This window comes from Triticum dicoccoides, chromosome 5B (genome assembly GCF_002162155.2).
Source record: "Triticum dicoccoides isolate Atlit2015 ecotype Zavitan chromosome 5B, WEW_v2.0, whole genome shotgun sequence".
Classification (NCBI taxonomy): domain Eukaryota; kingdom Viridiplantae; phylum Streptophyta; class Magnoliopsida; order Poales; family Poaceae; genus Triticum; species Triticum dicoccoides.
Window position 1 is genome coordinate 6,048,444 of NC_041389.1, and position 61,821 is coordinate 6,110,264.

Below are 61,821 nucleotides of genomic sequence, written 5' to 3' on the forward strand. Positions count from 1 at the left end.
AATCAATAAGATTTAGACAGTAAATCTATAAGATTTACTTGATGTGACACGAGTGAATCCTTACCAGGAAACACTATGTTGATACTAAACAGAAGATTGATTGTCCAACTACGGGTGGCATGCAGGGGGGCCACCTACTCCCACAAGCAGGACAGTCCAAAGGTCGTGACAAATTGTATGGACCGAACATCCATGGGACTGGAAATCCTGGTGGGTGCGATAAACCCTGCAATGCATACAGATATTGGAGCTTAACCATAATTGATAAACCGTCCTCACAAAAAGATGATATGGATACCTCAAAATATACAGACTGAATTGAGTGGACAGACATTAGCATAGACTATTCTCAGGACTGACCACACACCAAAAGCGGCAGTACTAATAAACAATACAATGTTCACAAACACAAATCAAGTACTGAACAATAGTACTTACTACAAATAAGCAAAGTTGCACTAATTAAACTCTGCAGACTATTTCTTGCCACCGACCTACGGGATGAACCCCGCATAACTGACTAGGCCATGGACTTCATGAGAGATGTCTACATGCACCATCACCATCTCGTCAACCTTGGAGAACCTAACAGAGTGGTCTTTCCACTCATAAACATGATGATGAAAACAGGCCGCATCAGATTTATTGGGAATCTTTACAAGAACCACACCCTTCGTAATCCAAGGCATAGCCAGGAAATTGTTGTGGTCAAGTACAGCCTCGAGAACACGCCTAACAACAATGCTACAGGAAAACACTAGTTCAGGACACGTGGCGACAAGGACACAACAGCTGGATAGTTTAGCAGTAGAACTCATCCTCAGGTCTTCCAGTTCACACGGCATGACTTTGAGAACTTCATCTCCACCGCGGACCTGGTTCTAATTCAAACAGAAACCATATTTTATTACTACCTCCGTTCAGAAATATAAGATGATTTTCGATATTATACTCCATATAAGACTACATATACGCACATAAATGAGCGAACAAAGACACTAGAACATGTCTTCAAAGGCATGAGAGTAGAGGGATTACTTGCAATATCCATAACACAAGTTACTGAGACAAATATACCCTCTTCAAAGGTAGCATTGATGTTCATAAAGTACTCCCTCCGTCCCAAAATTCTTGTCTTAGATTTGTCTAGATACGGATGTATCAAGTCACATTTTTGTATTAGATACATCTGTATCTAGACAAATCTAAGATAAGAAATTTGGGACAGAGGGAGTAGTTGAAAGTAATCTATAAGAAATCAGTGTCAACCTCTTGCATGTTTTGGTCAAAAGAAGAATTTAGAACCATCATTTGGCACACAAAACTCACATGCAAGATCACCCAGAAAGTTGTACTACTAGTACTAGTACTGCATGTTAGATGAAAAAATACAATCAAGATCAAGAAAAAGATTGTCAAGAAGAGATATTACCTGGACTTGCTTAATGAGGGATCCCGGAGAGGGGGGCTTGGACAGGGCGATGGCTTTGAACTTGTCTGCGGTAGTCTCGGCGGGGTGCTTGCGCTTCTTCGTACCATGACCCTCGACGGTTTTGGCCAGAGCCATAGACATCACGTCGGCCGGTGCTCCAGCGTCCATCCAAGAGAGGAAGCTGAGAGAGAAGAGTGAAATGAGGAACGAGATGAGGGAGAAGCGAAGCGAGTGGGGGTTTTCTTCAAGAGAGGAAGCTGAGAGAGAAGAGTGAAATGATGGTTGCTTCGTCCGTCCAACTTACTGCTGGAAAGGAGGGGGTTTTGTGATTTGACGGCTCATTGGGCATTACTGCGGCGCTTCAATCGGGGTAATCTACCGTCACTCTACTACGGAGTAATTTAGTGCATGGCTGGTGGACCCCGATGCTGGTTGTCCCACACGTCGGTGAAAGTGAGTAATTTAGTGCATGGCTGGAGGAGGATCCGCACGGTAGAGCGTGTCCACTGTTTTTCTGAAGAAAAAAATGATTACAGCAAGCGTTTCCACTCTTACGACAAAGGAGTGCGAAACACGGCAGCCACTTGAGCATACATAGTGCTCCTACTACTAGGCATGTGCAGTGGTTCATACGTATGTACTACATAATCTTGTTGCTAGTAGTAAGATATGATGATAAAAAATGATGGTGTGCGCATGTCAACTATATGAACAGTAATGTAGTAATATAGTACCGCTTTTTCGACTTTCCGGTCGAGAATGAACGGTGAGATCAATGTTAACAGAACTAGGTCTACACGCACGGAGAGTACAGTGCTACAGTACTCCACGAAAAATGAACCATATGAAGCACGAATAGTGTTAGGCAGGGTGTATGAAGGGTGCACGGGATGGGAGCAAAAGTTCCCTTCTCGACCCACTTTTGGGTGTTTGGCACAGTGCATGAAGGGTGCATGAGTCCACACTAGTAGGTTAACACAAATACATGAAGAGGAAACAACTATATTGAGATGAGAATCCAACCAAACACACCCACACGCTTTGTGCTACAGTGACTGATCTGCACCATCTGAGTTTGATCCAACGGTCATGTTGCACCGAGACATGGACATGCCCATGCAGAGGGCGCCTAAATACCACCGAAGTCCCTCTGCTTCTCGAGGCGCACGACATTGGTGATACAGGGTGCAACCACCCGCAGAGCCTGCTCTCGGTCGACGGGAGCCAGCTCGTCAAAGATGGCATCCAATGGCACGAATGGATTCCGGTGACGGAGCCCTGAAAGGATTCGCCCGGCAACGGCGATGGCAGCCCGCAACCCCTCCTTGTCCAGCTCTGCCCCCACCAGCGCGCGGAGACGGCTCAGCTCCTCGGAGATATAGGTGAAGGAGACCAGGTCAGGAAGCCGCAGCTCGTTGAAGTCGACCGGGTGGTCGAACGGGTTTAGCCCGACGACCAGCATGGTCGCGCTGGCACGACGGTAGGCATCGTGCAGCCGCAACACGTGAGTGCCAACTTGGTTCACCAAGTGGCTGAGCCGATCCTAGACCTCGTCACGATCGGCCCGCTCGCGCTCCAGCCGGCTCCCCTGATGGCCTATCGTATCTCCCGCTTTCTGTAGCAATGCCGCCGACGCCTCGAGCATCTTTGTGGTGGACGCCTGCCGCTTTTCAAGCTCCGTGAACTACCGCACATAACGGAGGAGCATGGCACTCCTCTCCTCCTTGAGCTCACGGTGCTCCACGTCCTTGGCCCTGAGCTCCGCATCCTTGGCCTGGAGCTCCTGTGTCAGGCGCCTCACCTCGGACTCTGTGATCTGCTGCGCCGCCATGGCACCAGGTAGAAGCAATGGGGAGAGGAAGCAAAGGGGCGAAACGGCTGAAAGGCAATGCAATCTACGGGAAGGCGGAGGGAGCCAGCCGAGGACCGGGAATCTTTTGGTTTTCACCATGGTAAAACACCAGTCGATGACTTCTCACATCAAGGAGCAATGGGTTTTACACGCGGAGTCATCGTGACTAATTGCTGCCGCGCCTACTCCCGTCAATCAAAAAATTAAAAATCCTGCCGCGCCTTCTCCCGTCAATCAAAAAATTAAAAATCATGTCACACCCGAACACCGGAGCAACGCCGCGGTGGATATTTAAATTTACCTGCAGGAAAGTAGATAAAAAAGGGGTAAAAAAACAAACGTCGCAGCGGCCTAGCTAATCGGTCGAACTAGCCCAACTAGCTAGCCACCGTGCTTCACTGATGTACTCGGCGGGAAAGGTGGTCTTTCGTGATTTGACGACTCATTTACTTGCTTCAGCGCTACGACCGAGGAGGACCTAGAAAACACGCGGTAGGGCGTCCCACGTCAGGAAGAATATATGCGTGCACCACACGGGAGGACCCCGAAACCGCTTGGTAGGGTGTTCCACGTCTCGGCACGGAGGAAAAATGTGCGTGTAAAAATATACTATATCAGACGTAGTACCTATGGTTCGACCTTGGGACCCAGCCAGTCGGTCGAAAACACCCCACTAGCCACACAGCTTCAACATGCTAACGTGGCACGGAGGATAGGTATGGTTAGCTCTGTCTCGACCAGACACAACGTCTCTTGTTCTAGGCGATTCTTCTATTTTCCAAGCTTTTTTTAGTTGTAATAACACCACGGCAAGCTAGCGCCGCTCTTCATGTGTGCCCATGCAAAGGTTAGACAATGGAGAGAAGCGAGAGATCGCAGACCTGGGACCCACCAGTAAGTGAGTCAACGGTCATGCACATGTTGACGAGGCACTCCCTCTACTCTACTCAACGTAATACTGTATAAAATCAAGTTATGGGACAAAGCCAACAACCGTTGTTGTTTCAGGCTATTGACTTACGCTTTGTAGTCCAGGTTGCCAATTCGAATCTAGTCTTTTAGATTTGTTAGTTTTAGGTCCAAATTTGATTAATGACAAGTGGGACCCCCCGTGTGTCGTTCCGATATTTCAGTGTAGGATGGTTTTTTTGAACAAACACTTTGCACAGTTAGACAAGTAATGGCACGAGTTACACGTATTTTGCATGTTTACGAGCAAAAATGACAGCGGCATAGAATATCACATCCACCCCGCAGCTTAGATGCTATGGTGATACGAGTTTTTACACCGTTGGAAGTGAGATCCAATGGCTTGGGAGTAGTCTTTGTAATTATGCGCAATTTCCAAACTCTCCAAAGGTTTTTTTGCAAATAAAACATTCAGGCCTCGTGTGTGCCGCTGCATCTTGGATCCAACGGCTCCCTGTTGCTCATATTAGGTGCTCCCCGTAGCTTAATTACCCGCTACGGTGATATGATCATCTAGGTCGTATGATCAGTGATCAGATGGCACATGCGTAGTACTTGTACTTTCTGCGCAATTCCCAAACTCTCTCGGCCGTATATTGCAAAAACATTAAAACCTGCTACTGTGAGCTGTTAGATCTCCTTGAACTCGTATCACCATAGAATCTACAGTGCGGGAGCACCTCATATTCTCCCGTGCGAGAAAACTTAAGGTGCTCTCGCAGCTTGGATGCTACGGTGATACGAGCTTTGAGGTCGTTTGATCTGAGATCCAATGGCATCTGAGCAATCTTTGTGCTTGTAAGCAGTGGTCAAACTCTTTGGGGGCTTTTTTGCAAAAAAAACCATTCGAACAATCGAGGAGGTGTTGGGTCACAAATCCAATGGCTCCGAAGAGCTTGTATCACCAAAGCATCAAAGGTGTGGTACCACATGATATTCTTACATACAAGAGAATATGATGTCCTCCTTCATCTTAGATGCTACGGTGATACGAGCTTCGAGGTCGTTGGATATGGGATCCAAGGGCATCTGAGTAGTTTTTGTACAAATTGTGTGCAATTCTCAAACTCATCAAGGTTTCCTGTAAAAATATTAAGACATCATGTGAGCTGCTATATCTCAGATCTACAAGCTCCAAGCAACTCGTATCGGCATATAGCAACTAAGGTATGGGGGCACATGATATTCTCCCGGGGAGGAGGGGTGGGGTGCACAACCAATCGGTGGTTGGGAGGGTGGGGACAAATATAATCTAAGCAACCCTAAATAGAGCTTCACAGTTTTATCTAAGGTCGAGGGGTTGACCCCCGACAATCATAGCTCCGCCTAAACACAACATTTGCATGTACTGTAGTACTAGACTTAATATTCATGTTTCAGTTTCATGTTCATTTTAAATATTAAGTTGAGGACCATGCATGTCTTACATTTTACTCCCTTCGTTCCTAAATATTAGTCTTTTTAGAGATTTCAAATGGACTGGCACATATGGATGTATATAGTCATATTTTAGAGTGTAGATTCACTCATTTTGCTCCATATGTAGTCACTTGTTGAAATATATAAAAGACTAATATTTAGGAACAGAAGGAGTATTTTTTAATTCGTGTCATACACGCATGGTTTGGAAAAATAGATGCACTATACTTATTGGATTGTTATTGTGTTTGTGTGTGTGTGTGTGTGTCGGACGGACGTGTAGCACCCAACCACCCACCCCCTCCCTCCCTACCCCCTCCCACCCAAAAAAAGGACGACAACAAAATAAGTTCGCGCTTCCACATTTCAGATTGAAATATCTGGCGGCCCCAATTCCAGCCCTGCAAAATCTCCCTTCTCCACCATCCCCTTCCGCGCCCAGATTGCTCAAATCCCTAATTCACCACCAACCCAAGCAAAGTTCGAATCGCCCCTCGTCTCATCTCTTTACCCACCTCTGTGTCGGACGACAACGACGAAGATGACGACCGCGCTTCACCACCGCACCGGAGCTACCTCATCTACACCCTCGTCCAGCGCACCAGGTGGTCCATCGACAACGTCGGCCGCCGCAACCGACGTGCCTCATAGACACCGACTTCCACCGCATCAGGTGCACTTCACCGACGCCGTCTCCCAGCTCACCAGGGCTACTTCACCGAGCACATCGTCGCACCTCTGCCCCCGAGGCCGTTGGGGCTTCACCAATGGTCTCGTCCACCGCATCATAGCGCTCCGCTGCCACTCAAGATCTGCATCCATGCGCGGCCAGCCAACACCAGCGCATCACCCTCAATGGCTCTGAAGTGACCCGCACTGTAGCTAGGCGAGCATGCCCAAACTCCGGCCCGAACTAGGTATCCACACATCACTCCCTTGTGCACTGTTCCGAAAATGTTTGGATATCTTTCACTTCTCTCTTAGCTTACACGCCTATGCAACTCTAACTTTAAGTCTTATTTCTTCTGCAGGTATCATCTAAAACAAGCAAACCCATTTTTTAGCGAAGCATGACGGCACTACGGGATCTGGTACACACCCTGCACACCCATATAACCTTGTAAGTATCTGTCCTCCGGTACAATAGCAAGGTCAATTCCTCTTATTTGATCAACCATTCGCCGTCTCAAAAATGCAGAGGGGGTTGCAAGGAGCACAAGGCCTGCACATCCAAGCAAGTGGTAACATGGACTTGTACATGGAACATCCCAAGTGCAAGCAGAGCTGCAGTGAGCCTATACAACGAGTTAGCGTAAGTCCCTGCATTTCATTTAATTCGTACTGGCATTCGTGTATGATTTGTGTGTACTGGCGGATCCATGAATTCAAGTTACCAGGGGCAAACATTTAACTTAAAAAATACGAAGGCACTTGCACTCCGGAAATCAACATAACTTGAGAAATGTGAAGCTACATGCACTTTGAAAACTAGCTAATGATCCATAGTAGTTCAGATTATAAACACTAAATGATGCAAGCACCAAAAAACACAAAATGCAACATGGTGTATGCTACGTCTTGAGCTCGCGTTGGTTTTCCTTGAAGAGGAAAGGGTGATGCAGCAATAGTAGCGTAAGTATTTCCCTCAGTTTTTGAGAACCAAGGTATCAATCCAGTAGGAGGCTCCTCAAAAGTCCCACGCACCTACACAAACAAATAAAGAACTCGCAACCAACGAAATAAAGGGGTTGTCAATCCCTTCACGGCCACTTGCGAAAGTGAGATCTGATAGAGATAGTATGATAATATAAATATATTTTTGGTATTTTATAATATAGATAGGAAAAGTAAAGATGCAAATAAAAGTAGATTGAAAGCTTATATGATAAAAGATAGACCCGGGGGCCATAGGTTTCACTAGTGGCTTCTCTCAAGATAGCATAAGTATTACGGTGGGTGAACAAATTACTGTCGAGCAATTGATAGAAAAACGAATAATTATGAGATTTTCTAGGCATGATCATGTATATAGGCATCACGTCCGTGACAAGTAGACCGACTCCTGCCTACATCTACTACTATTAGTCCACACATCGACCGCTATCCAGCATGCATCTAGAGTATTAAGTTCATAAAGAATAGAGTAACGCATTAAGAAAGATGACATGATGTAGAGGGATAAACTCATGCAATATGATATAAACCCCATCTTTCTATCCTCGATGGCAACAATACAATACGTGCCTTGCTGCCCCTGCTGTCACTGGGAAAGGACACCGCAAGATTGAACCCAAAGCTAAGCACTTCCCCCATTGCAAGAAAGATCAATCTAGTAGGCCAAACCAAACTGATAATTCGAAGAGACTTGCAAAGATAACTTAATCACACATAAAAGAATTCAGAGGAGATTCAAATATTTCTCATAGCTAAACTTGATCATAAACCCACAATTCATTGGATCTCGACAAACACACTGCAAAAAGAGTTACATCGAATAGATCTCCAAGAAGATCAAGGAGAACATGGTATTGAGATCCAAAAAGAGAGAAGAAGCCATCTAGCTAATAACTATGGACCCGAAGGTCTGTGGTAAACTACTCACAACTCATCGGAGAGGCTATGGTGTTGATGTAGAAGCCCTCCATGTTCGATTCCCCCTCCGGCGGAGCACCGACGAAGGCTCCAAGATGGGATCTCGCGGATACAGAAGGTTACGGTGGTGGAAATAGTTTTTCATGGTCGCCTTTGATGTTCTCAGGGTATGTGGGTATATATAGGAGGAAGAAGTAGGTTGGTGGACGCCCGAGGGGCCCACGAGATAGGGGGCGCGCCCAGTAGGGGGGCGCGCCCTCCACCCTCATGGCCGCCTCGACTGCTTCTTGACTTGCACTCCAAGTCCTCTGGATCACGTTTGTTCCAAAAATCACGCTCCTTAAGGTTTCATTCCGTTTGGACTCCATTTGATATTCCTTTTCTTCGAAATACTGAAATAGGCAAAAAACAGCAATACGGGCTGGGCCTCCGGTTAGTAGGTTAGTCCCAAAAATGTTATAAAAGTGTAAAGTAAAGCCCATAAACATCCAAAAAGATTAATATAATAGCATGGAACAATCAAAAATTATAGATACGTTAGAGACGTATCAAGCATCCCCAAGCTTAATTCATGCTCGTCCTCGAGTAGGTAAATGATAAAAACAGAATTTTTGATGTGGAATGCTACCTAGCATAATTCTCAATGTAATTTTCTTTATTGTGGCGTGAATGTTCAGATCCAAATGATTCAAAATAAAAGTTCATATTGACATAAGAAATAGAAATACTTCAAGCATACTAATCAAAGTAATCATGTCTTCTCAAAATAACATGGCTAAAGAAAGTTCATCCCTACAAAATCATATAGTTAGGCTATGCTTCATTTTCATCACACAAAATACTCCCATCAAGAACAACCCCGGTTTCAGCCAAGCAATTGGTTCATACTTTTTAACGCGCTTCAACCTTTTTCAACTCTCACGCAATACATGAGCGTGAGCCATGGATATAGCACTATGGGTGGAATAGAATATGATGATGGAGGTTGTGTGGAGAAGACAAAAAAGGAGAAAGTCTCACATTGACGATGCTAATCAACGGGCTATGGAGATGCCCATAAATTGATGTCAACATGAGGAGTAGGGATTGCCATGCAATGGATGCACTAGAGCTATAAATATATGAAAGCTCAACAAAAGAAACTAGTGGGTGTGCATCCAACTTGCTTGCTCACGAAGACCTAGGGCATTTGAGGAAGCCCATCGTAGGAATATAAAAGCCAAGTTCTATAATGAAAAATTCCCACTAGTATATGAAAGTGACAACATATGAGACTCTCTATATGAAGAACATGGTGCTACTTTGAAGCACAAGTGTGGAAAAAGAGATAGTAACATTTCCCCCTTTTTATTTTCTTCTTTTTTTTCTTTCTCCTTTTTTTCTTTGGGCCTTTCTTTTTTTCTTGGCCTTTCTTTTTTTTCTTTTTGGCCTTTTTTTTATTTGGGGACAATGATCTAATAATGATGATCATCACACTTTTATTTATTTACAACTCATGAATTACAACCCAAAACTAGAACAAGATATGACTCTATATGAATGCCTCCGGCGGTGTACTGGGATGGGCAATGAATCAAGAGTGACATGTATGAAAAATTATGCATCGTGGCTTTGCCACAAATACGATGTCAACTACATGATCATGCAAGGCAATATGACAATGATAATGTGTGTCATCATGATGAACGGAACGGTGGAAAGTTGCATGGCAATATATCTCGGAATGGCTATGGAAATGCCATAATAGGTAGGTATGGTGGCTGCTTTGAGGAAGATATAAGGAGGTTTATGTGTGATAGAGCGTATCGTATCACGGGGTTTGGACGCACCGGCGAAGTTTGCACCAACTCTCAAGGTGAGAAAGGGCAATGCACGGTACCGAAGAGGCTAGCAATGATGGAAAGGTAAAAGTGCGTATAATCCATGGACTCACATTAGTCATAAAGAACTCATATACTTATTGCAAAAGTTTTATTAGCCCTCGAAGCAAAGTACTACTGTGCATGCTCCTAGGGGGAGGTTGGTAGGAGTTAACCATCGCGCGCCCCCGACCTCTACTCAAAGGAAGGCAATCAAAAGAGCACCCTATGCAATAAACTTGTTACACAACTTTTACCATACGTGCATGCTACGGGACTTGCCAACTTCAACACAAGCATTCTTTAAATTCATAATCTCCCAACTAGCATGACTCTAATATCACTACCTCCATATCCTAAAACAAATTATCAAGTATCAAATTGATCATAGCATCCAATTCACTTCCTATGATAGTTTTTATTATACCCAACTTGGATGCTCATCATTCTAGGACCAATTTTATAACTATAGCAAATACCATGCTGTTCTAAGAGACTCTCAAAATAATATAAGTGAATCATGAGAGACTAACAATTTCTTCAAAATTAAGCCACCACCATGCTCTAAAATATATAAGTGAAGCACTAGAGCAAAAACTATCTAGCTCAACAGATATAAGTGAAGCACATAGAGTATTCTAATAAATTCCAATCAAGTGGGATTCTCCCAAAATGTGTGTACAGCAAGGATGATTGTGGAAAACTAAAAAGCAAATACTAATATCATACAAGACGCTCCAAGCAAAACACATATCATGTGGTGAATAAAAATATAGCTCCAAGTAAAGTTACCGATAAACGAAGACGAAAGTGGGGATCCCTTCCGGGGGCATCCCCAAGCTTAGGATTTTGGATATTCTTGAATATCTTGGGGTGCCTTGGGCATCCCCAAGTTTAGGCTCTTGCCACCCCTTATTCCATAGTCCATCAAATCTTTACCCAAAACTTGAAAACTTCACAACACAAAACTCAACAGGAAATCTCATAAGCTCTGTTAGTGCAAGAAAGCAAAACCACCACATAAGGTACTGTAACTAACTCATTATTTATTTATATTGGTGTTAAACCTACTGTATTCCAAGTTCTCTATGGTTCATACCACTTAATACTAGCCATAGATGCATCAAAATAAGCAAACAACACACGAAAAACAGAGTCTGTAAAAAACAGAACAGTCTGTAGAAATCTGTAACTCTAGAATACTTATGGAACACTAAAAATCCTAAAAAAAATAGGAAGTCCTGGTAAATTTGTCTATTGATCTACAGAAAAAAGAATCTACGCAAAAGCACGTTTCTGTGAATTAACAAAACTAATTTCGTGTGCGCAAAGTTTCTGTTTTTCAGCAGAATCAAATTAACTACACCGTAGGTTATCCTATAGGTTCTACTTGACACAAACACTAATTAAAACATAAAAACACATCTAAACAGAAGGTAGATGCAAAATTTATTATTAAACAGAAACAAAAATAAAAAACACAAATAAAATTGGGTTGCCTCCCAACTAGCGCTATCGTTTAACGCCCCTAGCTAGGCATAAAAGCGAGGATAAATCTAAGTAGTGCCATCTTTGGCACTCAATTCATAAGTAGCTCCCATGATAGATTCATAAGGTAATTTAACTTTCTTTATTGGAAAGTGATCCATGCCTTTCCTTAATGGAAATTGGAATCTAATATTCCCTTCCTTCATATCAATAATCGCACCAATCGTTCTATGGAAAGGTCTATCAAGAATAATAGGGCAAGAAAGATTGTAATCTATATCAAGAACGATAAAATCTACGGGAACCAAATTTCTATTTTCAACAATGAGAACATCATTGATCCTTCCCATTGGCTTTTCAATGGTGGAATCCGCAAGGTGCAAATTTAAAGAGCAATCATCAAGATCATGGAAACCTACAATATCACATAAAGTTTTCGGAGTCGTGGAAACACTAGCACCCAAATCACATAAAGCATAACACTCGTGATCTTGAATTTTAATCTTTATAGTAAGTTCCCACTCATCATTAAGTTTTGTAGGTATAGAAACTTCCAAATTAAGTTTTTCATCATAAGATTGCATCAAGGCATCAACAATATGTTTGGTAAAAGCTTTATTTTGACTATAAGCATGAGGAGAATTCACAACGGATTGCAACAAGAAAATACAAACTTCTAAATAACAATTATCATAATTAAATTCCTTGAAATCCAAGATAGCGGGTTCAATGCTATTTAAAGTCTTGACCTCTCCAATCCCACTTTTACCAAATTTAGCATCAAGATCTAAAAACTCTGAATCATTGGGACGCCTTTTAACTAAAGTTGACTCATCTCCAGTCCCGTCATTATTAAGATTCATATTGCAAAACAAAGATCTAATAGGGGACACATCAATACTTTAAGACCTTCATCATTATTTTCATGGAAACTAGAAGAACACGCCTTTACAAAGCAATCTTTCTTAGCACGCAATCTAGTGGTTCTTTCTTTGCACTCATCAATGGAAATTCTCATAGCTTTGAGAGACTCATTGATATCATGCTTAGGAGGAGTAGATCTAAGTTTCAAAGAATCAACATCAAGCGAGAGTCTATCAACGCTCCTAGCCAAATCATCAACTTTGAGCAATTTTTCTTCAAGCAAGGCATTGAAATTCTTTTGAGAGATCATAAATTCTTGAACACTATTCTCAAAATCAGGGGGAATCTTATTAAAATTACCATAAGAATTATTGTAGGAGTTTCCATAATTATTAGAGGAATTACTAGGGAACGGTCTAGGATTAAAGTTTCCTCTGTAAGCATTGTTTCCAAAATTATTCCTACCAACAAAATTCACATCCATAGATTCATTATTATTCTCAATCAAAGTAGACAAAGGCATATCATTGGGATCAATAGGAGCACCCTTAGTAACAAAAAATTTCATAAGTTCATCCATCTTTCCACTCAAAACATTAATTTCTTCTATAGCATGCACTTTTTTACTAGTAGATCTTTCGGCGTGCCATTGAGAATAATTAGCCATAATGTTATCAAGGAGTTTTGTAGCTTCTCCTAAGGTGATTTCCATAAACGTGCCTCCCGCGGCCAAATCTAAAAGATTTCTAGAAGCAAAATTCAATCCGGCATAAAAAAATTGTATGATCATCCATAAATTCAAACCATGAGTAGGGCAATTGCGAATCATCAATTTCATTCTTTCCCAAGATTGGGCAACATGCTCATGATCAAGTTGTTTAAAATTCATAATATCGTTCCTAAGAGTGATGCTTTTAGCGGGAGGAAAATACTTAGAGATAAAAGCATCTTTGCACTTATTCCATGAATCAATACTATTTTTAGGCAAAGACGAAAACCAAACTTTAGCACGATCTCTAAGTGAAAACCGAAATAACTTCAATTTAACAATATAATCATCCGTATCTTTCTTCTTTTGCATCTCACACAAATCAACAAGGTTGTTTAGATGGGTAGCGGCATCTTCACTAGGAAGGCCGGCGAATTGATCTTTCATAACAAGATTCAGCAAAGCAGTATTGATTTCACAAGACTCAACATCATGAAGAGGAGCAATCGGAGTACTAAGGAAATCATTATTATTGGTATTGGATAAATCACACAACTTGGTATTATCTTGCGCCATGGCGACAAGTAATCCAACACACAAGCAAACAAAAAGGCAAGCGAAAGAGAGAGGAGATTGGGAAAGAGGGGTGAATAAAAATGGCAAGGTGAAGCGGGGGAGAGGAAAACGAGAGGCAAATGGCAAATAATGTAAATGCGAGGGAAATGAGTTTGTGGTGGGTACTTGGTATTTCTTGACTTGAGCGAAGACCACCCCGGCAACGGCGCCAGAAATCCTTCTTGCTACGTCTTGAGCTTGCGTTGGTTTTCCTTGAAGAGGAAAGGGTGATGCAGCAATAGTAGCGTAAGTATTTTCCTCGGTTTTTGAGAACCAATGTATCAATCCAGTAGGAGGCTCCTCAAAAGTCCCACGCACCTACTCAAACAAAACAAGAACTCACAACCAACGCAATAAAGGGGTTGTCAATCCCTTCACGACCACTTGTGAAAGTGAGATCTGATAGAGATAGTATGATAAGATAAATATATTTTTGGTATTTTATAATATAGATAGGAAAAGTAAAGATGCAAATAAAAGTAGATTGAAAGCTTATATGAAAAAAGATAGACCCGGGGGACATAGGTTTCACTAGTGGCTTCTCTCAAGATAGCATAAGTATTACGGTGGGTGAACAAATTACTGTCGAGTAATTGATAGAAAAGCGAATAATTATGAGATTATCTAGGCATAATCATATATATAGGCATCACGTCCGTGACAAGTAGACCGACTCCTGCCTGCATCTACTACTATTACTCCACACATTGACCGCTATCCAGCATGCATCTAGAGTATTAAGTTCATAAAGAACAAAGTAATGCATTAAGAAAGATGACATGATGTAGAGGGATAAACGCATGCAATATGATATAAACCCCATCTTTTTATCCTCGATGGCAACAATACAATACTTGCCTTGCTGCCCCTGCTGTCACTGGGAAAGGACACCGGAAGATTGAACCCAAAGCTAAGCACTTCTCCCATTGTAAGAAAGATCAATCTAGGAGGCCAAACCAAATTGATAATTCGAAGAGACTTGTAAAGATAACTTAATCACACATAAAAGAATTCAGAGGAGATTCAAATATTTCTCATAGATAAACTTGATCATAAACCCACAATTTATCGGATCTCGACAAACACACCGCAAAAAGAGTTACATCGAATAGATCTCCAAGAAGATCAAGGAGAACATGGTATTGAGATCAAAAAAGAGAGAAGAAGTCATCTAGCTAATAACTATGGACCCGAAGGTCTGTGGTAAACTACTCACAACTCATCGGAGAGGCTATGGTGTTGATGTAGAAGCCCTCCGTGGTCGATTCCCCCTCCGACGGAGCACCAGCGAAGGCTCCAAGATGGGATCTCGCGGATACAGAAGGTTACGGTGGTGGAAATAGTTTTTCGTGGTCGCCTTTGATGTTCTCGGGGTACGTGGGTATATATAGGAGGAAGAAGTAGGTCGGTGGACGCCCGAGGGGCCCACAAGATAGGGGGCGCGCCCAGTAGGGGGGCGCACCCTCCACCCTCGTGGCCGCCTCGACTGCTTCTTGACTTGCACTCCAAGTCCTCTGGATCACGTTCGTTCCAAAAATCACGCTCCCAAAGGTTTCATTCTGTTTGGACTCCGTTTAATATTCCTTTTCTTCGAAATACTGAAATAGGCAAAAAACAGCAATACGGGCTGGGCCTCCAGTTAGTAGGTTAGTCCCAAAAATGATATAAAAGTGTAAAGTAAAGCCCATAAACATCCAAAAAGAGTAATATAATAGCATGGAACAATAAAAAATTATAGATAGGTTGGAGACGTATCAGTGTACAAGGACTACAAACATGGTCTGTACCTTCTTGAATTATTCATTCTCTGGCTGAAAATGTCAAAGTGTAATTGCACGTATAACCAGTGCAGAAACTGCATATCAATATATCTATCCTGCACAATTATGCCAATAGTTTCAAACAACAGATTAGAAAAGTATTTATGCTATGTTGTCATGATACGGGGACTTTCTGGTAGATGGCCTCGACGTTTCCTCAAGCCATGAAAATGCACTATAATTTGCTTGTCATCAATGCCTGCAAATCTCTATGTCTCTCTCAACATAGCAGATCATCGTTAGACACTAAATCCTTCAATGGGAGCTTGCAAAATGCTTGCATTAGATCCCTCATTAGACACTATATGTTCATCACCAGGAGCATGTAAAATGTTTGCATCAAATCCTTCATTAGCAATCTGTTCATTAGACACTTCAGGCTCAAGAACAACATGAGCTTGTATGTTTGCACCGGAAACTTGATTAGATACATCAGATTCAGTCAGTTCACTATTGATTGGGGGAGTTATAAAATAAGTAGAAATTGGTTTCATTTTCTCATAGATTCCCTACATACAAGTAGTTTTACAACACCGTCAGGTTTAACTATTGGCCAAAAATTAAAGAGTTGAATTAGATATAATCAGGGATGTGATGTACCTGCTCATTGCGCATGCTACTCTTGCAAGCTGTGACTGTCCGTTTGCGCAAGCTCGATGCCATGCCCGTGTTGCCGCCGCTGCCTCCCACGCAGGCTACACCCAGGGTTGGATCGTCATTTTCTTGTCCTTCCATTCGCTTGAAGCCCGGCGACCGCCCTCCAACGAGGGCGCAAGGAAGTGTTGTGTCGGTCTGTCCAGCGGCGGCTAGGTTAGGAGTAAACCAGACTGGAGGCTGGAGCGAATGAATTGGGATTTTTCCCGTTGTCGATCGATATGGGAGGCGCTCGTTTGGGCTGCGAGCCTGCTATAGGGCATGCCTTGCACTTATGTTATTGGACCATCCAAATTGAAACATTTTTCTTCATTTTTTACATTGCCTGCTCGTGCGTTGGGATGAACAAAACTAGCCTGGGCCAACCTGGACAACTGAAACTAGGTGCACACTTTCCAGCCACCCGAGGCGGCCGCCCATACCAGCCCCTATGGTGGCGTCGCCCCTTTTTGCGTGTATGATTGGGGTAGTGAAAAATATTCCAGTGGCGCTTTTGATTTACCCACATAATGGTTGAATTGCTTGTTTCTATGAACTGAGTTGCCAATAATGTGAAGGATGCCAGTCTTTTCATCCTATTGTAGATTGCTTAGATCTCGATATGCCAAAAGTAATCACATGAAATATACAGTAAAAGCCAGTGTGATGTGTGTGGCTATAACTAGTCTGACTACACGTCCTCATATAACATATCAAGGACGAACCATCTTACCAGATTAACCATTCGACTGCCACTGATGAATTGCCAACTGCTGATGCTCTAGAGGCCAAACTAGTGGTAGAAAGAGATTTTGCTTCTGCACTTAGAGATGAAGTTGACATGTTGAGGAAACAAACAACACAATCACAAGCAGTACTCAAGACAACCATTAAATATTTGGTGGATTTCAAAACGAAGCAAGGTGAGACTGACCACATTGTTAAGGTCCTGAAGGAAAAAAGGAAATTAAATTCCCACTTGGTAAATCATAGGTGAAATGTTCTTTCCATCGTTGAATAACCTTTGTGTTGTTTGTTCATGTAATCATTCAAACCATTTGTTTTAGAGATCATGTAATAATTGTTTTTTTGTTTTTTGGTTTGTAATTTTATTTGAGCACAAGTCTGTATTAATTGATAAGACTCGGAGACATTTCATTTTGATTGTTGTGCCAGACCTACAAATATGCCAATCGGGTTGAATGTGCATTCAGCAATAATAGTAGTATAGATGGACCATAAGTGGCACGCATCGGAAAGGGACAAGATGTTGTAGTAGCTTGGCTAAAAAAAAGTATAGCGGCCTAGGTTATGTATGTTAGTTGATATTATTGATCCATATACTCTATAAGTGTTTATATGTCTATTAGTTCTGTACATTCTTGGTTGATTGACTTGGTATTTGAATCTTGATACATCGCTTGTGTACATATCTAAATGGGAGTATACATTATGTTGCGTGTGACATTTGAGTTGGACATGAAGTGTTCCAAATATTCGAATTGACCTTAAACTGGATTCTAGCTTCTGAATTCGAGTATTGGCATTTGTAAACCATATTCATATATGACAGTGGAATACATCTTTGTCCTCCTTTTGAAGATATATAAAAACACATAGAATGATTTATAAAGATTCGTATAGGAATACAAAATGGATTCGAATTTAGTTGCCAGGGTAAACGTGGACGCTTATTGTCCCAAAATTCGAAAGAAGTGGCAAAATGTCCACTCCCACATCGGCTGCCCGAAGCCAAGTGTTTGGAAGATGGAAATTACTGTCTACCCATTGCACGGACAATCCATCGGCTCGATTTCAACTGCTCTAAATAGGGGTAGGTTAGTAACTTCAATTAGATGTGACATGACCGCCTTTGAGCCCATTCTGACACGGTGGAAGCCAAAAATGGGCGGCAAAACACATTTGATTCAAGCTCGTCCGAAAGACCTCTGTTTTTCCCTCCATTTCCCCATTCATAAATGGTGGGCGGCAAAACAAACTCGACTCGGCCGAAATCAATGTAGGCAAATATTTTTCAATAGGGGCAGGTTTGTAACTTCACTCAGACGTGACACAACCGCCCTATTTGTCAGCCCCGTTCATACACTGTGGGCGCCAACCACCCTCTCCTCGCCCGAAATCGCTCTGGGCAAATATTGGCGAGATGCGAGATTACCGATGAGATGTCCAAATTTTATATGGGGGCTAAGTTTGTAACTTTCCCATATTTCAGACAGGAGCGTACCAAAAACATGGTTCCCCGTACCTCTCCCTCCATTTTCCCATTCATACACCGTCTGCGCTAGAACACCAACCCCACACCAGCCTCCGTCCGCCACCACATCCATCGCCGTCGTCCTCCACCCCATCCATCGCCGCCGTCCTCCACCACATCCATCGCCACCGTCCTCCACCATGCCGGAGCGCCTACCAGGACCGCATTGTCCACTGCTAGAGATGGACGTTTCTCATCCACGGCGACAGACCAAGAGCCTTGCATCGCGTCCGCTTGCTTCATCGGCGCTGTCATCCTCTTTGTCGGGGCCGCTCATATGACCTTCTCTTCCACCGCAATGGGACTTATCCCCCGATGCACCCGTCTACCGTCGCAGATCTGCTTCAACGCCACCAACAACCATCACACCCTTGATGCCTACACGGTGCCGCAAGAGAGGTGGTACTTCATATCTCCTCAACTTTTTGATCTCAACCAGAAAATAGATCTTAACTTTGTTACTCTACTTTCTTTTCAGCTCTTAGAATTTAGTTCTTAGTTCGAAGCAAAAAATGGATGCTAAATATCATCTCTCAAGTTTGCAGCTTCAAATCTGCCATGGCACAGTCATAATACGGTTTAATTGATCATGCTTCGTGTTTAATTGATCATGTTGGTTCCGTGTCCGTTTCTTTAATAGAAATCGGAGGGGAAACCCTCTTCTGCTAAAAAAATATGCTTAGAGTTTCCCCCTTTTATGATCACTATACGATCAAAATACGTGCTTCGTGTCATAATAGCACTACTCCACCCATCAAGCTAAACAAGCTTAGTTGTTCAAATACAAATCTGATATTAAACATAGTCATTTAATTGGTCAGCTAAATGTTCCTAAATAAGTTTCAAAAATGCATGTTTGCCGCACGGGTGTGTATCTCTACAGGGTGCCCACGGTGGGCCGGCCCACCCTGGGATTTTGGGTCGTCCCAGGCCCTGATTCCCCTCTGTTCTGTCGCGCGCTTCCGATCTCTACTCGCCCCCAGTCGCCTGCCTCACTGGTGACTTGCCGTCCCCGGACGGCATGACTCTAGGAGGAGACGCCGGACTAACAAGAGGTCAGGAGCCGCTCTGCCAACAGCATCACCGCTGCTCGGGCGCGCCGCCGTGCCTACCTTCCCAGTCCGTTCAGGGCTCAGGCGTGTAGCACCCACTAAGCCAACCCGATTTATCCTAGGATATGTCCTCAACACTCAGCAACCACTCCTCATCACCCATTTCCTAATTGATTAATTACTCATTAGACAGGACTGTCATTAGGGGTTGTTGTGTTCACAGTGCTACCTACACTTAATGGTTCAGATGTATTTCGGTAATCTTTAGTACCTATAAAGCTCACAGGGTTTTCAAAATTCGGGCCCTCGGAATAGACACTAGTCATTTTGGATTGTTGGTCGTAGTGACATTGACCCAGATTACTACTGCAAGCCAGGTTTGTTGACATTTTTACTTGTCTTTCTTACTCATTCGATATAATATCCAATTATTCACGTCGATTAGTTGCAAAAACTTCTTGATTCGGATTTTGGACGGTCTCTTATTGCAGTTACAATTCTGCACACTTGTCCTAGTAAGCTCACAAGTAAATGATTGATTCACTACATCTATGCTTGCCTTGTCATATTTGTTGTCAATATTCTTTCAGGGTGGACCACCCTGTTTCTAAATACTGGAACCGTAGACATGAGTGAATAGTATTTCTCTATGTGATCTCTTCCATCATGTGTGGGCAACGAACACTGCATTGTATAGAAAGAAAGTGTCATTTCCAGCTTTTACATAGGCTTCGATCTTTTACATGGAATACAATCTGCCTACTTGCTTTGTCTCGCACTACCAACACTCTACCCTTGAAGCTAGACATTATGCCACTCATAATTCCTTACTTTATTTGTTGAAATACGAATTTCATATGATTCTAATGTTCCTACTTCAGTTTTGAAATGTGTGTCTGCCTGTTATAGAGACATAAGGGGTTTGTATTTCTATGTGTGGTCGGGTCAGCACGGTTGGGGGTGAACTTTGCATATGCAGGGGTTTATAGGGAGACACTCTTCGAGTTGAATCCGCAATGCATTCCATAGATAATCTGACTACTTTTTATGTTTTCATGAATCTCGGATTCTGAGCAGCATCATAATAATTATGAGCTTGCGCGCATGAAAAGAATAAAGCAGAACAATGCCATGGCTGTCAAACTTGGCATTAAGGGACTGGATCAAGTCTGGATGCAATGCAATGCAAACGCTCTCATTCTGCGCTAGAGGGAGACCTAAGTCAATGTAGCTCCCTAGTGGAGGAGTCAGAGGAAGATGCCCTATCTTATTCACCCATCAAGGTGCTTGCTCTAACTTTCCAAGGTTATATTGGTCTCACATATCTTGCAACTGATGCTTTGCATTGCTTCTACTTTGTTGAACTGCCATTAGCTTAGTTTACACATCGTGTATGTGAATACGCCCTGCCTATCCATTTTCAGTACATATTCCATCTGTCATCATACCATATTTATCCATTCAAATGTTGTTCTTGTGTATCAGACGTTCAAAAGGAAGAGGGTGATTGCTGATCGTGGAGGAGCACAAGCAAAGTATTTGGAAAAGGTAGTGGCACCTGATAAATCAAATAGCCCATTAGGTGTAGTTGCAATATCACCTGACACAAAGAACACCCCAACTCTAGCAGACTCTAGCCCTACTACACTGGTCATTTCTGATGCCCCAACTCAACAGACCCCAACTGCAGCAAACAGTATGATTATGCCAGTTGACATAGCACCAGCTCTATGATGCAAAACCCCCATTCCAGCAAAGAGTACACCAAATCCAGTTGCCAAATCCCTTTTCGAACCAGAGAGAGCCCCAATTGCAGAAAATAGGACCCTGATACGTCTCCAACGTATCTACTTCTCCAAACACTTTTGCCCTTGTTTTGGACTCTAACTTGCATGATTTGAATGAAACTAACCCGGACTGACGTTGTTTTCAGCAGAACTACCATGGTGTTGTTTATTATGCAGAAAACAAAAGTTCTCGGAATGACCTGAAAATCCACGGAGATAACTTTTGGAAAATATAAAAAATACCGGCGAAAGAATCAAGGCCAGGGGGCCCACACCCTATGCACGAGGGTGGGGGGCGTGCCCCCTCCCCCTGGGCGCGCCCCCCTGTCTCGTGGTCCCCCTCATGCTCCACCGACGTCAACTCCAACTCTATATATTCCGTTTCGCGAAGAAAAAAATCAGAGAGAAAGTTTCATCGCGTTTTACGATACGGAGCCGCCGCCAAGCCCTAATCTCTCTCGGGAGGGCTGATCTGGAGTCCGTTCGGGGCTCCGGAGAGGGGGATTCATCGTTGTCGTCATCATCAACCATCCTCCATCACCAATTTCATGATGCTCACCGTTGTGCATGAGTAATTCCATCATAGGCTTGCTTGACGATGATGGGTTGGATGAGATTTACCATGTAATCAAGTTGGTTTTGTTACGGTTTGATCCCTAGTATCCACTATGTTCTGAGATTGATGTTGCGATGACTTTGCTATGCTTAATGCTTGTCACTAGGTCCCGAGTGCCATGATTTCAGATCTGAACCTATTATGTTTTCATGAATATATGTGAGTTCTTGATCCTATCTTGCAAGTCTATAGTCACCTATTATGTGTTATGATCCGACAACCCTGAAGTGACAATAATCGGGATACTTCTCGGTGATGACGTAGTTTGAGGAGTTCATGTATTCACTATGTGTTAATGCTTTGGTCCGGTACTCTATTAAAAGGAGGCCTTAATATCCGTTAGTTTCCACTAGGACCCCGCTGCCACGGGAAGGTACAACAAAAGATGTCATGCAAGTTCTTTTCCATAAGCACGTATGACTATATTCGGAATACATGCCTACATTATATTGATGAACTGGAGCTAGTTCTGTGTCACCCTATGTTATAACTATTACATGAGGAATCGCATCCGACATAATTATCCATCACTGATCCAATGCCTACGAGCTTTTTACATATTGTGCTTCGCTTATTCACTTTTCCGTTGCTACTGTTACAATTACTACAAAACTGCTATCGTTACTTTTGCCACTGTTACCATTACTATCATACTACTTTGCTACTAAATACTTTGCTGCAGATACTAAGTTATCCAGGTGTGGTTGAATTGACAACTCAACTACTAATGCTTGAGAATATTCTTTTGATCCCCTTGTGTCGAATTAATAAATTTGGGTTGAATACTCTACCCTCGAAAACTGTTGCGATCCCCTATACTTGTGGGTTATCAAGACTATTTTCTGGTGCCGTTGCCGAGGAGCATAGCTCTATTCTTTGAGTCACTTGGGATTTATATCTACTGATCACAATGAAGAACTTGAAAGACGAAAGAACTAAGATTTTTTCCCTCAACTACGAGGGAATGTAAGGAACTGCCATCTAGCTCTGCACTAGATTCTCCTTCTGTTTTGAGTAAGTTTGTGACACCTAAACCTGCTACTGCTATGAATTCTGATATGTCGCATGTTATTGATGATGCCACTTATGCTATGCATGATACTTATGATGAAACTACTTCTGTGCTTGATAGTACTGTGCCATTAGGTGGATTTCTTGATGAACAACTTGCTAGGGTTAAAGAGAATGAAATTATTGAAGATGAAATTATTGATGATAGTGATGATGAAGGTTCTCCCCCTAAATATGAATTGCCTATTGTTCCTGAGGGTTATGTTATGGATGAAGAAAGTGCTAGAGATCTTTTTGCTTGCAATGATAGATCTGATCTTAAGAAATTACTAGCTAAACTTAAACAGAAAACTCTGAATGCTAGAATGAAATATGACCCTGCTTTTGCTACTTCACCTATCTTTGTTACTGATAAGGATTATGAATTCTCTGTTGATCCTGAGATAATTACTTTGGTTGAATCTGTTCCTTTTTATGGCTATGAATCTGAAACTGTTGTGGCACATCTTACTAAATTGAATGATATAGCCACCCTATTCACTAATGATGAGAAATCCCACTATTACTATATCCTTAAGATATTTCCATTCTCATTAAAGGGTGATGCTAAAACTTGGTTTAATTCTCTTGATCCTCGTTGTGTGCATAGTCCCCAGGATATGATTTATTACTTCTCTGCTAAATATTTCCCTGCTCATAAGAAACAAGCTGCCTTGCGGGAAATATATAATTTTGTGCAAATCGAAGAAGAGAGTCTCCCACAGGCTTGGGGGAGGCTTCTCCGATTACTTAATGCTTTGCCTGATCATCCTCTTAAGAAAAATGAAATACTTGATATCTTTTATAATGGACTAACCGATGCTTCCAAGGACTACTTGGATAGTTGTGCTGGTTGTGTTTTCAGGGAAACAACAGTCGACCAAGCTGAATTGTTATTGAATAATATGTTGACTAATGAGAATAATTGGACTCTTCCTGAGCCAATTCCCGAGCCAATTGAGCCAACTCCCGAGCCTCCTAAACCAACTCTGAAGAAGAGAGGAGTTCTATTTCTCAGTCCTGAAGATATGCAAGAGGCAAAGAAATAATTGAAAGAAAAAGGTATTAAAGCTGAAGATGTTAAGAATTTACCTCCTATTGAAGAAATACATGGTCTTAATATACCGCATGTTGAAGAAACACATGGTCTTGATAACCCGACACAGGTAGTAAAGGTAAATTCTCTCTATAGATATGATAAAGTTGAAATCCCGTCTACTAAATTTCATAGCCAATGTTTAGATGAATTTGATGACTTTATGGCTAGGCAAGAAAGTTTTAATGCTTATGTTGGTAGAGAATTAAAGAGCAATGCTTTCATGATAGGACGCTTGAGTGATTATATGGCTAGAGTTAAAGGTGAACTTAAACTCATTAGCAAATATGCTTCTATGGTTACCACTCAAGCTGAACAAGTACTTAAAGCTCAAAGTGATTTGCTCGATGAATTAAATAATAAACATGACTTTGCTATTAGAGTGGCTACTAGAACTGGTAGAATGACTCAGGAACCTTTGTATCCAGAAGGCCACCCTAAGAGAATCGAGCAAGATTCTCAAAGAAATAATTTAGAGGCACCTAGTCCTTCTAAAAAGAAGAAAAAGAAAAACGATAGGACTTTGCATGCTTCTCGTGAACCTGTTGTAGACACACCTGAGAATCCTAATGATATTTCTATTTCTGATGCTAAAACACAATCTGGTGATGAACATGAACCTAGTGATAATGTTAATGATAATGTTCATGTTGATGCTCAACCTAGCAATAATAATGATGTAGAGATTGAACCTGCTGTTGATCTTAATAACCCACAATCAAAGAATCAACGTTATGATAAAAGAGATTTTGTTGCTAGGAAGCACGGTAGAGAAAGAGAACCATGGGTTCTAAAACCCATGCCTTTTCCTCCTAAACCATCAAGACAAAGGATGATGAGGATTTTGAGCGCTTTGCTGAAATGATTAGGCCTATCTTCTTACGTATGCACTTAACTGATATGCTTAAAGTAAACCCTTATGCTAAGTACATGAAGGATATCATTGCAAATAAAAGAAATATACTGAAAGCTGGAATTTCCACCATGCTTGCTAATTATACTTTTAAGGGTGGAATACCAAAGAAACTTGGAGATCCAGGAGTACCGACTATACCATGCTCCATTAAAAGAAATTATGTTAAAACTGCTTTATGTGATCTTGGAGCCGGTGTTAGTGTTATGCCTCTCTCTTTATATCGTAGACTTGAATTGAATAAGTTGGCACCTACTGAAATATCTTTGCAAATGGCTGATAAATCAACTGCTATACTTGTCGGTATTTGTGAGGATGTGCCTGTTGTGGTTGCAAATGTCACTATCTTAACGGACTTTGTTATTCTTGATATTCCCGAGGACGATAGTATGTCGATTATCCTTGGTAGACCCTTTTTGAATACTGCAGGGGCTGTTATTGATTTCAACAAAGGCAATGTCACTTTTCATGTTAATGGTAATGAGCATACGGTACACGTTCCAAGGAAACAACCTCAAGTTCATAGCATCAATTCTATTGGAAAAGTTCCAACTATCATTTTTGGAGGTTTTGAATTTCCTCTTCCTACTGTCAAGAAAAAAAATATGATATTCTTATTATTGGGGATGTTCAATTCCCCATTGAGGTAACCTAGTGTTATTCGAAATTTCTCCGGTTCCGTGTTATTCGAAATGAGTTTGTTAACAAGACTTGATCAACCTTGTTAGTGGATTCATTTTGATGATCATGAGATGGATGAAACTAGCAGGCACAACCTTATGTACCCTCTTTTTACTTTCTGTTATTTAGTTTAAGTAAAGCAAAAATAGTATTATCTGTCTGTTTTCTGAATTATCCATGCAATAAAAATATCTTGAAAATAAAATTGCTCCAAATGCCCTACAAATTTAGTATGATTTTTTATGGAATATTTGAAGATTTTAGGCACTGAGAACACAACAGGGGGGCAAGCACATGTCCACGAGGGTGGAGGGCGCGCCCACTCCCCCTGGGCGCGCCCCCCTGTCTCGTGGGCCCACGGTGGCCCCCCTCCACTTATTCCTGCACCCACACACTCCATCTTCCTCCCAAAAAAATCCCCATCCAGCTCAAGCCTGAGTTCTAGCTCATTTTGCTGCGATTTTTGATCTCTTTGCTTAAAGCTCCATTCACAAAACTGCTTTGGGAGATTGTTGCTTGGTATGTGACTCCATTGGTCCAAATAGTTTTTGTTCTAGTGCTTTATTCATTGCAATTTTTTGCTGCATAGGTGACCCTGTTCTTGAGCTTGCATGTCAAATTTATGAGGTCCCAAGTAATTCTAATGCATGATATAGGCTCTAGGCACTTGTGGGAGTAGTTGCTATCAATCTTGATTAGTTTGATTTACTTTTATTTTGAAGTCACTAAAAATTTCAGAAAATGATGAGGAGATTATTGAGGGGCTCTTCTAGCCAAGGCTCCAAGGATAAACAAGCTAAGGAGAAAGAAAAGGCCAAGTATAATCTTCCTCGCGTAGTGGAAGTAAGGCCTTGTGAGTGGCGTTGTGATAATTTCTTGAGAGCAGCCGGGATTTATGAAGACGACTTTTATTCTTTGGCTGAAAATGCGGGCCTCACCGACTTCCTACACGACCGGATCGAACAGTATCTCTTACTTACCAATACTTTCGTGCAAAACTTTTACTATTATCCTAAGAAATCACCTCCTTCAGTATCTTTTCATTTATATGATGAGATTAAGGAGTCATTACGTAATTTTTGTGCTGCTTGTAGGATACCCTTTGAGGGCAGTTTAGATGAACCACATCGTAAAGATGTGGAAGGTTTTATTGACATTATTACTGTAGGGGAACCGAGGAAGGGTTTCGACACGAGAATCACTAGCATACATTTCCCTATTTTGCGCTACTTTGCCATATTTGCTAGTCGATGCTTAATTGGTCGTGGAAATAGTGGAAACTTTAGTGTTCCTGATACTATTATATTGTTACATGCCTTATTCGGTGATAGCACTTTTAGTATGGGTGTTGTTATTGCTAAACGATTAAGCCTAAACCGCACAAAGGACCCCATCTTTGGAGGTATCTATGTTGCACGCCTTGCTAAGCATTTTGAGATGCCTATTAGGCATTATGAGAAACAGGAGACACTGCTGCCTCTTACCTTTTTAGATTGGGACATTTACATCTATGCCCCTAATTTGAGCCCACTCTCAGATTTACCCCTAATTTCAAAGCCTGCTCAAATTTGCCTCTCCGCCGTTAGGTGCACTTACAGAAATGCCCTTTTGTGTCGTTACCGTCCGGTCAAAGCAGGTCAAAGTCGGTCAAAGGGCATTGACCGTCCTGAAAAAAATAGCAAAAAAAATCTAAAAAATCTGAAAATTTATGAGATCAAAGATACTCAGGTTTGCAAGGTGCGTGCAAATTTTCGTGTTGTTTGGGCATTCCAGGAGCTCATGTCAAAGGAAAAACAATAAATATGTAAGCCTGTGAACAGTAAATTCAAAAAAATAGCAAGAAAATTCAAAAAAATATGAAATTTTTAGGCATCAAAGAGGCTATGGTCTACAAGCTGTGTGCAAATTTTTGTTGTGTTTGGACATTGGAGGGGCTTGTGGAGAAAAAAACAAAATTTGGCTCGGGAAAAAACTTGGGAAAAAATGACTATTTTGTTTTTTCTTGCCAGAGCTCCTCGCATGTCATTTGATCACGAAAACTTGCAAGCACCTTCTGCACCCAAGCCTCTTTGATGCCAAAAAAATTCATATTTTTTGAATTTTCTTGCTATTTTATTTCAAATTTACTGTTCACAAGCGTGCATATTAACTATTTTTCCTTGCCACGAGCTCCTAGAATGTCCAAATAGCATGAAAATTTGCGCACACCTTGCGCCCATGAGTATCTTCGATCTCACAAAATTTTAGATTTTTTTTCAATTTTTTTGCTATTTTTTTCAGGACGGTCAAAGTTGTTTGACCGGACGGTAACGGCGTAGAAGGGCATTTCTGTAAGGGCACCTAACGATGGAGGGGCAAATTTGAGCAGGCTTTCGAATTAGGGGTATATCTGATTAGGTGGTTCGAGTTAGGGACAGAAATGCAAATGGCCCTTTTAGATTACAGGAGCATGGTAGCGCATAAATTTATTGTTGACAACGATGATAAGATGCTTCTGTATAACCTAAGATTTAATAAGAAACACAATGAGATTATTACCCTGACTGCCCCTTCTTTGTTTGATTTAACTACAGGGCATTAACTTGTCTTGCCAAAGGCTATGTATGGGCATCAAGGCCAGACATCCGCTCCAGAGCCTGGGCCGGAACCTCCACTGGACCCTTATCGTCCATCCTGTTATCAATGGGATCCGGAGGAGATCGCCAGCCAGTGGTATCCAGATGACACTCCTCAGTACACCGGGGAGAGTAGCCATGATCCTTGGCATTATACCAACTTAGGCCAAAAGCCTAAGCTTGGGGGAGTACATATTCCTCACCGACTTTACATTCATGTTCACACACTATTCTAGTCGTCGGTGCTCATACTCTTTCATTGTATTATTCATGCTAGTTTAATTTCTTTTTCTAGATTTCTTCTTGTGTGTTTGATAAACCTTAAGAAAACAAAAAAAATATTAGTTAGTTTAATTTCCATGCTTGTAGTAGTAATTAAAATAAAAACCCAAAAAGATTTCTCATTCTTCTTTTACTTGTTGGGAACTTTCCCGTGTAAATAGTTTTATTTCTTTTCTTTCCTTTGGGGTCGAGAGGAGAAGATCATATTGAAAATGTTTAGTGGCTCTCATATGCATGATTGTTGATATAACTTAGAGCCCATATTACTTTGTCTTCTCTCTTGAATTGAATGCTTGTAGATTCCAGCTTAGTCCAATGCACGTGCACTATTATTATTATACACATCGTTCGGTCGTGCCAGTGAAAGGAAATAATGACGATATATGATGGACTGATTGAGATAAGAAAAGCTGGAATGAACTCGACCTCTCTTGTTTTTGTAAATATGATGAGTTCATCGTTTCTGATTTAGCCTATTATGAATAAACATGTTTGCAATGACAATTAGAGATTAGAGTTGCTTATACCATGCTTAATTAGCTAGGAGCTTATAATGGTTTACCTTGCGTGCCAACATGCTATTAAAATGGTTGTGATGTGGTATGATAGGGTGGTATCCTCCTTTGAATAAATTGAGTGACTCGACTTGGCACATGTTCACGCATGTAGTTGAAAACAAATCAACATAGCCTTCACGATATTTATGTTCATGGTGGATTATATCCTACTCATGCTTGCACCTGGTGTAGATTATTTTTAATGCATGTTCATGAATGTTGTCGCTCTCTCAGTTGGTCGCTTCCCAGTCTTTTGCTAGCCTTCACCTGTACTAAGCGGGAATACTGCTTGTGCATCCAAACTCCATAAACCCCAAAGTTATTCCATATGAGTCCACTATACCTTCCTATATGCGGCATTTACCTGCCGTTCCAAGTAAATTTGTATGTGCCAAACTCCAAACCTTCAAATAAAATTCCGTTTTGTATGCTCGAGTAGCTCATGTTTCAACTAGGGTTGTCTGTATCTTCCATGCTAGGTGGGTTATTCTCAAGGGGAGTGGACTCCACTCCTTATTCACGAGAAAATGGCAGGGTAACCGGGATGCCCAGTCCCATGATCAAAAAGATCAAAGCAAATCAAAATAATTAAAACAAAACTCCCCCAGGACTGTTGTTGGTATGGACGGTACCCTGTTGTTTCGGATGGCCGTGAAGTGTGCTTGTTGGTGGTGGGGGAGTATAAACTTTACCATTCTGTTTGGGAACCGCCTATAATGTATGTAGCATGGAAGATATCAGGATCTCATAGTTGTTATGTTGACAGTGAAAGTATACCGCTCAAAATGTTATTCATCTCTATTTTAAAATTGAGCTCTGGCACCTCTACAAATCCCTGCTTTCCTCTGCCAAGGGCCTATCTATTTAATTTTATGTTGAGTCATCACCTTCTTATTAAAAAAAGCACCCGCTGGAGAGCACACTGTCATTTGTGAAGTCTATTTTAAACCTTATACTCATTGAGCTCGTCGGAATTGAACCCTCAAGTCCGAATCCCTGAAATCGATACCCTGGCCTTTCTGATCCCGGTCAATATCAACCCTGCACTGATCCTAGACCTGCTTGTCGCATGAAAATAGGCAATCCTGACCGGGATTACTAGGTTCTCTCACCGATTCAGGGTCCCTACATGTCATGTTTTTCTTTCTCGCTGTTGTTGCTTCGAGCTGCCCGAGCGACTTTGCTTACCTCGTTGCAAACACCTGCAGCAGCTAGCACTGCGGTGCGTAGCAAACTCCACGCACGGTATACCCCAACGTTCCCCAGGTGTCTTTCCGCCGGTCGCCGGCAAGGGGTGCGCCGGTCCCATGTCACCTGCAGGTCGTGCCGCCGGCCGTGGCCGCATGTTGAAGACCCCGAAGCGACGCAGATCGATCAAAGCTAGAAGGCGTGTAAATTTCTACATACGTACGTGAGCTAGCTCAGAATACATTATACATTCACCGGCCTGCCTGCTTAAAGCCAGCTTCTATGTGTTCAAAAACAAGCCAGCTTCTACGTACGTGAAACTGTGAAAGTACGTTGTTAAAAGAAAAGCATCGGATGAGTCAGCTCCTTGTCTTGCCGTGGTCCGATGGCATGCCGGCGCCGGCTTCGCCTGCCGCCGGGAATACGCTAGCTAGACACGTCTCCAGGCAGTACCTGAGTACCTTGGTCCTTGGTCACCATGTTCATGGTGCGCTGCACCACGTAGTAGCCAACGATGTGGTTGCCGAGGGGACTTGAGCACGCAGTCTAGCAAGCGGGGTCATGTGTCTGTTGTACGTGCACACAACATTGTGCACCTCCTGCCGGCCATCGTTGTGATGGAGCTCGCCGGCACACGGGTCCGCCATGTCGACCTGGAAGCTCGCGCCGCGCTGCTCTACCATTTCCTGAACGTGCAAACACGGTTCCGGCAAGTCTACATGAGCGCGGCCACCTCCACACCGTGCACGCCATCGCGTGACGTCCTCCTAGCTCCGGTTCCTCCTCTGACGAGTGACGACTCGCCGCGCACCAGCGACATCGTGCTCTACATGAAGGGCACCTCTATAATTCCCCGCGTGGGCCATGAGAACCGGGAAACGCCCGCACCCAACGCCCTTCATCTGTAATGCCCAGCCTCCTGCTTCTCGGTGCCGCGCTGATTTCAGAAGAGAGGATTGAGGATAGAAGATGAATATGACATGTGGGACAGAGATGTCAGTGAGAGCAGACTATGATCCCGGGTGGGATTGATATTTTCCCGGTGCGCCAAATTGGTCCAGGGTTGATGTTGACCGGGATTAGAAAGGTTAGGGTACAGATTTCAGGGATTCAGAGGTGGAGGTTCAATTCCGACGTGGTCTACGAGTTTAAGGTTTAAAACAGACTTTACCCGTTTATATTGGGTATGACTTGACTGAATCTCTTTTACCATGAATTACAATATTTAGTCAGTCCTTGATCTTTAAAGGTGCTCTGCATTTATGTTTTTCTATCTCAGAAAGGCCTAGCGAGATACCATCTTGTTATATCATATTATCATTGTTTTGAGAAAGTGTTGTCATCCGAGTTTTATTATTATTTCTCGCTAGTTGATTATGCCATTGATATGAGTAAACATGAGACCTAAGTGTTATTGTGAATATGGTTAGTTCATAATCTTTGCTGAAAACTTGAATGTTGGCTTTACATATTTACAACAACAAGACCTACGAGTTTGTAAAAGTTTTTCTTTATCACTTTCAGTTTATCAACTGAATTGCTTGAGGACAAGCAAAGGTTTAAGCTTGGGGGAGTTGATACGTCTCCAACGTATCTACTTTTCCAAACACTTTTGCCCTTGTTTTGGACTCTAACTTGCATGATTTGAATGAAACTAACCCGGACTGACGCTGTTTTCAGCAGAACTGTCATGATGTTGTTTTATGTGTAGAAAAGAAAAGTTCTCGGAATGTCCTGAAAATCCACGGAGGGACTTTTTGGAAAATATAAAAAATACTAGCGAAAGAATCAAGACCAGGGGGCCCACACCCTGTCCACGAGGGTGGGGGCGCGCCCCCTCCCCCTGGGCGCGCCCCCCTATCTCGTGGGCCCCTCAGACCTCCACCGACCTCAACTCCAACTCCATATATTCACGTTCGGGGAGAAAAAATCAGAGAGAAAGTTTTATCGCGTTTTACGACACGGAGCCGCCGCCAAGCCCTAATCTCTCTCGAGAGGGCTGATCTGGAGTTCGTTCGGGGCTCCGGAGAGGGGGATTCGTATGACTATATTCGGAATACATGCCTACATTACATTCATGAACTAGAGCTAGTTCTGTGTCACCCTATGTTATAACTATTACATGAGGAATCGCATCCGACATAATTATCCATCAGTGATCCAATGCCTACGAGCTTTTTACATATTGTGCTTCGCTTATTCACTTTTCCGTTGCTACTGTTACAATTACTACAAAACTGCTATCGTTACTTTTGCCACTGTTACCATTACTATCATACTACTTTGCTGCAGATACTAAGTTATATAGGTGTGGTTGAATTGACAACTCAACTGCTAATACTTGAGAATATTCTTTGGCTCCCCTTGTGTCGAATCAATAAATTTGGGTTGAATAATCTACCCTCAAAAACTGTTGCGATCCCACTGCACACTGCATTGCTCTTGTGAGTACCTCTTGCCCTGTATGACCATACTTACTTTCGTACCTGTTTGATTATGTAGCATCACTGCACATGTTAGCCTCGTTATCGTCCATTTGGTGGACATTATAAGATCCGTATGGACTCTTACATAAATTTAGAATCAACCCAATGCTTTTGAAGAGGTTTATCTCTGCAGTCCTCTTGTAAGGACTGAACGTCGTCTATCACTGTACTTACATTAACAGCTACTCCCTCCGTCCCATAATATAAGAACATTTTGTACAGTACACCAGTGTTCAAAACACTCTTGTATTATGGGAAGAGGGATTGGTTCATTGTGTAGCATTCTGCATCTTATCTCCCTCGCCCACCATTTACTAAAAATGATCAGATATATATATAATCTTACCAACAAGTAGAATACACAGACAATGCCAGTGCAGAAGTGTAGCCCATTGCTCTTGTCAGTACATTTTGTCCTGTAACGCTTGTACTTCCAGGGATTGGTAGTTGATTATGTAGCATCAATCTGCATCTTATCTTCATTATCCTCTATCCCTTCAAGTATTATCATATCTATAATTACTCTCTACAAAATGTAGAGTACAGGCAATGCTTATGAAGAAGATTCTGTGCTGAAATTCTTGAGTTATCCTTCCCTTGACATGGAGAAGGGCATTATAAAGCCAGTGTTAACTGTTAATGTAAGTCAGTCCTTCTAAAGCCTTTATCCTCAACTGCTGTTTAATTTTCTCATACTCCCTATCGTTTACTGTTGTTTAGTTTGCTGTTTCTACCAAAATGCATGTTCGCAAGAACCATAAGTTCTAAGTATTACTTGTAAAACCAAATTCCTTATTCATACCATGCACATTACTCAATACTCCCTATATGCTTGTTTTTGTGGATCTATAATTCAGTGTGTGGTGAAGCAGCCCATGTTTGCACCTTGTCATCTCCTGTTTTATCTTACTGATGTGGCTGATGATATGAACAACATGCCATGCACATTAACCAAAATAGATACAATGATTTTCTTTGCCCTTCATCTATGCTTGTTATGTTGACATGGTAATCCAGTAGTGTGGTGAAGCTCCCTGCATTATGAACAATGCCAAATTATGCTATTGATATTTTGAACTTACTCTTTATTTTCTAATTTGAAATTGGATGGAATTGACAGCACAGTTATCATCTTTGTTTATACACATGCAAAACATGTCATCTCTCTGCTTTGTTTCAGGGTGATATTCCTGATGGCATGCACAAGTCTGCTGAAGGTTATGAGACAAACCCAACATATATTGCAACAAAGAAGGCAAAACATCTAGAAGATAGCGAGACAACCCCAAAGTCTTGTCTTGATGCAGTGTTCAAGTTACTTGAGACTAGCAGTCAGACAAGCTCACGGAATTTGTTTTCTGAATCAGTTTGACTTCTTCAGTCCCAAGTTCTAGCAGAAAGGCATTCTGCAACTCAACTTCGACTTGAAGTCCTATCTCTAAGAAAGATTGCGGAGAACACCAATGAGAACCCATCGCTAAATAGCTACACCTGGAAGCTATGACCGACATGATAGGCTGGTCTCACAGCCTTGCTCAGCAGCTTGTGCAGCAGTTCCCCCGCAAGGCTAACCTTTCTTGAACTGTCTTGGAAGTGGTCTCGGTTCAGTATTATTTTGTTACGCTGCAATGGTGCCCAGTTTTGTAATCTGCTTCTTCGTTGCGCTTTATGATCACTAGTGGTGAACTTCGATGCCCAGTAGATGTAATATACCATAAATCCTTTATTGTATAGTGTAGGTTTATTCTTAGTTACTACGTCGTAATTTCTTTATTGTATAGAGTAGGTTTGTTCTTAATTCCTACTAGTTACCGCCATCATTCGCTATCTGAAAAAAAATAGATGTAGTCGACCGGGTCGAAATATTCACCTCTAATGGGCCTGGTTTTTAGCGGGCCACAATTGGGTCGGCCTGCATCTTTCTTGGGCCCGAATGATTGGGGCCTTCACACTTTGCGCCAGGCCCACAACTTACACCGGCCTATATTTTAGTTGGGCCTTTTGTGGACCCAGCACTTAGTTTGGCCCAGGTAACGTTGGGCCATTAACAGGCTGAATATTGTACTAGCCTATTACGGCCCAGATGAAACCATGGGCCTTTAGCAGGCCGAAATGCATGTTGGGCCTCAATTTTCACTAGTCGTCGACGGGCCTTCAGCAGGCTGAAATGTAGACCAGGCCTTTTTGGGCCTAGTTATATCACGGGCCTTTACCAGGCTGAAACATATCTCGGGCCTTAGTTGGCCCACTGATATCATGGGCCTTTAAGAGGCCGAAAGCTTAGTACAGGCATCAACGGGCCGAATTATGCGACAGGCCTTTAACAGGCCCAAAGTCACGTTGGGCTTAACTATTGCCACCTTTATCACGGGTCGTTAGTGGGCTCGATGTCCCATCGGACCATATATGGCCCATGGGCAGCACGAGCCATTCCCAGGCCGAAAGTCACACCGGGCTGAAATGGGCCCATGTCTACATCAGGCATCTAACAGGCCGAAAGTCACTGGGCTGTAATTGGGCCCAAATATTCGGCGAACAATTAACGGGCCAGATCTGGCTTCGAACCGTAAATGGGCCCAAATATTCGGCGAACAATTAACGGGCCAGATCTGGCTTCGGGCCATAAATGGGCCTTTATTAAGCAGGCCGTTATTGGGATGGCCCACTAGTACCTGAGTAAGTACTATGGGCCTTTGACTGGGCCGGCCTTTTTAACCTATATGGGCCTCTATTGGGCCCAGCCACGTGTTGACGTATCATAGGCATGTCTCCTCCAATGGACGGGCGACATCTGGCCCACTGACGAGCTGACAGGTGTTCCCTCCAGCCAATCGGAATTTTACACGTCGAAATTTCCCATTGGTCCGGGCTGTTAATGGGTTATCGGGTCCAAAACCGGACCCGATAGCTTAACGGTGTTCCGTTACGGTGGATGCCACGTGTCGGTCACCCTTGACAAAAGTACTTCTGTGACGCGCGATTTATCATCATGGAAGTGGAAACTTCCGTGATGATAATTTTGGCAATGTCATGGAACACTGCTACGACAGCACAGGTATGACTATCTTGATTCTGTCATAAAATCGTCATGGATGTACATGCATGACAGAAAACATGACCTACTGTGGCAAACACGTATCATCACGGAAGTGTCTTTTTTTTGTAGTGTCTCCTGAGCACAACAAAGGATGAAGCGTCAAGTTGACAAGAAATTATCAGAACGCCCTTTAACATTGGTGACCGGATTTTCCTCAAGCTTCAACCTTATGTGTAGTCTTCGGTATCGAGGAGGCCAAACCACAAGCTCACCCACAAGTTCTACGGGTCGTACTCCATCCTGGCGCGTGTTGGTGAGGTGGCCTACAAGCTCGACTTGCCACCGACTAGTGCTATCCATCTGGTGGTGTACATCTAACAGCTACGGTGAGCAATTCCACTGCATCACCTGGTGCTCTCCTCGCTGCCTACTTCGACTTCCCCGGTTCAAGCTCCACAAGAAATCCTTGACTCCCGCATCAAGCTATCCAACAACAAGGAGCGCTAGCATGTCTTGGTGCATTGGACTGCATCAAGCCCCGCCGAGGTGACATGGGAAGATGAAGATGATCTGCACCGGTTGTTCCCTCGAACAATGGCTTGGGGACAAGCCGCTTGTCAAGGGGAAGGGACTGTTAGGGACCCCATACATAAGGAGACCGACATGTTGGCTCCACAAGAGAGGCAGGTCACAACAGGTGGAGGCATCCCACTGCCCAGGCGGTCTACTTAGGTAAGGAAGCCCAACTCAAGGTCCAGCGGGCTAGCATGGGTGGGACCCGAAGGGATAAATGGCTCTGGCGTGTGAGAGCAAGGCATCGATTGGCATGAGGCTGGCGGCGACTTCTTCCTACCTACCTTCTTTCTTCCTCCCCAAGAACTCTCTTCTCTTCCCGATCCCCAAATTCATGTACTCTTACTTGTGATCGAATTGGTTGGGAGAGAGTAGATCAAAGTGGTTAACATACATGTGGTCACAGGTAAATATGCATCACAATACAACACAACATAGGAACATCCTTCCTCGACTTGGCAGCCAGTTCAAGAGTTTGTAGGACCTATAACAAATAATAACACAACATGAGTATCAAATAACCAAGCCTGCTTTTGCTTGCAAAACACCTCTCTCAAGGTGAATGTTTTGTATCCATATCCAAAACAGAACAAAAACTATGAGCAAACGTGCAATCAATATTTAATCCACATTATTTGCAAAATGTCACACAGCTCAAAGTTAGTGCCCATTGACAAACCTACAAGCACAAACATGCATCTCTTGTTCCAAAAATCCTAAAACTTCAAGACTACAAGTGGAAGATGGATGCTTTGGTACAAAAAGATGAATGTGGATAACATACTATATGGTGTGGTATGATATTTTAGACATCACATGGTTGTCATCTAAGAGTGTATTATTGCACAATGCACATAAGCTTGCATACTTAGTGTTGGCATTATGTCTCGATAACAATTTATCTACAACAAAAGTGGACTATACGTACTTGAGAATCAAACTAATAATCTGGATAATAATATGTAGATGGGGCTAGTTAAAAGAGGAGATGTGTACCTCTTGTAATAACTTCTCCAAGTTCAGATAATTTTGCAGTCAGCTCTACGGTGCTTCGTCGTTCTTTGAGTGTGTGAAACACCCCAACCTATGGAGTTATATCTCTTAGAGCTAGCACTTTGCTAATATTACGTCCGTACAAATAATGGATGGCCGGGATCAAGCAAACCGCCCTTATATGTAGAAATGAACTTACAGAAATATGAACTTCAGCGTCTAAAGGGCCTTTGCATATGCTCATCAACGTATTTTCCAACTGATAATTGTAGGAAACAAAAACATTCTAGTCAAGACCATGAAGCTACTAAATATCACACAAATGAAATTTATTTTCAGTTTGTTTACCTAACAAATCTCTAATACACTGACCTCAATTTAGAAGAAATAGGCTTTCCGTTGAAAGATTCAATAATATCACCTTTTTGGATTCCAAATTTCTCAGCAGGAGATCCTCCAGACACCCAATGCTCAAATGTCAATAATTAACCTTACACAAATGAGAAATTGAGCACTTTCAGGAAGTCATTACCTACCTCTTGAACAATAAGACCATCATCAACGTTAAACGTACGCCATAACATGTCAACATGAGCAGGTTCTAGAAGTTTGATGTCTTTAAACATCATTCCAAGATGGGGCCGGGTGATGTGGCTTCATCAGATCAGATAATCATTTAACATATCTTTGTTGGAATCCAGCTTCTATCAAACGCGTTCAAAAAAATTCAATAATAACCAAATATTTTGATTCAAATAGAGTTTAGAAAGGCCCAACAGGGATGAATCATTCATAGTAGTGGACAAAAGCTCATAGAGGGGATTTTCATGATATTACGTAAAAGTAACACATTTTGCACTCTCAGGCCGGTTCTACTTGTTTCTTCCTATCTAGGCCCCATCGAAGATCTAGTTCTCGATTTTCTTACAAATGATCATTATTGCTAAATCATTTATTGTAGCCACATGTTCAAACATATTTATATATACATAAAACACCACAATGATGGTATTTTCTATGAGAATCTTTACACAACTTATGGTCATTAAATTTCATAAAATAAGAAAATAGATACTAATAAAAATAATCTGACTCATAAAAATACGTAAAAAGAACAATTAGGAGACACCGCATTAGTCTAATACTATCACAGCACTGAGAGAAAAAACATACTGATATTTCTTCCATGAATCCAAACAATTGAGCAAAATGGAAGAAGGTATGAAAAACCCAAATCTCTTAGGGACGTTGACCATTCCGACAATTTTTCTATCCAAGTCAATAACTGGCCCCCCATTGTCATACTGCAACAATTCATATTGGCATCATATATGAGAGTTTGCAAGAACAAGAAAAATGTTACAACAATAGATTGCAATATAGAACATAAAGATGACATCACACGAAACTCAAAACTATACCAAATGTATATCATACTATCTAATGACAAGATATATTACCTCATTATTATCGCCATGGCCATCTGGAGAATGGAAGTATACATTGTGGTGCCACTCAAACCAAATTATAGGTTGGGCCAATTAACTGCCTGGGCAATTTTGGCCCAAATTTAGCCTGTTCCCTCCCTTTTCCCAAAGCCTACCGCGCATTAGGTCAACCTGTTCGCTCCCTTCTCCCACTCGTGGAGTAGCAGCCACAGCTCGCGCACTGAGCTGCCGCCGACACCCCGCCGGCGTCATCCCCGAACAGCGGCCTGCCACGTCACAGTGGACACACGCCTCCCATTCTTGCTGCTGCTTCGTCGTCGGGTCACTTAAACCCCACATATCAGTGACACATCAAAGGGGCATATGATCAAGGATCGATCAACAAAGGGGGTTATCGTCAATTATCCCCTTCTGCTGCAGCAAGTGCTCCAACATGGAAAAGAAATTCAGATGCAGCCTAGGATATACCCTAGTTAACCTACCGATAAATTCAGTTAATAGGATGATAAGCCGATTAATCCCTACTCAGCAACCCAATCTATATGCTACCAATTACTGAACATTGTTAACTTGCATAAAAGTGAGCAAATAGATACTGCAAAAAATAGTTTGACTTCTAACGAAAAGTAAGAAGAAAAAATAGGAGAGAACACATTAGCTTAGCATCATCGAATAATCATATAGACGCTATCACAGATCTGAGAGGAAAAACGCACCGATATTTCTTCCATGAATCCAAACAATTGAACAAAATGGAAGAAGGTATGAAAGACCAAAATCTCTTAGGGAGGTTGACCATTCCGACAACTTTTTCCTTCAAGTCAATGGCTAGGCCCCCATTGTCATACTACAACCATTCATATTGGCAAAACATGAGAATTTACAGTAATAAGAAAAATGTGATAAAACAAACTACATAGAAAAACTCAAAGTTGTAACAAATGCATATAATACTATCTCATGATAAGATACATTACCTCGTTATCATCACCATGGCCATCTGGAGAACGGAAGTGTACATTGTGATACCGCCGATACATGTTTGGATTCTGATATTCTGCCCTAGCATATGTTATCCTTAGATTCAAGGAATTATCTCTTCCGAGCCGAAAAACGTCTTCGGCAAATTTTACACCTTCTTCACAGAAAGATGGTAACTTGATAGGTTGATCCACCTCAATATTCAAGAAAGCGATATCGTAATGGGGCTGGTAGTAGACCAGATCACCCTTTGCACTGGTGCCATTTAGCAAATGAACAGTGACCTGAAAAGAAAGTTCAGGAAAAGATTGTATTAGAGATTTAACATATGATGCATCGAAGGCCAATATAGCACCCCCAAAAAACAACATGTCCTTTGCACTGGTGGAATCTAACAAACGAACATTGACCTAAAACAGTTGCGGAACAGATTATATAATAAGATTTTTAAACAATGCTTAGTAAGCAGACACATGTGCCGTTTCCCTATTGTTATTATTAGGAAAGGCCAATAGTAGCACACACACAAAAAAAACAAGAGAATTGCAACTAGTTAGATATACACCAGAGATTTATATGGTTATTTATTTGGGGGTGGAAGCGGCTGGGCTGGAAAAGAATGATACAAGGGTAGAATTTTTTAGAAGGAACACTAGATTTAACTCACATCAGCACGCGGAGCATACTCTTCGCCGCTGTCAGGAGAATCCTTTGTGCGAATCAGCCACGCAGTTGTCAAAACAAGGCCGGTTTTCTTGTCCTCATCCCAATCGACCCAGAAGCCGGAGCAGCGTCTCAGCGGTTCACCGTCTGTGTGATTCAAGCACGATACACACATTAAGTTGATGGATCAATCAAATCCAAAACAGAGAGACTATACATACCAAGAGAGGATGAAACCCCTAGAAGAAACTTGGCAGCGGAGAGCACCGCCTTGCTTCCAGATTCACTGACGGCGAAGACCTCGGCGATGTGAAACCGGGTCGGGGGTTTGAAGTAATCCAGCATAGGGATTTTCACAGGCGGGGGAGCTATATATATTGATCGAGAGTAATCTCTACTCCTAATCTCTACTTCTAATGGACGAGTTGGTTGAATAGTCCCCCCACTTTCGTCTGGTTTTTTTTTTGTCTGGTTTTTTTCAACCGGTTTTTTCCGTCCCATCACCCCCACACCAACCCACCGAGAACCCCGCCCATGCAGGATCGGCCTGCCGTAGAACCTCATTCCCCGCACCAGATCTCGCCGCCTGAGTCCATCTGGATCGCCACCTGAGTCCATCTAGATCTCGCCGCCCGACTCCATCTGGGTCTGCACAGTCCACAGCGCCGTCGTCGCGGAACCACTCGACAGCACCGCCGCCACGGAACCACTGGACAACGCCACCGCCGCGGAACCACGACAGCGACATAGGAGTTCCCGTGGGCGACGTTGTACGGATTCAACCCCAGGTATGAACACACAGGCTTTGTTTGTTATGCATACGTGTATAGATCAGAACATATACAACTGTCCACAAATGTAATACATGATAACTTGGGAGGAACATATACAACTTTTGGTTACTCTATACATGACAGGCAGAGCCAACTATTACAATCATCCTTTGGTTAATCTATAGAACCGGTCCAAGCATCTAAAGGTCCTTTGGTTAGAGCAGGTCTACCCTTTCAGCCACAACAAGTACTTGGATATTCATTACTTCTTCATATTCACCATGAAGGATACTCTCAAAGATCCATACCTGGTTAAGAGCATAGTGTTGGGCTTCACATGACAAAAGGAAAAATAATTACCTCCCCGATTGTACCATCCTCAAAGTTAGCATTGAAGGATTCAGAAATATTGTCGAACGTCATACCCTCCAAGACATCATAATTATATGGACCTGGAATAAACCAAACGAATAAAAGGATGAAAGCAAACAAAAACTAAATCAAGCCATGCCATAATTCATTTTGCACCTATGGTACACATGAAATTAACCGACATATCTATTGCTATTTGGTTACAACAGAAACTGATTCTCAACTCAAATGTAGTGCAAATAAAAATAGATCTTGTGTAATACAGTTATGTGCTTGAGAACAAAAATACAACGTAAATGATTAACATAATACGGGAGGTCAGAGCTGGCATGTGCAGTCGTGGTAGTCATTTTTCCTGTTAACAGGCTCCAATACTCAGACCAAGCAACCCCGATCATGTTTATAACCAGCAAATTCAGTTTTCAAAAAAATATTTCTGAGCAAAGTCTGTTGGACATGTCTTTCTGTTTTCAGTTGTATAGCAAAGCTGCCCTTATGGACTGAGTTCCTATAGCATGGGAACGGGCGTTTAGTACTGTTGGTATTTCACGTTATCTGCTTGCAGAGTTAGTTTACAAGTTTTTGTGGGATGCCTGAGTCTGTTGGACATGTCTTTTTTTAGTAGTTACCTATGGGGACTCCACACAGCAAGCCAACGGAACAGACGACATCATCGCCGATACCTCCAGGTATATGTTCACCAAGTCAAACACCATCCCAGGAAACTGAATGTGTTGCAGGCCCGAGGGAGGGGACAAGTGTTGACGACTCTAACGAACGGATTATACCCGTAGCCGACGTTGTTGACATAATGTACCCACGTAGTCCAGGTATAAGGCTTAATTTTATCCTTTTTATGTGAAAAATCATACCTAACAGACTTGGGCACAACCAATTCTGATGTATCAACATCGTGACTTGTAGGAGTCCATATTACTCCCTACGAACGGATGATACTTCAGACGGATGGCGATAGCACATGTGATACTCCAGGTATATATCTACCTCCATGTATATGTTCAGCTACATATTTTGTTATACATGTCAAACACCATCACAGGAGATCTTGCAGGCCCAATGGAGGGGACAAATGGTGACGACTCTAACGAATGGATTATACATGGAGCAGACGATGTTCACCATGTGCCAAAAGGTTAACACCATGTGCCTACAACTTTGCCTTATTTCGGTCCTGTATATTGTTATGTTTACATGATGCAGACAACCCTCCAATCTCATGCCTATATAATGTAGATTCGTTGCCGGCTCTCAGTAATCTAACAAAAGAACTAGCTAGCATGACAAGTGACATTTGGGAAGAGAGGCCTCAAAATGTCCCACGCCATCCTCTCAGTGATATCACTAATGCAGATCAACCATCCTCTATGGACCTTCATGAAAAAAAAGAGCTAATGAAAGCTCGGAGGCGAGCTGCTTATAGAAAGAAAAAAGAGAAGGCTACCGTCAAGCAACAAGATGAAAAACTGTCTGCCCTTACGATATCAGGTAAGAATGCTTTATGGGAAGGCACTGCGATGATATTATATATACTCCCCCCATTCCACAATATAATGTTAACATCAAATCACATGCAGATATGCAAAATGTTCCCATGTTACCTCTCGGTGATATCACTAAGGTGTGTCAACCAACCTCGGTGGACCTTGACGAGAAAAAAGAGCTAACAAATGCTCGAAGGCGAGCGGGTTATCGAAAGAAAAAAGAGGCAGCCAGCAAGCAACAAGACGAAAATCTGCCTGCGATTACGAAATCAGGTAAGGATGTTTTATGTTTCAGCAATACGATGACCATATGTATACTTTCTGAGTGAAGGATGTAGGCGACATATGTCTCCTCACCCCAACCCCACGAATAATTGACCGAACAATAGTTGACCACTGTGTTGTGCATACAATTCCTGATCATTTAGGTTCAATTCGATATAGGTCAGACATACGACTTTTGAGTCCATATACACTTCATGTATGGACACGGAGGGGTTATATAAAAAATAAACCCTAGATAGAGAAGTGGCTTCAACCAGACCTGTTACCTCTCGGTGAACAATGAAGACCCTAAACCCTCCGTGCATATATGCAAAATGTTCTGTTGTTACCTCAATGGGATGCCAACCCAACTACATCCAGCTATACATCGTTGTTTAACCAGACCCTAAACCCTCCATGCAGTTATGCTAAATGTTCCCCAGTTACCTCTCGGTGATATCACTAATGTGTGCCAACCATCCTCGGTGGACCTTGACGAGAAAAAGGAGCAAATAAAGGCTCGAAGGAGAGCTGCTTATCGAAAGAAAAAAGAGGAGGCAGCCAGCAAGCAACTAGATGAAAATCAGCCTGCCCTTACAATATTGGGTAAGAACGTTTTATGTTTCATCAATATGTTTCAGCACTGGGATTATATTACATACCCGCTCGGTTTCATAATATATGGTTACTATGTTTTCATGAAACTGAACCATTTGAATCTTTATCCAACATTCTAAAATAATGAATCTAAAAATGTGATTTGTAATTATTATTTTTGCTTTTAGTATTCAAATTTTAATAAGATCCCCTAAATTACAGTGTGTAAAAAAATAAAAACAAGAAGTAGAAATAAAACTACATGACACACCTTACAGATAGGGCTCTCAACGGTTTCACAACCCTCGAAGCACCAGAACGTTTCAAATCATGGGAGCTTAGTATCTCTATAGATACAACAGATAAAACAAACTTTGTATTGTCCATATTGATATTTGTTGAGGTTCTGCTACCTTGCAAAATGTTGAACAATGAAGTTCTGATTATGTTTTCACACTGCTGTAAAGAACACAAGGGTGACTTAACAGACGAGCAAAGTGAGCAGAGAAACGCGCGGAGGCGAGCAAATTATCGGAAGAAAGTGGGTGACGGAATGATCGATCTTCAAGAAAAAAATCAGAACTTGCGAGAATGGCGCGTGCAACACCCAAAAACCATGACTGAGGATGAAAGGGGGGAATCAAGTGCAAAAAGAAAGGCAAAGTATGCTGCAAAAAAAAACACCCCGTGTGCGGAATCGATCGCTATGCCACGTCCAGACCTAACTAGCTCATTGTCCAACCCTCACACACATTGTCCGACTCTCACGCTTTCAGCCATCACGCCACAATCCGACAGTGAACAAATAGATCATGCTCCTTCAGTCAATGCGGCCCCCACATACATCCGAAACACCGAAACCGATGGTAGTTATCCTATGAACCATCATCTTTCATCATACCTAAGCAGAACCTTTGGTGATGGTGCTGTAGATGGCGACCTCATCGAAATCAATGAGCACCTACAAAATGCCGACCAGCAAACCAGTGATCCGTAACAAAGGCAGATAATGGAGCGGACGAGCAGAGCCATGAGTCCAGAGCTCGGCGTGGGACGAGAGAGCGAGCTTGCAAGGGAAGTATGGCGGCGAAGACGCGTCAGGTGAAAATTGGGAAGCAAAAAACATGTTCAAAGGTACCACGTGGTGAGAGGAATGCTCTACGCGACCGGCATAATTAAAGGTTTGCAGGTAGGGTGATGACACCAACCGTCAGGTCCATCTCCATACCGGAAATGAGCTCAACTGGACAACCTACCGTACTGGAAGCACACTGTGCCTCGACCCCATCTAGCACGCCGGAGTACACGATCAGAAGTGAAGGTAACACTCCCATCCTTACTCTCTTGCGTTCCTTGAGACTGAACCCTCATTTATTGGTTTCGCACCTGAGCAGACGACATGGACGCCTACCTTTGTTGTCTCATGAATGATAATGTCAACCCTAACATCCTCTTTGACGATGAGTATTACCTTTTTGCTGGTGAAGGTATGTACACACTACACCCACTGGAGCAACATCCACCCGTTGGAAATATCACACTAATTATAAACATTGTTTGCAGGCTCAGATGTTGATGACATGGAGCACGACGAATTGGAAGTCTCAAGTCAAAATACATATGTCGACCATGATCCATTGGACTATGTCTACTCAAACCTCCCGGACCACACACACATCCTGAAGCACGCCGCAAATTGCCATCACTGCAAGGCCAAGAAGTTTGTGTCCGAGGCCCCGGGATTCTGTTGTCGCAGTGGGCAGATCCAGCTGAAGCAACCGGATCCCATCCCGGAGCTAATGAGGCTTTGGTCTAGCATGGATGCGGACTCAAGGCATTTTCGGGAGAACATACGGTTCTTCAACGGCCACTTCTCCTTCACAACCCTCGGCGTCAGCCTTGATGAAAGCTACACAAACATGAAGTCTGGGGTGTACACGTTCCGTGCGCACGGCACCATCTACCACAACGTTCATTACTTTGGGCCAACATCACGTCCAGATCATCTACAGCTGTACTTCTACGACGATGACCCGGGCCTAACCCATGGCAAGGCTGCCACCGAGCAATTAGACCAGGATGTCGTCAGAAAGTTAGTGGACATACTCAGGGAAAACCCGTACTCCCAGCAGTTTAGGAGTTTGGGTGCGCATAGGGACAACCTCGACGATTATAGGATAGACCTCAACACTGACCAGAGACTAGACCAACGGAAGTATAATAGACCTCTGTCATCTGAGGTCGCTGCAATTTGGGTGGAAGGCACTGACCTAGCGAAGAGGTTCGATCGTAAGATTACACTTTGCGGGAATGACAACCAGAGGCACAATATACATGTGACGGCTGGCTCGTATGACCCGCTCTCTTACCCACTCTTCTACCCAAGAGGGGAGCTCAGTTGGCACCCGAAACTTCCTAAACGTGATGTCCCTTGGCCGGTTCTGCAACAACCAAGAGGTAGACGTGATGATGATGATGATGATGATGATGATGATGATGATGATGCAGGTAAGCCTCATGCGTGTTCTGTCGTTTAGAGGAATTGTATACTTCTCATATGAATCCTAATGTGCGCGTTACTCATCCATGTGCAGAGGGGAATAGAAGGTTATACGTCTCGGTGAGAGACTACTACTGTTACATGCTCCAGACACGACCTGGGATATTCAATCCCATACTCTGTGGAGCACGATTGCTCCAACAATGGGGGGTGGACATGTACATCAAGATTAAGAGTTGTAGGTTCAAATGGTACAGGAAGAATCATACAAAGATCCGTGCCGACCTGTATAAAGGAGTTGTTGATGCAATTACATCCGGGGAGACTCGCGCAAGCGCTATTGGGGTAAGGATAGTGCTCCCTGGAACATACCCAGGTGGCGGCCGCGACATGAAGCGGAGGCATATGGATGCCATGGCAATTGTCCATACCTACGGGAAGCCTAACATCTTCCTGACCATGACCTGCAACCCTAACTGGGAAGAGATAACGAATGAGTTGTTTCCTGGTCAGACAGCGCAAGACCGGCCTGATCTTGTTGCTCGTGTGTTCCATGGCAAGCTAGAGGCTATGAAAGAGATGTTGTTCAAGAAGAATATCATGGGTGTGGTTGTCGCACATGTATACGTAGTCGAGTTCCAGAAGAGGGGCCTCCCCCGCGCACACTTTTTGTTGATCATGGATTCTGCCTATAAGCTTGTCGTTCCGGAGCAGTACGACCGACTCATTTCCGCCGAGCTCCCAGACAAGCAGAAGTATCCTGAACTCCATGCCTTGGTGGTGAAACATATGATGCACGGACCATGCGGTGTTCTCAATCCCAAAAATGTGTGCATGCAACAGAACGAGTGCAAGTGCAGATACCCGCGGCCGTTCAATGAAAACACGGCACAGGGTAAGGACTCATACCCTGTTTATCGTCGTCGAGATAATGGTCGGCAGGCTAAGGTCCGAGGTAAAATGTTGGACAATAGATGGGTTGTTCCGTATAACCCTTACCTTCTGCGGATGTTCAATTGGCACATCAACGTTGAGGTTTGCTCCAGCATAAAGGCCGTCAAATACCTTTACAAGTACATATACAAGGGCCATGATAGGGCTTCTTTCAGCATCGACCAGCCCGACGCCGATGGTAACATTGATGAGATCAAAAGATACATAGACGCGAGGTGGGTTACTCCTCCAATGTGGAGGATATTTGGCTTCCCCTTGTGTGCCAATGAGCCGCCTGTCCTACAGTTGCCTCTTCATCTCCCGAATATGCACAGGGTGGCATTCAATGAGCAAGCTCACTTGACCGACGTAATTGCCTCTCGGAAAGCTTCCAAATCCATGTTGACAGAGTATTTCAAAGCTAACCAAGACCACCCGTGGGCTAGGAATATATTGTACAAGGATTTTCCCGGAAGGTTCACATGGCAGAAGGGTAAGAAGTATTGGAAAGAGCGGGTGGAGCGTTTTCAGATAGGTCGAATTGTGTCTGCCAATCCTACCGAGGGGGGCGATACTATCTGCGTGTGCTACTAAACCATGTTGCTGGCAAGACATCATATGAGGACCTGCTCACCGTGGACGGTAGGCTATGCAGGAGCTTTAGAGAGGCTGCCGAAAGGTTGGGACTCATCGAGGCAGATAACACGCTCGATGACTGTCTTACCGAGGCAGAGCAGTGGGCGATGCCATGTTCGCTCAGGAGGCTCTTCGCAACAATTTTGGTGCACTGTGAGCCAGGAGACGCGCGTGGTTTATGGGATAGGCACTTCAAGCATATGTCTGATGACTATCGGCGATCACACACGTGCCCGATTGAGGTGGAACAAATGGTGTTGCTTGACATTAGGGGTATGTTGCAGTCCATGGGCAAAGACATAGCTGATTTCGCTCTTCCATGCATTGACGACTCATTCGACCCAACCGAGGGCGAGGCCAGCGAAGTGATCGAGGAATCCAACGTCGATTTTGACATCAATGACACTAAATTGGCTTCGTCGCTAAACTCAGAGCAGAGGGCTGCGTATGACGAGATACTAGCTTCTGTTGAACGCGGTGATGGGGGTGTGTTCTTTGTTGATGGCCCGGGAGGTACAGGGAAGACCTTCCTGTACAGGGCGCTGCTCGCCAAGGTTCGAAGCGAGGGAAACATCGCTATCGCTACCGCGACGTCAGGCGTCGCCGCTTCTATCATGCCTGGAGGCAGGACTGCCCACTCGAGGTTCAAGATCCCATTGAGCTGTGACGATGGCGCCTCATGCACCTTCACGAAGCAGAGTGGTACCGCCAAGCTACTGAGGATGGCCTCATTGATACTATGGGATGAGGCCACCATGACTAAGCGACAGGCGGTTGAGGCACTGGACAATAGCATGCGCGACATCAAGGGAAGACGGGACCGACCCTTTGGAGGAAAAACTGTTGTGTTTGGCGGGGACTTCAGGTAGGTGCTTCCGGTCGTTAGGAGGGGGTTCCGGGGTCAGATAATCGATGCAACCCTCCGAAGTTCACACCTCTGGAAGGGTATGCGCCAGCTAAGGCTCATCACCAACATGAGGGCTCATAATGACACCTGGTTTGTGGACTACTTGCTAAGGGTAGGCAATGGCACCGAGGAAGTTGACGATCAAGGAAACATACGACTCCCTGAAGATATTTGTGTGTCGTCTACAGGCGAGGGTGACGACCTGGAGAAGCTGATTGACCATGTGTTTCCGAGACTAGATGACAACATGTCCGATCCGAATTACATGACTTCACACGCAATCCTCTCCACCACGAACGACAACGTCGACAAGATAAACATACGCATGGTAGAGCGTTTTCGGGGAGAAGAAGTAATGTACCATAGCTTTGACAGTGCAGAAGACGACCCGTATGGCTACTACGCTCCCGAGTTCCTAAATGGATTGACTCTGAACGGTCTACCACCGCATGCACTCAAACTGAAGCTCAACTGCCCTGTCATACTTCTCTGGAACATTGATCCGGCTAATGGTCTGTGTAACGGGACGAGGCTTGTGGTGCGAGGTTTCGAGAGGAACGCCATCGACGCAGAAATCGTGATCGGACAACACGCAGGTAGGAGGGTATTCCTTCCTCGAATACCCCTATGCCCGTCTGACAACGACATGTTTCCATTCAAGTTCAAGAGGAAGCAATTTCCTGTAAGACTTAGCTTTGCTATGACGATTAACAAGGCTCAAGGCCAGACGATTCCGATTGTTGGCGTGTACCTACCTAATCCGGTGTTCTCTCATGGTCAACTGTATGTTGCATTGTCTCGAGCCACCGCGAAGAGAAATATAAAGATCCTCATTGAGAAGGAGAAGGAGAAGGAGAATGCCAAGAAGAAAAGCGGTAAATCTAAGAAGCGAAAAAGACCTGCCTTGTCCTTACAGACCTCGATGAAGAACATCGTCTATAAGGAAGTCCTTACGGGCTGAAGTCCCCTCTTAAATATGTGAGAGGATTTACTCTTATGCTACAGGTAATTTGGTGCTCTTTGCTGTCTTTGTACATATCTCAATCTTTCGATGTTTGCAATTGAACTTTATTATGTTTATAGTACAAGGCAAGTATTAATAATATTGCCTTGGAGTTTTGACTTTGCAAGTTGCCAAATTTTGTTGTATGTGACATTATTTTTTGTTATGCTGGTTTGCTTATGTATATTATTCTTCTGTTGTTTTGTAATCAATCATCTACTACATCTAAACTCGGCTTTGTTTTTCTTCACAAATATTGCACACTGCCTTGGTCACTTCGTCATTGTAAAACTAGACTCCACTCAAGTGTTCTACAATATAGAAATATTTATGATGCGGCCTCAAAGCGGCCACAAAACTGGACCACCATACAATATATCAAAACTATATCTATATATTATTTATCATAGGTGGAGGTCCCTGTATAGTCTCTTATTTCCCTGCATGTTGCAGTAGTCTTTGTATGTGACATTATTTTCGTTTTGCTGGTTTGCTTATGTGTATTATTCTTTTGTTGTTTTGTAATCATTCATGTACTACATCTAAACTTGGATTTGTTTTCCTGCACACTGCCTTGGTCACTTCGTCATTGTAAAATTAGACTCCACTCAAGTGTTCTACATTACAGAAATATTTATGATGCGGCCCCAAAGCGGCCACAAAACTGGACCACCACACAATATGAAAACTATATCTTTATTATATTATTTCTCATAGGTGGAGGTCCTTGTATAGTCTCTTATTTCCCCGTTAGTTGAATTTTATAATGCTGGCTTTTCAATACATACATAAACAGCCATGTTGTGTTGCAGGTTTGGCGCAAGGAAACGGCTGTTATTAGTTGCGAGGTCCAACGGCGGTGATCGGATTCGGATGACTTGAGCAAAGCTGTGAAAATTCATGTGTACCAAACAATATGTCCAAATGCTTGGCTATTCACCAAGAACGCAGACTGTATGCTTAATTATTTTTGTGATCTTTGTGGGTCTATGCCTACAAACTACAACCTGAGCCACTTCATAGCTCATAAATCATTATTACTAGAATATAACAAAAATATTCTAAACCACCTTCTGGCCTGCCAAGTGAAACAACTATTTAAACTTTCTATCGGCTCATAAATCATAGCGAGCAGACCATCACGAACCTATAATTGATGAGAATGGTAGTAAGGGGCACAACACAGCTTATCAAGCAATGTTGTTGTTAGTAGAAGAGTTTATATCAGTACCTTCCAGTTTCTTCACATAGAGTTCCTTGGCGGCCAACATTGTAATGCTGATCTCAGTCCAACTTCCACAATAGTAGGTGTTCCTTGTTCAGACTGGAAATGGCCCAAGAATCTGCATCTCAAAAAAACACAACATATAAATCTTGTGTGTAATAATATTAGACCAATGTCTCTCTACTCCTAAGGTTTTGTCAGAGTGATATTTTTGCACACATAAATCAACTTACACATTTATAGCATCCTGCTTCTCAGGATCTGTGTAAGCATTATTGTATTAACGCTGAAGGGTTCAAAGGAACTCCTGGGATTGGGTTGCTGCCTTCCACTGCCCTCTTTGCTCACTGAAGATCTGCCGCATGTTTCAATGGAGAAGTTAGACTGATCATTCAAAATACAAAGTTGGATGTATTTTGACTATTGAACAATGCCTACCAACATGACTCAAATCATTTTGAAAGAAAGATGTTCAAGATTAAAACAGCAAACACGTAAAATGAGAATTAACTATAGGTTTTTCTCAAAAACTATAATCAGTAAGAAATGCATGTTAATTTAGTCACAAAAATTTCAGATGCAAACACTCTGAGATAAATTTTCATAACACTCAACATGCTTGGGTGACAGATGCCCTCGACCTATTATCGTCATCTACTACTAAACAAGTTTCCAAAGGGCAAAGCCGCGTGTAGGAATTGATTTAGGAAGTTCACTTAATCATACGAGGACCTGTGAGAGCAAACGTCTCATATTAGGTATCAACTGTACTGGTGCGCTGACCTTTGCTAAAATGACAAGCATGACAGACTGACCCATGATACTAGCCAGCAATTGCTCTTTCAGATTCCTATTTTCAGCTAATAGGTGGCCCTAATGTTTATTTGAATTAAACATTTGGCCAAATCGCCAAACACAACATTAGGGTAAGACAAATAAACATGTTATTTGAGCAACACAATGATAAATATTGTGAGATTTCATATACTAATTATCAAAGGTTCCAATAATCAACATGGGTGGATGTTATACACGGTTCAGCGCGCTGCAGTGCTGATTTGGCACATAAACAAGGCTTTTTCTTTCTCGAATACACTTAAACAAGACTTGGTGTTACTACTTTTTATTTCTTTAGTCAGTTTTGGGGTTGTCTTCTGAAAGATATAAATGGAAGACCAGGTAAACTTTGCAACAGCCACTACAGGCTTATACGAGGCTAGCTATCGGCTATCATAACTGTTCTATTTCACAACTATCATGCTGTTTGAACATCTCAGTACCTTTTAGATACTTATTATTACATTGGAGTATTATGCCAATGGAATTTGATGGAAGCAATGGCACCGTAATAGCACCATCAACACAATGCATGTATTACGATATGATCAAATCAGACATTATATAAGCATAGTAGTCCCCACATATGTTATTCAATAAAAAAATATAAATATCAGTACAACAATTATGGGAAAAAACATGCTTGAGTAGCTCTCTAGAAATACTAGGGTTGATGCAATGAAAGCCTATTTAAGTCAATATGGTGTTTAAAAGGATGCTTGAATTCAATGAAGTACATCTAACATTGACATTGCAGTTTTATGCAAGGTGAGTAAAAGAACGGTAGCAGCTTCCTCAAAGAAGTACATCTAACATTGACAACTGATTTACCTTTGCAAACTACTCAAGAAGGGCAGCAGCTTCCTCCTCCACAGCTATGCGGGACTCAAGCACATCCCAGTTAGGCCAAAACCACCTATTGATTAGCATTATGGATTCAGCTGCATTGATGGATTCAGAGTACTATTGCCGGCACTCCCTGTTTCTTGGCTTGCTGAAGAAAGAAAGAAACCAACCAACAAATTCAGATCAGGGGCTCGCAAGCAAGCAAGCAGGCCAAGAGAGCAAAGGAGGGGCTTACCATCAGCTATGCGGGAGCCGGGCGAGGTAGCGCTTTCTGAGACGGTCGATGGAGATGCCGAGGTCGCCAGCCGCGGGGGGCGTTCCGGTTTCTTGGCCTGCTAAAGCAGCGGGACGAGCGACGTCGTGTGGCCGGCCGGCGGCAGCAGTGGGGACGTGGATGGGTGGTCGGACACGCCGGTGGCTGAGGCAGCGACGCCCCCGCTGCACGTCGCTCGGCGCACGCCGTGCCGTAGAGCTTCGAGCTGTCGTCGCTCCTTGCGGAGGGTGGCGGCATCGGGGAGCAGTCGTCGCCCTGGCCGTGCCTGTGAGACCGGGTCACGGTGCCGCGGCACACCAGGGAAGAGGAAACCACATCAGGGAAGGAACATGTGGAAGAAGAAGAGGAGAGGGGGCGCATCAAGCAAGGGGAGTGGCGTACTGGAGCTGCTCCGCTTGCAGATCGAGCCGCCCGACCTGCGACCTCGCCGGAGAGGAGCACCGCCGCGGATCCGACCGGAACGGGACCGGATCGAGCACGCACGCCCAGGTCAGGAAGCTTGCAGTGTCCGCCTCCATTAGTCGCGCCGCACACAGCTCGTCGTAGCCCCAAGCCCCGCCAATTCATGAGACCGATTCGGTGGTCGGCGGGCGGAGTCGCGCGGTTGCGGGCTCGTCGACGCGCGCGGCGATGCGGCGGGGGGGAGCCGGGGAGGGGAGAGGGCGAGAGGTGGTCAGTGAGTGGATAGGAGAGGAGAGAGTGCTGGGGATAAGGTTCATTTTTTTATATAGTTAGTTTTTTTTTTTGAGAATAGTTAGTTTTTTTTAGGTGGGGGTAAGCTTGGGTGCTGGTTGGGCCGTGGTGGATAGCTAATTTGGGCCTTTGATGGCAATTTTTGCTCAACGAAAAAAACATAGATATTTAAAGTATATATTTACCTCAGAAAAACAATAAAAGTGTATATATATATTAAACATGGTTCATAAAAATAAATGTTTTTTATACTTATTACATATATTGAGGGTATGACAAAAAAAATTAAGAGACGAAAACGAATATACTTGGTTTATGTTGGTTCGCTTGCACGTTTTTATCTTTTGTTGGAAAATTTTGCATATCCTATATAAATAATTTTAGAAAGTCAGATGAATACTTATTTATATATGAACATTATAGTTCGTTGTTTTCCCTGAATTGTTGTGTTAGTAAAATGATTTAAGCAACATAATTTTCTAATAATATCAAAAATGTTTATCTTTTTTACAAACAAAATAGTTGTGTTAGTTTCACTTTTATTTTTATTATATATTATCTTTGATTATATGATGAAGTAGAAAATATCATTTATATTTCATCATAGACATAATTTTCTAATTCATATGTATAATGGTTTATTAATATTTATATCTAATTGTTACTGCGACTTGTATGTTATTTACACCAGTTATTCATTCCAATTAACATGTCGGGCTAGCAGTCGCCAATGCCAAAAAACGTCAGATTCAAGTATTGCAAAAATGGAATTCAATTATTAAATAATTGTGTTTGTGTTATATTGTTTCTATGTGTGGAATTTAACATGTAACTCTTGCAATCTATTTCAAGAGCCCGTGGCAACGCACGGGCATTCTACTAGCAATTATTTAATTAAACAGTTGCGTTTACATCTTGAGTAAACTGACTGATGAAACAATCGACAGTAAACTGATGACTGATGAAAAAACGGACCTGATTCTTCGGCGCGTTTCATCTTGGCCAGGTCAGCATCGCTGAGAATTTTTTTGGAATTTCTTTTAGATGAAGGTGTGGATTATTTTTAAATGTATTTTTTTCTTTTTAGATTGAGGTGAGGACCTCTGGCAGTTTTTAAAAATGAAGGGTTATGCAAAGTGGCACTCCATGATACACTGTGGTGACAGTTTTTTTTTTCTTTTTTTCTTTTTACTTCTTTTTTTAGATGAAGGTGAGGAATTTTTTTTAGATGTTTTTTTAGACGGAGGTGAGGACTCTATGTATTCTTTTTAATGAAAACATGCGCACAGCTTCCTCTCAAACGGTGCCACAGGGTGACGCCCCAACCACTAGTAAACTTGAAGAAGATTCGCTGCCGGTGACATGGATATGGCTGTACACGAGCCGAGTCGTCTCAGCCCCGAGCTTTGCTTTGTCTCGCCCTTTTTCTGAGCCGAGCAGAGCCTGCTCACTCACTGACTAAGACACCAGGAGGGGTCGACTTGGGAGGTTCGGCGAGCGGCAGCGCGGCATCGGCAAACCGGGGTGGGGGCTTGGCGAGGTACAGGAAGGCGGCAACACCCTAACCCTAACCCTAACCCGAGGGGAGCGAGTGGCAAGAGGGAGGAGCCAACTTTGATCGGCCATCGGCCTGAGGCTGATCAGGACATCTACTTTCATTTTTTGAGCAAAATCAGGACGTCTACTTAGATTGAGCACTCTCGAGCCCAGTTCCACTCCAAAGTGGCAGCTAGGCTCAGGTGCCCAACCCAGCCCAAAAGCTTGGTCAGGCCGTCCTGAACTGTTGTGTTTGATCTTTTTTCTTTTTCTTTTTTTGAGGATTGTGTGTGAACTGGTTATATGTCTGAGTAACTTTTCCTTAACTGAGAAATGACAAAGCGAGTAAATGTTGACATACGGACATGATCAAGAACAAAAGGGCATGTAAAATAGGTTAACTCTATGACACATGGAATACTCAATAAAGAGGGGTTTCAATATGGTGTACTGCATTTCTTTTAGCACAACAGAGAATCTCACAACGGGCTGCTACTTTGGCACTAACTACAACTAAAGATGTTATTTCTAATATATCTAGAGTACTACTGTACAACATATGGTGTCACAGGTAGATATCCATCACAGCTCTACAGAAACATCCCTTTTCTGGCATTTTCTCACATCCCTCTTCTGGCAGCCGGTTCAAGAGTCTGTAGGACCTGTAACAAACAATAACACAACATGAGTGTCAAATAACCAAGCCTTCTTTTGCATGCAAAAAAAACTCTCCCAAGGTGAATGAGAGAGCGAACATGGAAGCACTATTTAATCACATTCTTTGCAAAATGTCACACAACTCAAAGTTAGCGCCCGTCGACAAACCTACAAGCACCAACATGCACCTCTTGTACCAAAAAATCTAAAACTTCCAAGTCTACAATGGAAGATGTGGATGCTTTGGTGAAAAAAACATGGATGAAGTCTCTTCTCTACAACTTATTTGCTGCGCACCACCTATTTAACAAAACCATAAACTTCCAAAATATCACCATACTTTATGGTGTGCTGTGATATTTTGAACATCACATGGGTGTCATGTAAAGAGTGTGACATAAGCTTACAGACTTATTGCTAGCATTATGTCTGGATAATAATTATTTGCAAAAAATGGAATATACATACTTGAGAATTGAAAAAATAATATGGATAATAATCTGTAGATGGGTCTAGTTAAAAGAGGAGGGTGTACCTAGCTTGTAAGAACTTCTCCAAGTTCTGATAATTCTGCAGTCCACTGTACGGTGCTTCGTTGTTTTTTGAGTGTGTGAAACACCCCAACCTATGGAGTTAGGGGGAAAATCTCTTAGTGCTAGCACTTGCTAATGATACTTTGGTACAGAGGAATGGATGGCAGTGATCAAGCAAACCGCCGTTATAATATAGAAATGAACTTACAGAAATATGGACTTTAGCACCTGAAGGGCCCTTGCATGTGATCATCAGCGTATTTTCCAACTGACAATTGCAGAGAAAAAACATTGCAGTCAAGACCGTGAAGCTAACAACTATCACACAAATGTAATTTATTTTCAACTCATTAACCTAACAAATCTCTAATACACCCACCTCAATTGTGGTAGAAACAGGTTTTCCATTGATAGATTCAATAACACCTTTTTGGATTCCGAGTATCTCAGCATTAGATCCTTTCGACACCTAGGGTTCAATTGCCAAACAATTATACCATATACACATGGGAAAAAAAAGCACCTTCAGGAAGCCATTACATACCTCTTGAACAATAAGACCATGATCAATGTTATACATACGCCATAACATGTCAACATGAGCAGGTTCTAGAAGCTTGATGGCTTGAAACATCATCCCAAGATGGGGCCGGGCGATGCACCTACACCAAATCAGACACCATTTTAACATATTTCAAGTAAGGTATAACGAAACCTCTCAAAATAAGCAATCTTTGGTGTTTCTATCTAACATGTTAAAAAAATCAACATATTTCGAGCAAGGTATACAGGAGTTGTAAACTTCTCGAAATAAGCAAACCTTTGGTGGAACGCAACTTTTATTTAACATGTTAAAAAAATCAACATATTTTGAGCAAGGTATACAGGAGTAAGTAACCCTTTCAAAATAAGTCATCTTTAGTGGAATCCAACTTCTATCTAACGGTCACCAAATATTTTGATACAAATAAAGTTCAAAAAGGCCCAAAGGGGATGAATCATTCATTGTAGTTGAAAAATGCTCAAAGACGGGTTTTCGTGACATTACGTAGAAGTAAAACATCATATTTCAACATAACCAGGAACAATTGAGTACGACAAAAGAGTATTTGAATATCTCCTGGGTTTCAGGAAAATTGTCCGTCAAAATTGAGAGAGAACCTAAAACATAGTTTTACATTTAACTTTACTCTACAATTTGGCTGAAGACATGCGAATCAGAATTATAATGCCTTATCAGTTCCTTATTATATATAGTTGTCATCATGAACCATTTTGTAGTCTCAGCATGGTTCTACTTGTTTATTTTCAGTTCTTGATTTGCTTATAAATAATTATTATTGCTAAATTGTTTATTTTAGCCACTTGTACAAACATATGACTGCATGTATATACATAAAACACGACAATGATCACATTTTCTTTGAGAATCTTAACATAACTTATGGTCATTAAATTGCACTGTTCAAAATATATATCTGCCAGTTAATCGGCATATCAGTCAGTTAAAAACGACCTATTCACGCAATTAACTGGGTGGGCCAATTTATCTGTCTAACAAGCAGATTAATCGGCTTGTCAGACCGAATTAATGGCTGGACCGATTAACTGCCTGGGCGATTTTGGCCCAAATTTAGCCTGTTCCCTTCCTTTACCCACAGCCTCCCGCGCTTTAGGTTGGTCCGTGCTCTCTCCCGCTCATCGAGGAGCAGCCCCCGCGCCAAGCAGCCGTCGGCGTTGACCCTCCTCGAGCAGCTGCCTACATCACCGCAGCGGACACACCTCCACTCCTCCAGCTGCTTCGTCATCTGCTCCTCCTGTCCTCTATCCATGGCATCAACAGGCTGCAAGGTAAACTCTTCTCCTCTGTGATGTAATACTGCTGCAGTGCAGCTCTCCTATGTAGTATCTAGAATGCAGTGGTGTGCTGCATTTGGCATTTGCGGCAATCTATGGCTGCTTCTACTGCAGCATGTGCTCCAATATTGAAAAGCAATTCAGATGCAGCCTAGGATATATATAGACATGGCCCTAGTTAACCTACCGATGAATTCAGTTAATAGGCTGATAAGCCAATTTATCCCTACTCAGCAGTCAGCACCCAACCGATATGCTACCAGTTACCGATATCCTGAAGATTGTTAAATTGCATAAAAGTGAGCAAATAGATACTACAAAAATTAGTTCTACTTCTAACAATAAGTAAGAAGAAAACAATAGGAGGGAACACATTAGCTTAGCCTCACCAATCAATCATATAGATATTATCTCAGAGGTGAGAGGAAAAACGCACCGATATTTCCTCCATGAATCCAAACAGTTGAGCAAAATGGAAGAAGGTATAAAAGACCCAAACCTCTTAGGGAGGTTGACCATTCCGACAACTTTTTCCTCAAATCAATGACTAGGCCCCCATTGTCATACTACAACAATTCACATTGACAAGACATGAGAGTTTACAGTAACAAGAAAAATGTTATAAAACAAATGACATAGAAAAACTAATAGTTGTAACAAATGTATATAATACTATCTCATGATAAGATATATTACCTCATTATCATCACCATGGTCATCCGGAGAACGGAAGTGCACATTGTGGTACCGCCGATACATGTTTGGATTCTTATATTCTGCCCTAGCATATGTTATCCTTAGATTTAAGGAATCGTCTCTTCCAAGCCGAAAAACGTCTTCAGCAAATTTTACATCTTCACGAAAAGATGGTAACTTGATTGGTTGATCCACCTCAACATTCAAGAAAGCGATATCATAATGGGGCTGATAGTAGACCAGATCGCCCTTTGCACTGGTGCCATTTAGCAAATGAACAGTGACCTGAGAAGAAAGTTCCGGAACAGATTGTATTAGAGATTTGAACATATGATGTTTCCATTTTGTTATTAACTAGAGAAGGCCAAGAGCACAAAAGGCATGTCCTTTGCACTGGTCCCGTAAACCAAATGAACAGTTCTAAAAAGAAAGTTCCGGAACAGATTGTACTAGAGATTTGAACAATGCTTAAATCGAAAGTTCCGGAACATATGTGTAAGAAAATCACATATGATGTTTCCATTTTTTATTAAATCGAAAGGCCAATATATATAGCACAAAAAAAACATGTCCTTGCATTGGTGTAATCTAACAAATGAACATTGACCTAAAAAAGGTTGCCGTTTCCATTTCGTTATTATTAGGAAAGGCCAATAATAGCACACACAAGAAAAACAAGAGAATTGCAACTAGTTAGATTTACACCGGAGATTTATTTAGTTATTTATTTGGGGGTGGAAGCGGCTGGGCTGGAAAAGAATGATAGTTTTTTTAGAAGAAACACTACATTTAACTCACATCAGCACGAGGCGCATACTCTTCGCCGCCTGACCAGCCGCTGTCAGGAGAATCCTTTGTGCGAATCAGACGCGCAGTTGTCAAAACAAGGCCGGTTTTCTTCTCCTCATCCCAATCAACCCAGAAGCCGGAGCAGCGTCTCAGCGGTTCACCATCTGCGTGATTCAAGCACGATTGATGGACACATACATTTTTAAGTTGCGCGACGGACGATGGATCATTCAATTGAAAACAGAGAGGCTGCATATACACATACTACATACCAAGAGAGGATGAAACCCCTAGGAGAAATCTGGCAGCAGAGAGCGCGGCCTCGCTTGAATCACGGACGGCGAAGACCTCGGCGGTGTGAAACCGGGTCGGGGGTTTGAAGTAATCGAGCGTAGGGATTTTCACAGGCGGGGGAGCTATACATTGATCGGGAGTAATAATTAATTAAACAGTTGCGTTACATCTTGAGTAAACTGACTGATGACTGATGAAAAAAATTGACGAGACTCAACGGACCTGATTCTTGGGCGCGTTTCATCTTGGCCAAGTCGGCATCGCTGAGAACCCACGCGTCTGGATCAGGCAACGATGCCTCGTCTCTCCGCACACTCACCTTCTTCTTCTTCTTCTCGGGCAAGGCCAAGGGATCGTCTCGGCTGGACCTGCTTCTTTTGTTGTCGGATCCATCCACACCCGCCGCACTCATCTTCTTTCTTGGAACCCTTGGCCGGGGGCAGGGCCGGGGAATGGTCGACGGGCAAGAAAGGTCCAGTGTCCGGTGGTGCGGGTCGAGTTGCGTCTATGCCAAACACGCACGCTCGCCGGCCGCGGCTGCTGATGTCCTACGCAGTGCGGACACCTCCGGCGATCCCAAGTTCATGAGCACGTCGAGGCTGGCCTGTGTTGGAAGACGTCGTATACCGCGACTCCAGGTTTACCAGAACGTCCCACGCTCGGTCAACACGCACGTAGGCACGTAGTAAACTCGTATGCATGTAGCGTATTCTCCAACTACCTGATTATACATTCTTCAGAGTAGCATATTTGCATCAGACAGCAAGATTGGCTTCGACTCACCATCTGAAGAATCATCTAATCTGCTAATGTATGTGACGTGTTTTAGACACTTTTTTGACAGATTAGATTAACCCATTTGACTGTACGCATGGATGTGTTTGGGTCATGGGATTACAATACATTTTTTTTGATGGTGTTGTTGATGCACATGATACATATTTTGTATAATCACTAGACAACATGATATCCATCGCACATCCTTCTTACCAAACATAAAATTGGCTATCCGTAACCACCTCCCAGTTTACAACCAAACACAAGCATGAGGATATCCTCAACCACGTGGTTAGGTATATCCTCAGCCAAGCCAACCTCGCCTGTGAACCAAACGCCCCCTTATAAGTCACGCCCTTTTGGTTGTCACCTGACACGTCTACCCACACCAATCAACATCATGCAGATGGTAGGACCCACGCAAAAGGGGGTGACTTATAAGTTTTAATTTGGGGTTGGGGTGGAGCAACTTATGACTTATAAGTTGGGGTGACTTATAAGTCGGGTCTGTTTGGTAAAATAAGTCACTTTTTTCACTTTTTGACTTATAAGTTGGTGACTTATTTGAAACCAAACAGGGCCTTAAAACATCATTAGAGTAGCACAAAAACTGGATAGCTTGCTCAAAAAAAAAACTGGATAGCTTTAACCCCTCAAAAATAAAGCAAAAATACTGGATAGCTAAAACAGTTTTAGGTGTGGGGAGAGCTTTTGCAATAGACCTAAATTTTCAAAAGCAAATGAAACATGAAGATCCCACAGTCGACGGGCGGTT

The 61,821-nt window shown here is 42.7% G+C and overlaps 1 protein-coding gene and 1 pseudogene across 1 annotated transcript; both read right to left on the reverse strand.

Annotated features, from left to right (window-relative positions):
- Positions 1–36,812: 36,812 nt before the first annotated feature.
- On the reverse strand, positions 36,813–53,888 carry LOC119306986. The gene is made up of 15 exons (XM_037583063.1): positions 53,596–53,888; positions 53,176–53,479; positions 52,926–53,088; positions 51,491–51,612; positions 51,264–51,375; positions 40,767–41,770; positions 40,550–40,692; positions 39,879–40,166; positions 39,618–39,748; positions 38,914–39,315; positions 38,627–38,757; positions 37,826–37,943; positions 37,653–37,712; positions 37,457–37,544; positions 36,813–36,944 (listed from the first exon to the last, which is right to left on the reverse strand). Exons 6-10 carry the CDS (start codon positions 41,161–41,163, stop codon positions 39,303–39,305), a joined length of 972 nt encoding a protein of 323 aa, XP_037438960.1. The 5' UTR covers positions 41,164–41,770; positions 51,264–51,375; positions 51,491–51,612; positions 52,926–53,088; positions 53,176–53,479; positions 53,596–53,888; the 3' UTR covers positions 36,813–36,944; positions 37,457–37,544; positions 37,653–37,712; positions 37,826–37,943; positions 38,627–38,757; positions 38,914–39,302.
- Positions 53,889–55,856: 1,968 nt separating this feature from the next.
- On the reverse strand, positions 55,857–60,727 carry LOC119304986 (annotated as a pseudogene).
- Positions 60,728–61,821: the final 1,094 nt, after the last annotated feature.

Excerpts from the sequence above, each read along its gene's own strand:
- LOC119306986 (XM_037583063.1), bottom strand. The coding sequence starts at position 41,163 with ATGGACTCAGGTGGCGATCCAGATGGACTCAGGCGGCGAGATCTGGTG. Across the intron at positions 40,167-40,549 it reads AGTATGCTCCGCGTGCTGAT|GTCACTGTTCATTTGCTAAA; the intron begins GTGAGTTAAATC and ends CTTTCTTTTCAG. Across the intron at positions 39,749-39,878 it reads GCCATGGTGATGATAACGAG|TATGACAATGGGGGCCTAGC; the intron begins GTAATGTATCTT and ends GAATGGTTGTAG.